Source organism: Propithecus coquereli, unplaced genomic scaffold (assembly GCF_000956105.1).
Source record: "Propithecus coquereli isolate 6110/MARCELLA unplaced genomic scaffold, Pcoq_1.0 Scaffold62, whole genome shotgun sequence".
NCBI lineage: Eukaryota > Metazoa > Chordata > Mammalia > Primates > Indriidae > Propithecus > Propithecus coquereli.
In genome coordinates this window covers 8,138,098-8,210,186 of record NW_012152174.1, presented here as the reverse complement: position 1 = coordinate 8,210,186, position 72,089 = coordinate 8,138,098, and the positions used below count along the sequence as shown (strand labels likewise).

Sequence of the window (72,089 nt, the reverse complement as noted above, 5' to 3'; positions counted from 1 at the left end):
CCCTTATGGCAGGCACCTTTTTTGGTTAATTCCAATTTCCTTTCTAACGCTCTCCTCCCTTGCCCCACTCCATGGCAGAGGCTGGGAAAGCTAAACACTCCCCTTCCATCTTCCATGGCATTAAGAGCAGGACATGTGACACAGTTCTGGCCAGAGAAGTATAAGCAGAAGTCTACTGGGGATTCTGGAAAAATCTCTGTTTTCATGATCCAAGGGACCGACATGAGTCATTGCTCTTGCCCTCCACATCCTCCCTAGATAGTGGATTCGGCGATGGGAGATGTAGCCCCTATCTCATGCCTATAGAGGAGAGAGGCCAGACAATCTGCAGAGATGCCGCCCACCCCTCGTACTGTGGAGCCCCGAGCCCAGTAAAGCAGTACCTATCTCCAGACTTCCTGTTAGGTACAGGTAAACTGCTTGTTTGGCTACGATTCATCAAGGCATGAATTCCGTTTCCCTACTAATTGTTATTTAAGTGTTAGTAATTGTCAATAGATTCAAATTCAACCAACGTGAATTGAATGCTTAATATTTCCAGGCACATTGACAGGCGTCATAATAATTTCACCCTCATAGTGTCCCTGTGGGGATTAATGTACCCATTTCACAAGCCCGTGGTTGAAAGAATCCCAGAAGTTGTTCAAAAGCTGCACAAATCTAGTCACAAAGCCAGGATTCAAACATATGTCTTCCGAATCTTGAGTTTAGGTTTCTCTCTCCTTTAACTATCTACAAACACTCATATGATATTGAGATTACGGTTTCCTTTCATTTTTAGAGTATGCATTCCAGTTTTCAGAGATGAGGAATCATTTTATAAGGAAGTTTTTACTTATCCCAAAACGTATATTACTTAAATTCACTGTGTACGTTAAAATGGCTTACGGGTTTTCATTTGTATGTAGAGCAGGCTGCATTCTCTACCATGGAGAAATGATTTGTTGCAAAATAAAGACTGAAATCAAAGGAACATTTTTAAAAAACAAACCAGAAGGTACAAAAAATGCTGTAAAATAAATGTCAACAAACATGGAATATGATGGTAATAGTCACGTCTCACATGGGCCAAGGGTGTAATAGGTGATGCTGGAGAATTCTCTAACAACTGTGTTTTAACACTACACTGGCTGGCAATCCCTCTTCATACAGAGGGTCTTTCAGCAGAGGTAAAGAAAAATAAGTTGTCATTTAAAACAAAAAGAAAGGACTGCAGAAAGGGAAAAGGCTTGGCAAAGGGCAGCATAATAACAAGTTGTAAAAAGACATTACAAAGTCAAAGAGAGCTGGGTAACTACTCATTTGCCCACATTCTAAATAGGATAAATTTCTTCAGGCTCTTAAGAGATAATGAGCATACCAATTATTTTCTCAGGGCACAGGAGCAAGACGAGGAATTACTGCTGTTTTCAGATGTAATAACGACAAGCTGAACAACTCAGAAATGTCATCCTCAAGCAGTCGCTCTTATTTGAGCAAAAAGATGTTAATCACAGGTAAGTCTTGCCAATGGCTCTCCAATCACAGAAGTCAGGGTTCGTTTGCAGTTCAAGCATGATGTTCTCAAATCAAATCTGATATTAACGAGATATCACAATAAGGAGATTTGCAGCAACCATAAATCTTCTGATTTCCAAGTCAGGTGTCTATTTGTCCTCGTAGGCAGAAGGCACATATTTACTGTGCTTTCAGGGCAAAGAAATTCAAATAGATACCAGAGGTAGAGGAAGATAATATTGATTCATGAACATAGGTTGCTATGCAGTAGGTCTTTTGACATAATAATAATTGCTACTTATTTTATACATAAAGAATAACTGGCCGGTACAAACACAAGTATTACATTCTGTTCGTATCCATTAAGCTTTCAGAGGAAGTAGCACAGACGTTTTGATGGTATCAACACACTCCTCTGCAGTTCATTTGCTGTTGCTTCCATTACTGCTCATCTTGAGCTTTTAACTTTAATTTTTTATTTAAACATTTTTAAATCACCAAAGAAGTTGAGGGAACAATAAACACCGTTCATCTAAATTCATCAAAATATTAACATTTTGCCACACTTTCTTTAATTTTCTTTTCCTTTTCTTTCTTTCTTTCTTTATTTCTATATCTGGGATAATCTTACATTGTTTTATGTAAGAATATATACATTGTTATATATATATTCTCATGTATACATGCACACATACACACACACTATTTTGCTAAACCATTTGAAAGTGGGTTACAGACACCATGACAACTTCACTCCTAAATACTTCCCCAAACATCTGCTAAGAATAAGGGTGTTCTCCCGTACAAACATATCATCACTTTCATATATCAAAATTCAAATTTCCCCAATTGCCTAAAATTGTGGGATTTTTGTTACTTTATTGTTTCATTCTAGAATCAAATCAAGGTTCACATATTGCATTTGGCTATATCTTTAATATCTTTAATCTCTTTTACAAGAGCATTCTGTCTCTTGTTGTTATTTTTGTTTTCATGACATTAAAAAAATGAAGACGGTTGTCTTGTATTATTCCCCAAGTTCTGTGTTTAATTGCTCTGCACTGTCAGGTTCAGGTTAAATATTTTGACATAAGCACTACATAGGTGATGCCGTGGACCTTCTACTGTATCACGTATCTCTTCTAAATGTTCATTTTCCTTGGCAACTGAAACTCATAATAGGTAGGATAATACTTGGAGACCATATGACTATCCCATTTCCCCAACAGTATTTTTCTCCAAAGTTTCAGTATCTATTGAACATATCACATTTGGTTACAAAACGGTAATTTTAAAATTTTTTCTCCTTTTTTTTTTTTTTTTTTTTTTGAGACAGTCTCACTCTGTTGCCCGGGCCAGAGTGCCGTGGCGTCATCCTAGCTCACAGCAACCTCAAACTCCTGGGCTCAAGCAATCCTACTGCCTCAGCCTCCCAAGTAGCTGGGACTATAGGCATGCACCGCCATGCCCAGCTAATTTTTCTATATATTTTTAGTTGTCCAACTAATTTCTTTCTATTTTTTTGGTAGAGACGGGGTATCGCTCTTGCTCAGGCTGGTCTCGAACTCCTGAGCTCAAAAGATCTGCCCGCCTCGGCCACCCAGAGTGCTAGGATTACAGGCGTGAGCCACCGCGCCCGGCCTCCTTTTTTTAATATTTATTAATGAACAATCCTCTATGAAGTTTTTCCCCTTTCTCTCTCTCTCTCTCTCTCTCTCTTTCACTTTCTCTCTCCTCTCTCTTCCCCCTCCCCCTCTTCTCTCTGTATTATTATTGATTTATGTGATATAGTCCATTACCAATCATTCTTTTCAGTGCTCAAATTGTCTCATTTTGGCATGTGGAAATGCCTTCATCCTGGCTTCTGATATTCTTTTGATATGGCTCCATTAGTCTTTCCAAACTTCCTTGCTTAAGGGCATAACAAAATATTCCAGACTTTACCTTGGACTTTCCTTGCCCCAGTCCTAGAGTCAACCACTTCTCCAACAAACTCTAGTTTCTTTTGGTACAAACTAATACCTGTGTGTTGTAGCCGCTCTGAATAAACAAGACAGACTCTCACCAAAAATTTGGTTGGAATGTCAAGATTAATGACACACACCAAGAGGGAATAAGGTTTATTACTTACAAATGACGCTTTCTGGGGAGAGCAGGACAGGCTTCCCAAACTAGTCTGAAAATGGCTTGAGAGAACAGGGAAAGGAGACTGGCATGGGGTTTTTATGGTAGTTAGAGGGTGAGGTTGGTGGGAGGGTTCTTGCGCTCAGGGGCTTATGGGATTTGAATTTCCCACAGGCACCAAAGGAGGAAGCACCCAAGCTTTCTTACCAGCTTGCACAGAAGTGGGGGAAAAGGGGCAGGGGGAGGGGTGAGGCTTAAGATCTCAGCAGTCAATTCTCAAAAAATAGAGTCACACTCTTCATTACATTGAGTTAGGAGACAGAGATCTCTTACAAGATACTGTGTGTGTCTAAATCTCCTTCACAAGGAACATGTAAAGTACATGGAGTAAGAACAAGGGCTCTTTGAGCTCTTTAAGGGGAAAACAACTTTTATAAATACACAGCATTATCATCAAAATCATTATTCCTTTCCAAGGTACTTGACATTTTCAAGTTGTTCCTAAATGAGTTATGGGCAGGGATATCATTTTTCCATTGGGAAAATCAACTTTAGGAGGGTATGTGCTTTCATGATATTGGAAGACTCAACAGAGGATCAAGAGATTATATGTATATCTCAGTCGGGACATTAAAAACCACTCTCAGAACCTTTATGTTTTATATGAAATGTTAGATTAGAGAAGCTCATCATTAAATTGAATTAATAGAAATAACCATACATTTAAACCCTCAGAAAAAAATAAAGGTGCAGATCTTTGTCAAACAAATAACAATGATAATAATAGCAGCTAACACTTACTGAGTGTCTTTAAGTTCTAGGAACTCTCCCAAACGCATTACAGTCATCCTCCAAATAGTTCATTGGATGAAACATTAAAATTATTTCATTTTTGCAATAAGGAATTTGAAGCCCAGAAAGGTTAAACAATGTGACCAACATCCCATGGTGAGTAAGCGAAGAAATAAGGATTAAAATGTGAAGCAGGAAGACAACACTGAAAATTAAACATTTCAAAGTTGTATTTTAGTTCTGAAAATAGAGCACAGATTGAGTTCCACCGAAGAATAAGAAGTGCCAAACTGGCTGATTTGAACCTAATCAGGATAAACTTCTATTCTGCTTGATTTTTACCTCAGAGATTAGAGGATATAAGAGATAGAGCATCCAAGGAGGCAAGGAGTCAAAGGAGTAGGCATTAGACAGATGAGTTGTTTGGACTGTTCTAATCAAACGGTCACACTGGTAGTCAATTTGGAATTTAGTCACGTATACTCTTTTAGGTTCTCAGGCAATTTTCTCCTGCTGAAATCCAGATACAGTTTTACAGTGAAATAATAGAGACATTGATTGCAAAAGTAATGATAGATTGATGGGTTAAAAAAATTGTTCAACCACTGTTTAGCCTTCAACTTTGGAGATCTTAGTATAACAAGTATAGTATTATATTCTACGTGTTTATATTTTTCCAGGCACTTTCACACACATCTCATTTAATCTCCTCAGTGACCCAGAGATAATGACAGAAAATTTACATACTCACACAGAGCAAATCAAACAATGTGTATACTGAAGTAGAGGAGTGTGTCAAATACCTTTGATAGCCCATCTTACATCCCCTTGGCCCACCCCTTTACTCGAGCCATTTCTGTGATAACCAGCTGTGCCTCAGATATAACTTGACAGAATGACACTTCAGCTGTGCAGCCTCTCATTTGCTTTGTGCCGTAGGCATCTCTGTCCACCGAGGTTTGGTCTTTGCTGGGTCATGTGCAAACCTGGAAGTTCAAGAGCATTAACACCCCTGGAATAACCCTTGATCAACAGGGGATGGGAACTGGTAGATAAACACACCCATCTTCCAAGTGGGGGGATGATTCTGAGGCCCATTCTATAGTGCTCCAGCAAGGCCCTGGCAGCACTGACCCCAGGGCCCCCAGCCATCTTCTTAACAATGTGTTCTTGGCTGGGTGTCCTTCTTATTCTTCACGCTTCCCAATTCGTCATGCTTATTCTGCTGTAATGGATCTGGTTGCAGTAGTAGATAGTTAATATACATCAAGAAAAGTCCTATTCCATGGGAACTACTCCTCAAGCTTTTGTCATAAGATCTGCTTCAGCCCAAATCAGAGAGTTTAATTAACTTATAAAAGAGACAATTAATGTTATCAGTAGAATTACAAACTAGATCTTCTATCTCCTTATAGTATATGAATTAAAAGCATGGACTTAAGAAAAATTCACTTGGATTTGATACTAGAATGTGCCTTGACTTTTGTGAGCCTAAACTCTTAAACTGGAATACTAATAAAAGTAATAATAATAACAATGGCTAACCTTTACTGAGTACTTCTACATTTAGATTCTGTTCTAAATGTTCTACGTATATTAACCTATTAATCCTCACCATAACCTTAAGAGATAAATACAATTAGTATTACTACCATTTTACAGATGAGGAAGCTAGAGTACCGAAAGATTACTATGCCCAAAATCTCAGAGCCAATAAGTAGCAATTCAGGGATTTCTATTCAGACAATTAAGTAGTAGGGCTAACATACTTAAACACTCTTAGCTTTGCTGCTACCTCATATGGTTGTAATAAGAAAATAAAAATAAATCATTTAGTATAGTGCCTGGTATATAGAAAAAGCTTACAAACATCAGCAAAAAGAAAAAGAAATTTGAATCCTGATGGAAAATTTTGCAACGAATATTCCTTTTCTGTCCCTTTATCTTTGTTTCTCTGATTTCTTCTTTTCTCAGACTCTCTTCCATTAAAATGTTACTGCCCTTCCACCACTGTGACTTGTTGATGTTTTATCCCTTTCCCTTGCTCCTGGTCCCCAGTCGCCTTCTCCAACTTCTCCCATTTCTTCCTTTCAACCTCATTTTTCTCAATTTCAAGGCCATTGACAGATCAGCATGAGAAACATCAGAGATAGTTTATTTTCATGACATTCTTTTCAGAATTTCACTAGAATAAACATTTTTGTGATATTTGTGACAAAGCATACCCAAATAATTGCACAGACACAATCAGTATCTGTCAGACCTTTCAATATGTATATAGAGGCTTCTAAGTGATCTAAAGGGACCTACAAAACTGGTCTCCAGCGTGTGTCTTTCTGGCAGTGTGGGTGCTGCCTACAGTCTGAGGCAGAGGCAAAAACAGCAAGTAAATTAGATAAACACTTTCTTTGATTCATTGACAAGATCTTCTCGGTATCTGTAATTGATAGTCTAAATGCTAACTCATTCACCCCAACCTTTCCTCCCAAATGGTAACCACTGAGCATAATTTGCATATGCAAAAGAGTCACAAAGAGAGCTTTAATTAAGGTGCCTGATGACTTCTCTGATTACTACATTTTTCACAACTGCCAAGAAATGTCTGACTACAGCCGCTGGATTACTTACCCAGTGTGGAAGAATACTGCTTATAGAAATCTAAATGAATCTGGTGATTACTAGAAAATGCAGACAGATGACACAGAGATGGTTCCACGTGGATGCACTTTGTCTTCTTAGGCACCATTGACTTATCCTAAGTTTTAGAAAAACGTTAGCAATGGTGCCTTAACTCTTTCTTGGAACTAGACAGGGTATGAATTAATTTAATTTAGTTTAATTTGAGTATTTCCCAATGAAGAAACATTCCCAGGCATTGTAAGTAAACTTGCGATTTAATATCTTCCACTGAACCATCTTTTCAAGATGGTTAGCACATTGACATTTCCAGGGTTTGCAGTAGTTCTATTCCTGTGACAAGCAGCTGTTTGCTCTGATTTGTGGACAGTGGTTAATTAATAAAAAATTAATCTACACATTAAGAGACTTTAATGCATACACATCTCACACCAAAATAGGCGCCCAGCTGAAGAGTTTACACATTCTTTGCTCTTTCAGTCATTACTTGTTTCAAAGGAGTAATTACAAGAAAAGCAAAACTTTCAGGGATGGTAAGGGTCCACATATTAAATGGAATATGGATTCATCTAATATCAAGGACAAACATTTCCTTGCGTCTTAGGAAGTACTGTTCTCATGCTGAATACCAATATGCCTCAGTAGTATTGTAATAATATAAATTATCCATAATTTTAATCTATGGGGGGTTTTTGGTTTTTTTAACTCAAATGTAGATCCCTATATTCAACATTCTGAAACAGTGTATTCTCTAGCTTTATCACTTGAAAAAGTTGTACCATGCTTTAAAATATAATGAAATAAGATTTTTTACAGAGGGGCATTTTTAGCACCACTTTTATAGAGCACTCTTGGTACAGAATTGAAATTATTAGCAGTGCCTTTTTTGCTTGTTTTAAGAGACTCTTCACTTTGGCTGATGGCTACGTCTCTAAATAGATTTCACACTGTCTGCTCAGAGATGGAAAAGCACACGCAGCTCCCTTTGCATTCAAATAACATTCTCTTCACTCATCACCACCAAAGTCCACTACCCATTCCAGAACCTATCAAATTAATTACAAAAGCTTTGCTGGTCTCACATTCTCACAAAGCACATCCGTAAGGCCATTTTACATATTTTATGCCACTATTCCACAGGATATTCTCCCATTCCCGAATGTACCTAAAAGGATTTAAAAGATCTTTTTTTGGTGTCCTGTGAATTAATCATAATGACTGCTCTTGGGGACAAATGAGGTCCTAGATGAGGAGAGATCTGAGTGCAAAGAACTGCTGCTTGGTAAAAAGCTCCAGCTGAGGGATACACCATCATTGAGCCCCCACAGAAGTTCAATTTATTAGAGTTCAAAAACAAGAAGGGGTTATTTTCAAAACCCAATTCAAGATGGTAACAATTCAAGAGGAAAATCAGACCAAAGGACACACTGGCACCGAATGTAAGAAGGAGCCTAAGAGAGTGCCAACATCTGAGGTCAGAAACCAGGTCACAAAGCAAGGGTATCAGGAAGGGGCACAGTAGGCAATCAGCTCAGAGGACACCTGCTCACCAGGTGTGACTCATCCCCACTGGTTCTTAAAGACCTAGCATGGCCTCAGTGCCTGGCAGAGAATATTCCGAAGAGATTAAAGCTTTGCTTTCTGAAGCTTTGATGGCTATCCATAGCCAAAAACTGTCCAGAATTATCTTGTATTTGTAGAAAGCATGCAGCTACAAGTATGAATGACAGTTTTATAAATGTATTTCTCAATTCTAGAATGCTATCATTTTAAAAGAACATTCTGAATAGACCTTGCAGTTATCTCAGAGCAGAGGACTACCAGGTACCAATATACCATTCTCACACGTATTCATTTAGTGCCAACTCTACTTCTCTCTACATTACCTTTCCCCTCAAAGGTAACATAATTCTCAGTTGTATCAGTAGGAACCATCTGAAATATAATCAAAAGTTACTAAAACTTTGATTTTAAGCTCAGAATGATTTCAGAGGGGCCAAAACTCAGAATGACTTCAGAGGGTATGGACGCTAAGTGATCTAAGTCAGTGCTTCTCAAACTTTATGTGAATACAAATTTCCTGAAGGATCTTATTAAAATTCTGGAGGCCTGGGGTGAGGCCTGAGGTTTTGCATTTCTAACAAGGTCTCAGGTAATGAATGTCAAAGCTACCGGTCTACGAGTCCCATGAGTCCCTTGGTGACTCAGAACTTCCATAATTAACCAATACTCCTGATGTTCCTTCAAATTAGAATTCAACCTAGAACCAAATCAAATTCTCCAAAGCAGGGATTCTCCAACTGGGGTCCCTGCATCCCCAGCTTTGGCATCAGATTGCCAGGGTTCTAATCCCAGCTCCTCTGCCTACTTCCTGTGTAACCTAGTTACTGAATCTGTGTATACTTCTATTTCCTCGTCTTACAGAGTTAGTATAACATAAAACCTATCTCAACAGCTTACATATTAGTTGAGATGATGCAGGTAACATGCCTCTCCTAGTGCTTAGCATGGTACTCAAACAACTAAGCTTAGCTGTCCTTATGGGACCCAGAGATGAACTTCAGGGGGAATTCACGAACACACTGAAATTATTTCTGAAATGTTCTAGGTGCTTAGATTTATTTCCCCTAGAGAGGGGCCACATCTTTTATCAGATTCTAAATGGGATACATAACCCCAAGAGGTTTAAGAACCATTGATCAACAGTGACTATGGCCCAGAGCTGCCAAAATATGGGTCTAAGTAAAAGGTACTTTTTAGCCTAGCAATGCCGTCAGCTAAACTTTACTGGGTTGGGGAATAGGCCTAGGAAGGCAGAACAGTAGACCAACTTTTTGCTACTTTGTATTACTTAGTGTCTCTGTCACCATAATCTTAACTGGTGTTTATCCATCTGGAAAGTTATCCCTGTAATTCAGCTGTTCTAAGGGCATAAGATGGCATAGTAGGAAAATTCTTTCAGACCACCAATGACTTACATAGGTGATACACTCAGTTTTTAAACAGCATCACCTGCATGGTCAGCATGCCCTACTGAACATCGGAAGACAAGATGAGGCATAACAAGACCCCTAGGGGGATAACCCCATCATGGCTGTGACAGTTCTGTATCACAGAGCTGGGTGCAAACAGAGGAAGGATTGTAGCACCATGCCAAACATGGGCTAGCTGCTTGTTAGGACAGAGACAGTTGTGAAAAAGGTAAGCAGAATAAATAATTTCATTGTTTCTGAAGAACTTAAGTATTTACATATATGGGTTAATAGCACATATCAGAGAGAATAACAAAAGAACACACCCATGAACAATATTCATGAACAATAATCAGAGTTGAGAGAACAGTGTGGGTCAAAGCTGAGGTGAAGGGAAAAAATACTTAAAACATGTGTTTTCTCAGCCTTCTTGCTTACTGTTCAGTAAGCAAAAAGCAGCCCAATTTCAGAAATGGTAGAAGAGAAAAAAACATATGTATTATAAGGAGCATGTGACGGTATTGAATGAAAACTCAAAATACTCTTTCTGTTGATTAAACTAATTTAAAGAAATTCATATGCATATATAGAATATTAAAACCTAACATATTGGAAGTCTTAATTTTTAAAATATTGTTAAATATGTATGTGAAGGCAAATATATATGCAAAATAGAAGCCTTTGAGCATTGAAAGAAAATATAATCATTGAACCTTATTATAAAACTTCAAGATAAAAAACTGTTTTCACGTATACATATCCAAAGGTACTTTCCGTTTAAACCTGGACTTGCTTATAAATTATACAAATAAACACTTTGCCACAAAGGTCACTAAAAAGTGCACAAAATAAGCCCTTTTTTTAGGATTTCCATAACCCACAGCATCACTACAGAATAAATGTGGATGTATACCATGAAACTAATTTCTATTTTCAGTTATTATACCCAACTTTTATTTTTACAACAATGATGAAGGAATTATTCTAAAAGTTGGTGGAATCTACTAAATTAGATAAATTTCTGAACTTAAAATAATTTTTAAGTCTCTGTGCATGCCATAATCTGAATAGTTAACACCCAAATCCTAAGGTGGTATTTATTTATCTGTAAGAAATAATTGCACTAAATAAATTATAAATTTTGGTAATGGTACTTCTTAATCATAAACTCTCTCTCATCTTTGAGTTAACTTTATATTTAATCTGGTTATAAAACATATCAAAGGACTTTAAAAGATATATTAATAGCTTTTTACAAAATGAGATGATTATAGAATGCATCAATAATGCAAAATAGAGGCTGAAACACGTTTTTAACAACATTAAAATAAAAAAGAAACTGTTTGACATGATTTTGTTAAAGTGCTAAAGATAGATATCTTCCACATAAATCTGTACTGGATAAGTCTTAAAGCATCCTACAGTTTGTCGATGATACCCCTCCCTTTTATCCATGTGGAAAAATAAGCCCTGCCAACTTGGCTATGGAAGAGTAGCTGGATTTTAAAGATGCTTTAGAACTTAAATATCTTTCTAGTTCATATAATGTATAGTCTTAAAATAAACCACACTTTTTTATGCTTGTCTGAGGGGATCTCTGGTCTTTTATTTCAGAAGGTCTTTGAGCTAGCCAGAAGAATTAAATATTGGCTTAATCAGATCCTTCCTATTGAACTGACATGGCACAATCTCAAAAAAACTTTAAAACCAGAAAATTAGTGACACTGGAGCATGGTGTAACACAGCAGGAATCCCATCACCCATTTGTTGTTCAAAAGAGATGGATAAGAGGTTGAAAACTTCCCAAATCAGGAAAGAAATGGACGTACAAATTCAAGCTCAAAGAGGAACTATGGTAAATTTAAAGAGACCTACACTAACACACATCATAATTAAACTGTCAAAGGTCACAGTTTACAATCTTGAAAGCAGCAACAGAAAAGTGACTTACCATGCACAAGGGAGCTCTTATTAGATTATCAGCAGACTTCGCAACAGAAACCTTGTGGACTGGAAAGGAGTGAGATAATATTAAAATATGCAAAGTGCTGAAGGAAAAAAAAAAAACTTGCAACCAAGAATACTATATCAAGAAAAACTATTCTTCAAAAATGAAGAATAAATTAAGATTTTCTCAGATAAAAAAAGCTGAGGGAGTTCATTACTACTGGACCTGCCCAACAAGAAATACTAAAGGGAGTACTTCAAATTGAAGCGAATGGACCAAAAAACAGCAACACAAAACCATATGAAAATATAAAACTACCAGGTAAAGGTAAATATATAGACAAACATACAATCCTGTAGCAGTATACTGTAGGTGTAAAAATCATTTTAAATTTGGCATCAAATTTCAAAAACAAAAACAAATAATAAGTATAAATCTATGTTAATGGATACACAATATAAAGAGAGGTAATTTGTGTCATCACTAACATAAAGTAGGGGAAGTGAGGGATGAAAAATTACTTAATAGGTATACAGTGTATACTATTTGAGTGATGGTTACACAAAAAGCCCAGACTTCACCACTATGCAATATATCCAGGTAAAAAAAAAATGGCACTTATACCCGCTAAATCTATAAACAAAAAAAGGATATGAAATTAATTAATCTAAATGTCCATCAACAAAGGAAAGAATAAAGAAAACATGGTATAGATACACAATGGAATATTATTCAACCATTAAAAAGAAGGAAATACTGTCATTTGCAGTAATATGGATAAGCCTGGAGGACCTCACCTTAAGTGAAATAAGCCAGGCACAGAAAGACAAGTAGCACAAGTCAAATCTAAAAAGGTTGATCTAATAGAAGTAGAGAGTAGATCGGTGATTTCCAGGGGCTGGGGCAGGGGCAATGGGGTGGTGCATGGGAAATGTTTGTCAAAAAATAAAAAATTTTAGTTAGCTATGAGAAATATGTTCAAGAGATCTCTTGTGTAACATGGTGACTATAGTTAATAATAATATGTGGTATTCTTGAAAAATGCTAAGAGTAGATTTTATGTGCTGTTACCATAAAAAATGATAACTTTGTGAGATAATACATATGTTAATTAGCAAAATTTAACAATTCCACAATGCAAATATATTTCAAAACATCATGTTGTACATGATAAATACATACAATTTTACCTATCAATTTAAGTAAATTAAATTTTTTAAAAAGCATTTGACAAAATTTAACACTCTTTCATGATAAGAACACTCAAACTAGAAATAGAAGGAAACTACCTCAACATAATAAAAACAAAATAGAAAACCTCATGCTAATATCATACGCCATGGTGAGAGACTAAAACTTTCACTCTATAATTAGGAAGAAAGCAAGGATGTCAATTCTTGCCACTTCTATTCAACATAGTACTGGAAGTCCTAGCCAGAGGGAAGGGAAGGGAAGGAGAGGGAAGGGAAGGGAAGGAAGGAAAGATGGAAGGAAAGGAAAGGAAAGATGGAAGGAAGGAAGGAAAAGGAAGAAAAGCAAATGCAGCCAAATTGCAAAGGAAGAAGTAAAGTTATGTCTGTTCACTGACATGTTCTTACATGTAGAAAACCCTAAAGAGTCTACCAAAAAAAGTTAAAACTAATAAATGATTTTAGCAAAAGTTACAGGATACAAAATCAACACATAAAAATCAGTTGCATTTCTATACACTACAATGAACAATCTAAAAAGGAAATTAAGAAAACAATCCCATTTACTATGAAATCAAAAAAGATAAAATACCCAGTAATAAATTTAACCAAGGAGGGAAAAGACTATGCCAAAAACTATAAAATATCACCAAAAGAAATTTTAAAAAATACAAATAAATGGAAAGACATCCCATACCCATGGATTAGAAGATCTGGTATTGTTAAAATGTCCAAACTACCAAAAGTGATCCACGGATTTAATGCAATCCCTACCAAAATCCCTGTGGCATATTTACAGACATAGAAAAAAACTTCCTAATATTCACACATGGATTCTCAAGGGACCTCAAATAGTTAAAACAATCTTGAAAAAGAACAAAGCTGGAGGCTTCACACTTCCTGATTTTAAAATATATTACAAATCTACAGTAATCTAAACAGTATAGTACTGGCATAAGACAGACATATAGACCAATGGAAAAGAATAAAGAGTTCAGAAATAAAGCCACACATGTATAGTCAACTGATCTTTGACAAGGGTGTTAAGAATACACAATGGGCGGGTACAATGTACATTATCAGGGTGATGGGCACGCTTATAACTTTGACTCAAGCAGTGTACTAAAGCAATACATGTAACCAAAACATTTGTACCTCCTGTAATATTCTGAAATTTAAAAAAAGAAGAAGAAAAAGAAAAAAAAAGAATACACAATGGGAAAAGGATAGTCTCTTCAACAAATGGTGCTAAGACAACTGGATGGACATCCACATGCAAACAAATGAAGTTGGACCCTTATCTTACACCACATACAAAAATTAATTCAAAATGGATTAAAGACATAAACAGAAGACTTAAAACTATAAAACTCCTAAAAGAGAGCATAGGGAAAATGCTACAGGACATTGAATATGACAATGATTTCTTGGATATGACATCAATGCTCAGGCAAAATAGACAAATGGGACTACACCAAACTCAAAAACTTCTGCACATCAAAGGAATAATCAACAGAGAGGAATGGAAGCTGTGGAATAGGAGAAAATATCCACAAATCACATGTCTGATAAGGAGTTAATATCCAGAATATATAAGGAATTTCTACAACTTACTAAAAGCAACAAAAACAAATAACCTGATTTAAAAATTAGCAAACAACTTGAATACAAAATTTTCCAAAGAAAATATACAAATGGCCAGGTAGAATATGAAATGATATTCAATATCACTAATCGTAAGAGAAACGCAAATTAAAACTACAATGAGATATCACCTCACACCCATTAGGACGGCTGCTATCAAAAGAACGGAAAATAGCAAATGTTGGTGAGTATGTGGAGAGTATATTCCACTTCTGGAATTTGAGTGGGAATGTAAAATGGTGCAGCCACTGTGGAAAATAGCATAGAGGTTTCTCAAAAAACTTAAAAATAGAATTACCATATGATATAGCAATCCCACTTTTAGATATATAAGCAAAAGAATTCAAAGCAGATTTTAAAGAGATATCTGTACCCGAGTTCATAGCAGCATTACTCACAACAGCTAAGAGGTGGAAGCAATCCAAATACCCATGAAAAGATGAATGAATAAAGAACATGTGATATATACTACATACAGTGGAATATTACGCCATTTTTTAAAAGAAGGAAATCTGGTCACATGCTACAACATAGATGCATCCAGAGAGCAATATGCTAAGCAAAATAAGCCAGCCACAAAAAGCATAAACACTGTATGATTCCACTCATATGAAGTATTTAAAGTAGTCAAAACTCATGGAAACAAAGTAGAAGGGTGATGATCAAGGGCTGAGGGGAAAGAGGAAGAACTAATGCTTGATGGGTACAGAGTTTCAGTCTTGCAAGATGCAAAAGTTCTAAAGATCTGTTGCACAACAATGTGAATATATATAACACTTCTAAACTGTACACTTAAAAATGATTACGATGATAAATTTAACATCATGTGTTTTTTACCACAATTTAAAAAATGATGTCTGGCTACTACACCCAGAGAATAGCATTTAATTTGTCTGGGATGCAGATTGGACATCAGGATTTTTTAAGCTCCCTAATGATGCATTACTGACATACAGAGCCATGGGCATAGTGTTGTCAGATCTTCTGATTTTTTTTTAAGAGAAGCTAGAAATCAGGATTTTTATATAAATATTTCTGATTTTTTTAATGCTACACAAACAAAACACACCATTTTGCAGCCTCTGGGCTAGGTAATCTCTGAGTTCCCTTCCAGTTTAAAATTTCTGTGGATCAAAATTAAGAGTTCTATGTCTCAAGAGAAATAAAAATCATTGGAAATCAAGATGGGGGAGGGAGGAGGAGGGGAGGGGTAAAAACCTACCTGTCAGGTACAATGAACACGATTCAGGTGATGGGCACACTAAAAACCCCAACTTAAACATTATAAAAGGTATCCATGTAACAAAACCATTTGTACCCCCTTAATATTTTGAAAAGAGTTCTGTGTCTCAGTAACTGGCCTCCTTGCCAGGTGACTCTCCTCTGGCTTTTGCATCTTCCCTGTGTGAACTACTCATCAAAAACTAGGTCAGTATGCACATTAAGGTGTCGCAACAGGTGTATCATGGTTACAAGTCCTCAGCTCTATGTGGGTTATCATTTTTTTCCTGTAAACTGGATTGGGGATCTTTGAACAGCTATTTCAGTGCAGAGAACCCTGTTGTTTAAATTGAATGTCACATGGACTTCTAAATACGTTTAACATGTGAAAGCCGACTCCTTTGACATAAGGGGGGTTGGGAAAGGAGGAGTGAACGACTGAGTTCTATTTCCCACCCCATCAGCAGGATTTTCTGTTCTGAGTAGGCTCCACAAAGCCTCAGGTTCAGAGGAAAAGCTTCAGGAACTGGAAGAAGAAAATCAGGAGGCTGAGCTTCTTCATCCTTTGCTCCAAACAGAGCAGCTGCCACTGTTACCAGCAGTACTAAGCTTCCACTTACACTTTTCTTTGAAAAGGGGGTTCAGATACTTTAAAAGAAGGATGCTATTTTAAAAAACTGACTGAGATGAGGGCATCTAGTATGCTCATTAATTTTTCAGATGACACCAATAGACATAAAACAAACTGTGCAAATAGAAATTATAAGCATGAGAGAATGGCAAACAAATGGATGAAAAAGAGGGTGGAGTCCTAAGGGTATCAAGAAACCATCAAATTGGTTCTAACTGATCAACACTTATGTGCACATACAGTAGTAACATTCACTGAGTGTCAGGCAGGTGAGAAGCGGGAGGAGGAGAAGGGTGTATGCACAGTGTGCACCATCTGGATGATGGACACGCTTGAAGCTCTGACTCAGGTGGGGCAAAGGCAATATATGTAACCTAAACATCTATACCCCTGTAAGATCCTGAAATAAAAATAATTTTAAAAAACTAAATAAAATGTTATTGTTTAGAATAGAACTACAATTTTGAAGAGAGCATAAATAGAAGTCAACATGGTGTGTAAGATCTCTTACCACGTAGCCTGCTTGCTGCTCCTCCATGGAGCAACACTACAGGCTGGAAGTCAAAGTCTATAGGATTAAGAAGCATGTTAGGTGGTGAGGTTAATTAAAGATCTATAACATGAAGCGTAAGAAAAAAGTAGAGTAACCAAGATTATTCCATCAGGATAAAAACACTATGAAGAGAGTCAATATAAAGAATGAAGGCTGCACAGGCAGCAAAAGAAAAAACAGATAAATTAGACTATATCAAAATCTAAAACTTCTGTGCTTCGAAGAACACTATCAACAGAGTGAGAAAACAACCCAGGGAAAGGAAGAAAATATTTGCAAGATATATATCTGATATATCCAGAAAATATAAAGAACTCCTACAACTCAGTAACAACAAACAAAAAATCAGCAAAGGACTTGCATAGACATTTCTCTAAAGAAGATGCACAAATGGCCAAAAAACACATGAAGAAATGCCCAACATCTCTAACCATTAAGGAAATGCAAATCAAAACCACAATGAGATACCACTTCACATCCAGTAGAATGTCTATTAAAACACAGAGAGAAAGAGAGAGAGACAATAAGTGTTAGCCAGGATACAGAGAAATCAGAACACTTGCACACTGTCAGTGGGAGTGTAAAATGGTGCAGCCACTGTGAAAAACAGCATAGCAACTGCATAGCAGCTCCTCAAAAAGTTAAAAAGAGAATTACCATATAATCCAGCAATTCTACTTCTGGATACCTACCCAAAAGAATTGAAAGCAAAGACTCAAGCAAGTATTTGTAAACCCATATTTATAGCAGCATTATTCACAATAGCCAAAAGGTGGAAGCAACCCAAGTGTCCATCAACAGATGAATGGATAAACAAAATGTGGTATATACATAAAATGGGATATTATTCAGCCTTAAAAAGGAAGTAAATTTGACACTTGGTACAACATATAGATGAACCTTAAAGACCTTAGGCCAAGTGAAATCAAGCTCTCACAAAAGGACAAATGCTATATGAGTCCACTTGCGTGAGGTACCTAGAGTAGTTAAATTCATAGAGACAGAAAGTAGAATGGTGGTTCCCAGGGGTTGGGGGGAGTAGGAATGGGAGTTATTGTTTAATGGGTACAGAGTTTTTGTTTTGCAAGATGAAAAAAGTTTTGGAGATGGATGGTGCTGATGATTGCACAAAAATATGAATGTACTTAATGTCACTAAACCGTAAACTTTTTTTAAAAATTATTAAAATGGTAACTTTTATGTTATGTATACTTTACCACAATTTTTTAAAAAATTTTAAAAAGACAAAGCTATGAGAATCATGAACGGATATTGGCCCATATACCAAGTGAGTGTTATGCCAGCCAAATGGACTTAATATATTCTCTTTTTACAATATCTTCCCACTGTGTTACAGGTAGATATGAGAATCTGTAACCCACTGAGGTGAATGAACTTCGAATGTACCTGCTATGGCAGGACTGATCACAGGGACTCTGATTTGGGGGGAAATCATTGGAAAGAAGTAAGGAAGCTTAGACAGGCTGGGTGAACACAATGAGGTAAGTAGAATCAATGAAGACATTCCAGGTCAAAAGGATTTTGGGGAATCTGATTATTCTAGAACATTATTTGCAAGGCTACTTACAACGGCACCAAACTACTTATTATAACAGGATAAACAAAAGTCACCTTGCACAATCTTCATGAATAAAGTCTTTAGACTACTAACAGGACAAATGTACAGGCACTGGGCATTGTTTTTCAGACAATGCATGTAATACAGAGAGAAACTAAAGGATTTCCTCCTGAAACACACCAAACTGCCTCATGGATGTGCAAACAACCTTGTAGTTTTAGATAGCCATGATTTTAAACATTTTAGGATACTGGAAGGTCTGGCCCCATTTCTCTGAAAAAGTGAAGTTCTTATTTTTTTCCATTTTCCCTGCTTTGGAGAGCTCTGAGAACCTCAAAATTGCTAGTCATGAAGAGTGCCATCGTGAACATACCTAAAGGAGTTTAAATATCAGTAGATAATGAGTAACATGAAACTAACAATGAATAAAGGTCATACCAAATTTGGTATTTGCATGAATTAAGAATTAATAGCAAATTCACAACAAATAAGAGAAAATGCCAACAAAATAAGTTGAGAAATGCTTCAAAAAAAATTTTAATTTCCAAATATAAAGAATAATTCTCAAGAAAGTGCTGTACTAATTTGGCTTTTGGCAAAGCTTAAGTGTACAAGTGTGCAATGCCTGACACTCAGCTTCAAGAGCATATGCCACGCTCCCCGGTTCACGGTGGTGCCACGGTGCGCAAGCACCTGCTGTGCCTGAGGTGAGTAGAGGAAGGAGATGAAAGCATGGTACCTCCTGGGAGGAAGAACAGCAGTAAGACACACAAGGAGCTGCCAATGGCCTCCGTCAGCAAGCAGCTCCCCTAATCCGCGCGCAGTCCAGTAGCAGCCAAGCGCCTGCCCACGATGCCTAGAGTACACACCAGAAGGACGCACCATGTCCACAGACATGCTTCAGAGGCAAAAGCCTGTCCAGGTGGGCAAAATGTAATTGACCTACGTGCTTTTCCTCTTTTTATGAAACTCCTTTTGACCTCAAGTTGCTGAATATTCACATGATAAAAGCCATTTCCATTTTGGAAAGAGAGCCATCTCAGTGTTTGGGCTTTTAGACAAATTCCTACCCGCATAATGAAGACCTGTTATATTTCACAACACCCATCCACAGCACCATCATTTCTCAGCATTTAACCTCTCTAAACCCTCCAAGACAACCACTGCATTTTGTCCAAAAGACGTCCACCCATCCACAGGAGCAGTGTCGCGTGGGTGAGCAATTGCTGGCACTGCTTGTGACGCCCCAGTCACGTTGCCCCTGAGTAGAGGTCACTCCAGCTTAGTGCCCTTTCTGTCTAGAACATGGCAAGGAATAAAATCACATTCTATGATTACATCTACCTTTGCTCTTATGACACAGCAATAGTGGAGAATCAAACATTCACTGGCTGCCCAGCCTCAAAAGATAACTTTAAATTCTCCAGCTTTAGGTCACGGCGGTCTCTTTTATTGAATCATAATCAACTCACATTTGATGACACAGCACTAGACTATGGAAATAGAAACTATTCCAATCCCTGAGAATGCCTGGGTGGCTTCTTCACAACGTTTTCCATTTCATTAATTTAAACGTGTTTTAAGATTCAGGTCTATGGAATTCTTTCTTAATTGAAGTCAAGGCCTCCGTCTCTCTTTCTCTAAACTTTTTTAAAGAAAACACGGGTTTAGAGTTGATGCAGATCAGTCATGTGGGGGTAGGGAAGCTTTGGTAGTGAGACCTGGATTTGAACCTCAGCTGTATCACTGATACAGGAACTTGCATGAGTTTTTTTAACCTCTCTGAGCCTCCGTTTCCTATTTGTAAAATAGTGCCAATAATGCTTACCTCCGTTGTTTGTTGGGAGTATTAAATGAGGTGATAAAGGCTACATGCTTACCATGTAACATGGCAAATGTTTTTACAGTTGTAAATAAAAGGAGTTTAGGAAATGTCTGCCTCCTTCTATGTGTTCTAGGGAGAAGGAGGAGCATGGAGAGAGAATGAAAAAATAGGCGAAGGAGTATCACAGAACAGTGCACTTACATACGACATGTCGCTATTATCTTAATGTCCTCTCTAATACAGAAACACAGACTAGATTACAAGACCCATCTTATGTAGCTATCTCATAAAGCAAGTGTAGGACTCCCACTATATCATCGAGGGTCTAATGGGTTTTATCGCATTTAATGTGGACTTGTGTTCAGACACATTCAGACTCAAGGATGAAATTATTTCTTAAATAATTTTTAAAGAATTTGAAAATGTCACTTCACAGGAAATCTCTAATATGAAAACTAACAGATTTCCATATTTGTCTCCCTTTTCTGCTCACTCTAGACATTCCATGCCCCAAACTACAATGTATTTATCCTATTTGTATCTTTTCCATCTGTGTTTGGGTGAAAAAAAATCAGTGTAGTCTTCTGTACCATTTTTGGTCAGTTTTCTTCATATAGCATCAGAGAATGAAAACTTAATATAAGCCTCAAAGACTAAGCTGGAGTCAACTATCAGATAACCAGTGACCACGGTCAGCATCCACCAGTGAGTCCAGTGTTTATTATTTGGATATTGGAAATGTTTGACATTAAATGAAAAGGTGGGCTAATGGTTAATGAATCTGGCACAGTATCATCTGGAGAGGCAGGGGAAGACAAAACATTGAATAAGTTCAGAAACCAAGGAGACATTATGAACAAACAGGGTCATTGCCCACATATTCCTACTTCTCTCCATAAGACTTAAACTTCTTATGAATCCTATCATTTAAGAATGCAACCCTTTCCAGTTCTGGGAGGCTTGAATGACTCTAGTAAAATGCCAACGTAAATGAAAATTTAATAGCTTTCCACCTGCAGCACCTGTGCAGATAAATTGTACCAGGCTTCAAACAAGTTGAAGAGCCTCGATATGTTATGCATGGAACAGGTGGTCCAGTCAGTGTTCGTTTGCTGAATGGCTTCTGTAATCCCAGCTTGAGCTGGAATGGAATCTCCAGAAAAGTAGTTAACTCAGAGCATCCATGCAAGAAGCATCTGTCATCTAAACAACTGTGTGGAAGAACCCTGCCCTCTCAGCTGTGGCAAATGATGAGAACGACTGCCACCAGGAAGAGCAACGATGTTAGTCAACACACGCTTTCCAGAGTGACGCAGCAAGTCTCTGTTGCCACTAGCTCAGGTTGTTAAACAACATCTGGCCTAGAACCAGATTCATTTACCCAACACGCTTTGGGAAATAAAATGAACATTTGGTTATTCATGATACATTTTGGTCCTGTCCCGTTGGGAACTACTTTAGCAATCTATTTATTTTATCTATTGACGATATATTCTAAGTCATTGTTTCTACTCTGCCAAGTCTATAAGTATTCTTGTCAAGAAGAAGAATAAAAAAACAGAAAGAAAGAAAAGAAGAAAAAGTCATGTTTAGAAGCAGAATGTTAGAAACCTTGTAACAACCCAACTAACTGCAGTGTACTTTCTTACTCACAGTTATCCCAGTGGGTACAAACTCATATTATAGAGAGAGCATATTTTTGTATACAGTGTTTCCTTTGTTTGTATTAAATGGCCTCAACATGCCCTATTTTCTCATGTGACTATTAGTTATTAATGTTCTTTAATTGAACCATTTTTTGAGATCTGTTCCTTTGTTGATTCATACCCACTAACCATCACTAACCCTAATCCCTGCACTGTGTCAGAGAATCTCGGTAAAAGGAAACAAAACGATTGTACCTACATAAAGCACATGCTCACATCTGCCATCCAAAACTAATAAATCACATGCTTAAAAATCAATAAAGATAAAAGAGACCCCTCCATGCTCCATGCCCTCCTGATTTCGCATTGTCTCACTTCTACTCGTAACTTTATCCTCCATTTCTGGATCCCTTCCCATCCCCTGGACTTATCTTTCTGACTGAGCAAACTAAATAGCTAAGTGAATACTCATCCCTAGGTCTTCCTCTACTACCCAAACCTTGCTATGCATCTCCAAGGCGAGCTCCTTGTCTGGGCTCCCCCTAAGTCCCCATGATGGGCTGGGGGTGGGAGCCAGAGCAAGAGTTCAAAATTTTCCATGGATGAGATTAAATGCGAGTAGCCACCCAAATCTTCAGTCTAGAGTGTATTGTTCTGAATTTTACTCTTTGAGGAAAAGGATTTATTTACATGATGGTCATTGTAAAATAATTATCTTTTGGGAATGTACTTTAGCATCTCTTCAGGAAAAAGCAAATGACATGGTTTCCTATGAATCCTTTATCATCTGTAAGCTGAGTTGATTAATGCTTGCTATTCAGGAAAACATCATGGCCAAAAAACTACTGGGAAAATTATTATGGATGACTTTATAGCCTAAGACAGTGGCTTACAATTCCTACCCAGTACTGGTTCTGTCCTCATGGTCTAGTGATTATTCCTGCACATGGCTTTACGCTTCAGTTGTTTATCATTTCCCAACCAACAGACACAGATTAAGCGCAAAGGCAAAGTAATGGGAAATTATATCCCAGCATTATTTTTAAACAACTAAGTTCCCACTTGAGTGAAATAAATTTTATTTTACACCAAAGTCAATAATGCAGCTCTGGTCTGGAACTTCAGGGTTATGCGCTACGTACTGGAAGTTTAGTTCGTAAGATCCCTGGACTTCAGCACTGAAAACCTGAGTTCCACTTGTCAGTTCTGCCACTGAAGTGCTATTATATATAATCATGCCCATATCAGCTGAAATCTCTTTGACTTCTTTTTTTTTTTTTTTTCTGGTTTGTTTGCTTTTTCTTTGTCATTTATAAAATGGCAATACCTATGACTTCCTATGAGCAACAGAATAGAGCAGATATGAAGCTTTATGACTCCTGAGGCCAGGACATAAGATACTTTGCAGCTTTTGACTTTCTTTCTTGAACTCTCTCTTCTTAAGACTGTTGCTGTGCTGAGAGAAGCCCACATCACGCAGAGCACCTGCAGGCCAAGACAGGCGCTCAAGCTCCCAGGCCTAGATAAGCTCTCAGCCCAAAGCCAGCCAGGCAGGTAACTTCAGACCCAAGCAACTCCACATGAAACCAACGAACTGCTTAGCTGAGCCCATTCAATGAGAATCATGAGAGAGAAAGAATATGATTGCTGGTTTAAGCTATATGAAGAAAATATTGATTATAACAATTAATATCATTTTGATTTTCATTTTGTCAGTTAAAAACAATGATTAGGCCTTTTTGTATCTTAAAAAATAAAATAATAAAATTGCAATAATCCAAATTCAATCTACAAATAGCCACTCAAATCGGGAACCTCATTTTAGGATTTATTTTCAAGCTATGTTTCTAGAAGCTCTAAAATTCTGTATAGTTGTTTCAGATGTTGCATACAAATAATTTTGTCTAAATTTTGAATTTTTAATATATATTTTTGTACTTTGGGAATATACTAGAAATCACTCATATGTATTGTATATATAAATAATTTTATATATACATATATAATTTTAACACATTTTAGGGAACATCCTTCCAAGATATTGCCTGGTTAACCCATTCTTGTGTGAAAACTTCAATATAAAGTTCTTTCTATGAAATCTGTGTGTATAAATGACCTTCCTTTAAATACATTGTTTATTAGCAAAAATGTAGATTAGCCCTGGTCTTTTTCTTTTTTTAAAAAGCCAGTGCCTGACTACTTCCATTCCAAAGATGTCTAAGCAAGTCCCTACATATGTGAAAGGTTTTATCAAGGCCTACATGCTAAGCCGGTCCATATTGGGCATGTCATTATTACATAACCTGTGGGCAATTTAGCAAGATGACGCTAGTGGTGAAGTAAAAAACTGTTAGGGCCAGGTTACAAGGGACGGTTAATGGCAGATCTTGCAATCATGTTAGGAAACCATGCTGGAATTTCAGAGTGACAAACCTGAATTTTAAAGGGTTAGAAGAGGCCCCATTCTGGGTTTCATGCAACTAAATAGGATCTTGGACTGGGAGAATAGAGAATCCATGATTCTTGAACGTCCCCAGCCTGACATCTCCTGGTATGATTGCTAAGCACATATCCTTTGAACTTATCACGGTAAACTGTGCCTTCTATAAGATTTACATAACAAGAGAACTCACTTTTCCCATACCAATAACCTCGTCCTGCAATAACATGATCCTCCCATTTTTATACTGAGTAAGATTCAGACTAATCTGCCTAGAACATAACCTCATCACATAATAGTCAAATGTTCAATAACAAATTAATTTCCAAAATATCATGCCTTAATATTATGCAATTATATATCTCTTTAGTACTTATTACAAGTTTTGTGTACCACTTGTCTGACTTTGATGTTTTTAATAAGAAATAGAAGCAGTAGTTAGATATTGTTGTTAATTCAATTTTGAAATGAAAATTTCTCACTATATCTCTTTCAGGTTTCTGGATAAATAATGATTTCAGAGTGGTGTGAAAGTATACAGCAGGCTATTACCATTTTCAACTACCTGTGTGTTCAATCAGTATTTTCATAATGCATGTTATATTTTAGAATTCTACAGAATATTTGAAAAAAAGATTCAATTGCTTAAAAAAATAAAAAGTTTGAAAACTGCTATTTTGAAGATGCATCCATTGATACCACTTGTAAACCATCCTGGTAGGCAAAGTCAAAACCGTAAATGCATGGTCCAAGCTGTTTTTATAAGGCAGAATCATCCCATGAGTAGGCATCACCAGTGAGAGAGATTCTTACCTCATGCCAACCTGACACACAGATGGAACAGCTTTTCAAAATCAAATGAGTGGTCAGTGCATGAAACTAGAAAAGTAAGACTGGGAACACATAAAATTTGCGTTTTGTCTGCCTCAGAAAAAAATGCAAAACAGGTCTCATGATGATATGTTATCAACATTTATTATAAATTTTGGGTGCTTCTGGCTGTGCTTTTATATTTATGATAAGAAAGTAGTTGTCAAATATTGAGCTGTGATTATACATGGTTTTCAGCTACACTCTTTAAACTTCCCATGCCATCCCCTTTAACTGCTTCCTTTTGGCCTCTATTCATTTGCCTCCAAAAGATCAGCTCCAAATTCAAAATCCAGCGACTCCTGTAACTTATGCAATTATGACTTCCCAATTGAAACTGTCTTTAAGAAAATAATGTACCTTTCAATAAGAAAGAGCTTATACTTTGTTTCCATTTTCACTCCTTTTATTTCTCAAATAAGTGAACAAAATAAAAAGGGTAGAGAGTGCCACTTTTTATTATGCATTTTTAGTAACTATATAGTAAAAGAATATGAACCAATGGCTAGTTTCCCTCCCATTTCCATTCTTCCATTTGAAAGATAAGGGAGCTAGGGCATTAGTGTACCACTGTAACCAATCGTTGGCTAAGGGGTATTCTTGGGCAGCTAAGGCTCCCCTCACTTCCTCCCTGTTGTCTGCACAGGCAGAACAGACTTCTACAGCTTAAAGAAGCTCTTGGGCTGGAAGATAGCAGATACCCACAGTTGGAGGTCTGCCACGGCAGGGTCTAAAAGATATGGGAGGGACACTAAAAGAATTTCGAATAGAAGACAAGTGCCAAAAGCAAATTCAGAGGGGTTCACAGGGATCTTAGCAATTGAACAAAGATAATAATAAGTCTCTTTCAACAAAAGCCTGAGATGCACTGTTCTCTACCATTTTAATAATGGTTTCTGGCTACCATTTATTAAGTAGCTCCTTTGTGCCAGGTATTATGCTAAGCGACCAATAGTCATGATCTCATTTAAAGTTCACAGCAACCCTATTGTGATCATCACCAATTTACAGATGAGGAAGTTGGGGTTAGAAGGGTTAAGTGATTTGCTGAAGTAACAGAGTAAGTTCTCTGTCTGCCTTCCATTGCTTTCAGCTGTCCCTAGATTGACAGGCATAGTTTCCTTGGAATGAGTATGTCATCAGCTCTGGAAATCCTACTAAAGAATCTCACAGTCCTTCAGAGAAAGGCCTGTGTCTTCATATCTTTGAAATTCCAGCCCGTGTACCAAAACTGGGGAGCTTTCCCACCTGGTGGCCCTGCCATTCCTCAGTATGGACTTTCGCGAGAAGCTCTTATTTAGCATTCTGCACCTGCCCCTTTCAGGTTAGCACTTTTAGAGAGCTGCATGCTCCATTAATTACAAAACCATCTCTGCTTCTGTTACCTTTCCCATCTGACTTCCATTCACACTGCCTGGTCATGGATGGGAAGTTTCTTCTCTCTAGCATCCTTCCAGTCTGACTTTTCTTCTACCTCTTCAGATTCTACATTCCACCAAGTGGCAATTTTATTCTAAGATCTCCAGTTAGAAGTTTAAAATGGAATTTTAAAAGACATCTGGGTTTAGAAATTCAAAGAGCTAGAACGTAACCATTTTCTATAATAAATCTAAATTCTAATCCACTTTAAGTAGCGTTTGGGGTGAAATAATATTTCATACTCACTTGCGTTACTTCCTTTTTGCTCCTGATTCTCCAAATCTTTCTTAAAGCCTTCAAACTTTAAGTCCTCTGATGCTATCATAGCCCATTTTCAATTATTTGTTTCAAAGGAAGGGAATATCATGAGAGAAAAACCTTCTATGTTACTTTACCAGTCTAATTTCTAGACAAAAGCTTTGAAGCAGTAACAGATAGAAGAAATGTTCAGTCCAATAAGCCATGGCTAGGAAGACAGCCCAAGAATTAGCAATGAAGGTCAAATCCCAGTACAACAATTCCATGGAGAAAACTGCTATTTTTTGTTGTAGTGACATTTCACAGAATTTGGTACCTTGTTAAAGATTACACTTCCAAGATCACAATGGATAGCGATGAAACACACTTAGAAAGTAAGAGGATTTGACTAACAGTAGTCTTTTGGAAGTTATAAATGGACCAAGTGACTGATAGGAAAGATAAGTAATATATTACTGTTCAAGAAATTTTGTTACTTTCAAACCACGGGGAGGACTTGAGGGGAGCAGCGTAGGCATCTGCCTTGATTAGTCGTCCTTCTTGCACTTTGGTTGTGACACACAAGTGTTAATCTGAATGTAGACATAGGCACGTGCATGCACGCGCACACACACACACACATGCACACACTTATTAAGAAAGGGAAACCTTTCATAGAGTCCATGCTTGAAAGAACCAAAGGTCTTTCATCAATGTGAGTAGAGGCTTCCTTCATAACCTGGAATTAGTTCCAGAGAAATATTTTTACCTTCCTCAAAAGTGAAACTGCAGAGGCTTCCAGGAGTGGCTCCTTCCCAGGAGCTAAGCTGAAGTTTTCTTCTTTTAAAATAAACAATGGGGTAAATATTTTAGGATACCAAGAGACTTAGGCCAGTCCATACATTAAAAAAAATTGAAATTAATTCATACAGACACACTGAACTCATTTTTCTTATTTTACAATTACTTCTTAAATGTTTGAACAGATCTGAAACACACCCACCACACACACACACTTTGATGGAGGAGAAAGGGTCTTGAATAATGTATTCAGCAACAAGTTTTAAGGGGAGAGAGATTTTTTGGCTTTTTAATAATTTCTGAAGCAAAAATGGTTACTTGTGGTGCAGTCCAATAATAACTCCATCGCCACCCTTGAAGCAGGCCCAAAAGGCATGTCCTCTCTGTTCCAGGGGAGCAGCACTGCACACTGAGCCGGCCCAGGTTGGCCCAGAGAGGTTTCTTTGAAGACATTTACAAGTGCTGCACGGTTCCCACTTCTCACAGCCTGTGGCGTACATCTCCTCAGGTGGTGCCTTTCATCACTATCGTCATTAATTTAATCTTTTTCTCAAGACAAGGAAAGAAGCCATTAAATATATAGGAAGTGTCCATGAAAAGGAATTTGATCAAAGGGCTCTAGAATTACCTTTTCATCCTCACAAGGCTGGGGGACAGGAAGAGGAGACGGTTAAGAGGACCAGGAGTCACAAAGCTGGAAATTCTGCAAGTGTGTTAGCCCTCGCTGTTACATACTTCTAAGACTCTGCCCCAGAATTCCTTAAATTCTATTTTCTCATCATTTGTTATTTCCATTCAGCTGTTACATGTGCCCTTTTCTATAGTGATGGCCCTTTCAGGTCCTGAGGTAATTTAGAATAATACTCAAAAAGATCCGCCTTGCAGGATCTGAGAAGAGTTCACTGATTTTATGTTACTCTTAGCAGAACTAATGCATGTCAGCTTCTAGAGAGAAAAAAAAAAAAACTTACCATCCCACTTAGGCCCAGTGAGCTGCCTAGTCCCATGTGGGACACTGGTCCACACACAGAATTCAAGCTAACTGTCCATGTATTAATAGATGCTTAGTTAAATCCAATAGCTTCACTGTATCCCATTGCCCACAGAGTAAAGTCCAAACTTGTTAATACAGTCTACAGAGCCCTGCCTCCTGTCCCAGACACATCTGTCACTCTCTCCCTTGGATTTCACGTCCCAGCCATACTGAAAAATATGTATATTCTCATCTTAGGGATTCTTCGCAGACTGTTCCCTCTGCCTGAAACTTTCTCCCTTCCCTCCATCTTTGCCTGGGAAGGCTCTAGAAAATTCCTACTCACCCTGCAGATCTCCAATATCTCTTCCTCTGAGAATCTTTCCTGGGTCCTCCATCCCCTAACCCCACCACTAGGCTTAGTTGGTTGGCCCTCTTGTTTGCATGCGCAGTTTGTACATACTTCAGCTATCCCCTGCATCATAGTTGCCTATTTATTTATCAGTCTATCTGACTGAACTATAAGCTCCTTAAAGACTGAGAATTTGTTCCTTTCACTGTTGTACCTCAAAACCCAGAACACAACCTAATACATGATAGCAACTCAATAAATACCTATTAAATTAATGAATGAATGAATGACAAACTGACCAACCCCTATCAATTCCTCACTCTGTGATCTGCCACCCAAATCACAGCCCAGTATTCCTGGTTGGCTTTCCTGGTCCTGTGGCATTTGTGAAATTCCAGCAACATCCTTCCAGTTCCAGACAACTCTAGCCCTGATAATTTGCTCTCCTTGGCTCTTGTTATACCTGTGTTACCTAAACACCAGTCTTCTTCCACCATTTCTGAAATCCTCTGAGCCAGTGTAGTAGCTTCCTTTGATGGTGCCATGAAAGAGAACAAGACAGGTGAAAATCCCTTTGCTTTCTTTGGGGAGCAGCACCATGTCTTCGAGGCCTAGACAATGCCATTGTCAGCTCAGAAAATTCATGTCTTTTCTGTAGCCTCTGCCCTGCTATTTTCCTGCAAGTGAGGGTCCAAAGAGTACAGCAGAGAATTTTCTGGACCTCCATAGCTGTAAATAAACTCTACCTTTGAAACATCATCTAGACAGGGCCAAATATAAGAGCCTACACGGTGGTCTCCTTTGTGATCTCCATTCTGGGAACTATGTGTAGCTCACTGTTGTTTCCACAAACCATAAAAAGTGGTCTTAAAACTCAGGCCTTTACCTGGTCCCCAGAAACAGCCAAGCTTGGGTTTGCCTGTGCTCTCTGAACAACTAGAGCCTGATCACAGATCCAGAAGTATAACAGGACTGTTTCTGTCTATCTGGGGACCTAGAATCTTTCACATCACTCCAGCTAAGTCTCCCAAGACTTTACCCATAAAAGGGAAGAGCTACATTAATCCCAGGTTTCACAGTCTTCATCATCTCTTGTCAGTCACATGCAGCTATTTCCAGGAAGATTCCATTTTGAATTGAAAACATGGTTATGAGGATGAGAGTGACTTTGGGGCTCCCCCTTAGATATGGGCTTCCAGACTTCTGGGAAGTTCACGGAAGGTCACCCCAGCTCAGGGAAGCCCAAAGAAGTAATTGCAGTCAAGAAATGACCATGGCTTCTGAGATTCATCCATAAAAGATTTCACATTATACCCAGAACTCCTCAAGCAACTTGTGACTTTCAGCAGTCAATATGTACCTTCCCTAAGCTGCCTCTACCGTGGTCTATCAGCAGGCTGCTGGAATTTGTCAATAAAAATATGACACCCAACTAAACTTGAATTTCAGATAAACAACAAATAATTGTTTTTGATATATCTTATGTAATATTGGGAGCATACTTGTACTAGAAATATACTCATTTTTCTGACATTCAAATCTAACTAAATATCCTGTATTTTATGAGTTGATTCTACTCTCATTAGAAATTGTGGAGGCTCTTCAGGATCAGATACAAGGACCCAGAAATGCCCCAGAGAATCCTTGACTTTTATTTATGCACTGAATGAGTAAGCATGAACTTTCCATTCCAATGAAAGCTATAATGAAGCATATCCTCAATTTTAGAGCTTTTTCTACTTGTCATTATCACTGCCTTTCTTATTTTAAGGAAATGTTTATTTTTTCCCAACCTAATAGCTCATCAAAAAGTATTTGAAAGTTCATTAGACAAAGGTAAAACAACATGAATCTGAAAAATGAAGGGAACCTCCTGCTGTTTAGTAAAAAAAGTACTAGGAAGGTTGAAAACTCCAAACTTAATAAGCAAAACTCTCCAAGGTTATTTCCATAACTTGATGTCCTCCCACACTCTGGAAATATTATTGCATCAACAACGTAGAACTGCTAACCAAATTTAAGGCCTTATGATTCCATTAAGTTGAGGATGCTGCTGTATCAAGAAGTGAGCCGAGTAGCTGTCCCAGGGACCACGGCAGTTTGTGGAGCTCTTCCAGAGGCCTGGAACGGAACCAGGGGAAGCTTTTGCAATGGGGCTCCACCTTGGCCCCGGTAATGCTACACTCCCAGTTCTTGCAACTTTAAGTACCTTTCCGTATATCTTCATTTTTCTGTGACTATTTGGACTATACCCTAGACTTGACATTACATAAATTGCATACAAGAAGCTATTAAAAAAAAAAGGAAGGAGGTTGGGAACCCTGAATCTGTACTTTATAGTCCCTGGCTTGCCCTCATCCAGGTGCTTAGGGCTTTTAAAAACAAAGAGTCAATCTAGTTAACCCGCTCCATATAAAAATCCCATGCTTGTCTTAAGAGATGTAAAAATCTAACGTGATCTTTGAAGGTTTTAGTGGCAAAATCAACAAGTCTGCCGGATGGAAGCAATAGAACAAAGTAATTAAAGGCATGAATTTTGGCTTGTTCTAACGGCACAGAGGAGTCACTTGGCCTCTGTGTATTTATCTGTACTTATCTGCACTTATCTGTCACTTGCAGTTGGTAATTACACTTATTCCAGGGGATATTGTGAAAATTACATATGATAATTATATTAAAAGCAGTTACAAAAGTGCCTGGTACACAGTAAACATTCAGCAGATATTAACTATTACCCACTGGAAATATTTCTCCATGAAAAGGACTTTTTTATCAGTGGATGACTCATTGGGAGAGAGTGAATCATAGAAGTACAGCATTTTGGAGGTGACCTATTTCATATTCTATGTGAAAAAAGAAAACTGTGTATTATAGAAAAATGTCTGAAAGCTTGCATAGCAAATGGTTAACATGTAACTTTGAGGACTGGAATAAATTAGGGAAGAAATGAGGAAAAAAATTGTTTCACTCCATTTCTAAATCATTTGAGTTTTTACATTGAGACTTTTAGTATATTATTTGTATAATTTTTTAAAACGTGGCAGGATAAACATTCTGAAGTTTTCCTGATATGTCTGTGTTGTTATTTTGGAATTAGCAGTATTTCTTTCTATCTCTGGATCTACCCCACTGAGTCAGCAGGCCATTCTGCAGAAAAGAGATGATATTAATAGAACAAAAATGAAGGGAGAGAAAAGGAGCCCGGACCACGGGAACAACTCACAAAGACACTATTTTTAAAAGAGGATGAGGCAAATGTCCTACCCTCATGATCAAAGGAATTCCCTTGGCTGAGGATAAAGGCAGGTCAGAGGGGCTGCACAAGGAAATGGACCAGAAGGAGACACACACACAAGTGCAGAGTGAGCATTCTGAGACCACTCTGCCTGCCTCCGTGCAAGTGTGCATCTCCAGAAGCCAGCACTGCACTCATGCCTCCCCAGCAAGAGTTGTACCCAGGGTGCCCCATCCAACCTATTCTGCATCCACTATGCCCGGACACTCATCAGCCCCTGAGTTGTGGATGGTCCCGACACCTCAAGGGGTGGTAGGATGTGGTGGGGGGGCCCTGCACCTGCACTTGGTGGGAGCAAACAGAAGCAGCTCAGAACTCCCCCAGGCCAGAGGTTTTCTCCACATAGAATAGTCTGGATTGATGCACCTTATCTGGGCCAGGGGCACCTCATTGATCTTGGAATTTCTTAGTATTTGCTATGAGTACAGTGTACAGTAACCTCAGGTATGAACACATTCTTTAACCAGTCCCTCACATGCTCCAGACTAGTATGGTCTGGTCCCAGCTGAATCAGGGCTGCAGAAAAAGAACAAAGTTCCCAGATGGTTCCAGGAGTTATGCCCACATTCCCTTAGAGGAATAGCCCTCCCAGAGAGGGCTCATCCTATGATATGATAATGGCATCTGCCCCCTAAAGTTATTCTGCAGACTGATTAAACGATCTCTACAAATGCTTAGAAGAGTGTCTGGCTCATGGTAAGTTCTCAGTAATAGTTACCTAATTTTACTGTTGTATTTTACTCCTTATGAGACCAGTTTAAAGATTAAATTCTCATGACCCCTAAAAAAAAAGTAAACTAGTTTTTCTATCAACAGTGATTCTGGCTCTAGCTTTAATCAAAACTAAACATCTGTACCCCCATAATATGCTGAAATTAAAAAAAAAAAATAAGGGGCTTTACAGTTTTGAAAAAGTAGAAGACCTTGAAGAAGGAAGGGCCTGGCCAAGAGACTAGGACAAATATTGCCCAGGATTAGAAGAGAGGGATCTGGGGACCCAGAGCAGCAGGGTGCCCAGGTCAGATTCTTGGCAGCACCATGATGAGGCCAGGGCATTTCAGAGTGGAATGTCAGCTGAGAAACATAAGAAGAGAACACCAGGCCTCTGCACGCCAGGTTTCTCCAAAAAGCATGCCAGAAACAGCAGGGATCTGTCAAGTCTGAGGCAGCTATTGCAGGCAGGGCATTGGGAGTCTCCACTGAACCTGTATGGAAAAGTAACCGGAGATCAAAGGGCCCTTTCAGCTTCATCCCCACCCCAGTATACCACAACCCACCCCTCCCCTCCCCCCACACACACAGAGAAAGAGAGAGAGGGAGACCCCTTGGCACAGATTAAAGACATAGAAACTTCACAATGTGTAGCAGATATTCTTCATAGTTTGTGAAATGGGACCATTCCCTAATTTTACTTTAAGTGCAATTCCCTTCCAATTCAGGGATTTTTGTCATTGCTCTATTTAAGTGGATTTTAGGACACTTTTATCCCATGATTTTTACCTAAATCATTTTAACTAGGTGTGACTTCAAAGCTCAGCTTAGGAAATTGTCCAAGGAGCCTAATTTGCTGGGAAGTGTTCTTGGTATGAGCTTTGTTCTTGGAAGGTTTGGAACTCAACTGTAGGTCTCCACGGGCCTGCTTTAGAAGGTTGCCCGACAGGGAAGCTTTCATAATTGCAGGAACACCAGCAAGGTTGCCCCTTTTTCACAATGTAACGTCCTATAACTTTCAAGGAATAAAAGGCTTGTGAGGAAATTAGAAAAGAAGATTCAAAATTGTTTACTGAAATAGCAAAAAGGAGTCAGAGTGGGAGGGAGACGAGCAAAGGACTTTGAAAGCTAGAAAGGGTTTGCCAAAGAAGAGAGAAAAAAGAAAGATTCCTAATGGGTTAACTTACAAAGTTAAGGAGAATTCCTCATGTGCAAATACTATGACATAAAGTAGATAGAATTTATCAGAAGTTTCTGAGAATATGGTAGGAATCATGATCATCAAATTATAAATTCCCTACAATGGCATTTCAGGGGCACACCGAGGAGGGGCAGTAAATGCTTATAAGACTAGAGTAACAAGTAGAAAGTGGTTTCAGGGGAAGATCAGTCTTGCAGAGCATGTATCGGATGTGGAGAAACCAAGGAGACATTATGAACAAACAGGGTCATTGCCTGCATGTTCCTACTTCTCTCCATAAGATTCAAACTTCTTATGAATCCTATCATTTAAGAATTCAACCCTTTCCAGTTCTGGGAGGCTTGAATGACTCTAGTAAAATGCCAACATAAATGAAAATTTAATAGCTTTCCACCTGAAGCACCTGTGCAGATAAACTGTACTGGGCTTCAGGCAAGTTGAAGAGCCTTGATATGTTATGTATGGAACAGCTGGTCAGGTCAGTTTTCATTTGCTGAATGGCTTCTGTAACTACATCTCTCAACACTCTGAATCCTACCTACAGGCTTTCATGTTTCTCCACTTCATGCTTTATAGCCACGGTCCCCAAATTCCAGGGCTGTTAGGAACCAGGCTTCACAGCAAGAGGTGAGCAGAGGGCGGGGGTGGGGAGTGGTGGCTAGTGAGCAGAAGCTTCCTCTGTATTTATGGCCTCTACCATTGCTCACATCCCTGCATAAGCTCCGCCTCCTGTCAGATCAGCACTGGCATTAGATTCTCATAGGAGATGCTAACCCTACAGTAAGCTGCGCATGCAAGAGATCTAGGTGTGCGCTCCTTATGCAAATCTAATGCCTTATGATCTGAGGTGAAGCTGAGGCGGTGATGCTAGTGCTGGGGAGCGGCTGCAAATATAGATTATCATTAGCAGAGAGGTTTAACAGCACAATAAATGTAATGAGCTTGAATCATCGCAAAACCATTCCCTCCCCCAAGTCCATGGAAAAAATTGTCTTCCGTGAAACAAGTCCCTGGTGCCAAGAAGGTTGGGGACCACTGCTTTACAGGGAAGCCTTCACCCCAGCAGGAATAGCAATGAGAACTCTTGTTTCTATAAACAATACTCTACCAATTTAGTGGAATAAATCCTAGGTGTTTGAAGCAGTCAGTGCAAGAGAAAAGTCAAAAAAACCTTCCAAGGAAAGGAAAGGAAATGGTGTAGACTTAGGAAAAGAGGAAAGAGCTATTATAATTCCATTGCTGGTGGGCTCAACACCAGGTGAAAAGGGACAAAGGTGAAGACTGCAGGGCGCAGCAGTTGTTGCAGAGTGAGTGGAATTCCCGAGGGTGGTGTGAGTACAGAAGGATCAGTGAGCCTCAAATTCTGAATTCTTTGGGATAACAGTTAAACGAGGCACTAGGGATCCTGAGGCAAGAGACGTGGATATGTGGATTATATCCCAGAGGGAGAGGCTAGGAAGCATGTGACCGGTGTGGACACTGGCTTATTATTATTGAAATAATAATGACAACACCAGATCACAGGGACCATTACTGATTCAATAAAGCCCCATGGAATATCCCTTCCAGGTTCTCAAAAAAATCCATGGGGCTTTGGAGTTAGATACATTCTGCTTAAATTGACAAAATCTCTGAACTTCAAGTTATTCCCTTCTTACCTCGTCAGTCATCTAAGGCCTGGCTTCGCCCCTATTCACATTAGGAAGACACATTACTCCCCCCTCACCTTTAAAAGGCCATGGAAAACCTCACACATCAAAATCAGTCTTCAGTGCTTTCTAGATGCCTTTAATTCCACAGAGTGGTAGCAGAGGTGTGAGGATGAATTTCAGAGACAAAAGGGCCAAAACCTTGAGAGGCCAGAATAAGAATTTATTTGAAAATTGAAATATTAATGTGAGAACTGGAAGTACCAGAGCTCATTGGCTCAAACTTCTAATATAGCAGTTTCTTCCCCAAACTCCTGATCGTGGTCATCTGGCCTCCTTTTGAGTGCTATAACGGAGTCTCACCATCTCAAGAGGAAACTGCTCCATGGACAGCTCCAAGACAGAGAAATGTTCCCTCTGTCTAGTGTTTCCTTGTGATGCCACAACTAGCAGTCCCTCCTCCAGGCCAGACCTGGGGAGACATGCAGGCCACCCGCGGGCCTCTGCAACTTCCTTTCTCCGGCCAAGGAAGCAAGCAGGCTCAGTGCTTACAGCCGTGACCCCATGGACATGGTTTCCACAGAGCTTGCCACTTCCTAATTGATTCATCGGAACTCAGAGGGGTTCGTCATGGTCTTGTGTGAAATATGGCATCCAGCCTTGGAAAAATCATCACGCAGAATCCTAATCAATCCCAGGAGCTTGGGTATTGCTGCCTCTGGAAAAGGCTGGTAGATATCTTTAGTGCTGACGTGAAACCTCATCCACAAACCACTAGAGAGACAGATGTCGATGAAGAGACAGACAGATTAATTTGATAATTAAATAATATATCCAGGCAAGGTTTGGAAAACAGCCTTTATTGCATATGATGTTTATATGTTAGCCTGAGTGCTGGTCCCTTCATCCTCCTTCATACCACTGGCATTCTGTGTCTCCATGGTCCTCTCTTCTCCCTGGAAGTGAGGAAACAAATGAGGCAGAACAGGAAGAGACAAGAAGCAATAGAAGCTCTGCTAGTCAGAGTTACCATTCCCCTTTATCTTAAAGCTCAGAGCCGTGCACAGTACAGTGAGCTTGTTTCCAGATCAACTGCAGCAAAATGAAGGTTCTAGAACATTTCCAGGTCTCTTGGAACCTCACTTCCATGTTGCTCCTTCTTCAAATTTCCCTTTCCCTCAGAAGGCTGTGTCCATGGACTGAGATCCCAGCTCAGTCCAAAAGCTCTCAGACCCCAAACCTCTGATCTTGCTGGAATCCCTTTCTTCAGGCCAGTCCTGGCCCTTGAGCTCATGTTGAGCTCTCTGTGCCTAAAAGGGCTGCAGTATTTCCTCTTTTTTTTTTTTTTTTATTTCAGCATATTATGGGGGTACAGATGTTTAGGTTACGTATGTTGCCCTTGCCCCCCCATCAGTATTTCCTCTTAGGGTCGAGAACAATCGTGGAGATGCTGAGAAAGTTCCCAGTAAAACTCTCCACCTTCTCATTTATTACATAGAGAACTCCCCTAGAAGCACTGGCTACTCACACGTGGATGCAGCTGCAGAGCCGCCAGCTCGCCCAGCACATCCCTGCAGCCCCTCCCTCGGGTTCCCCTGGGCCCTCGCACAGCGGGCTCAGAACACTGCAAGCCCAGGCCCTACCTCTCCCAAGAGAAGGCCACACCCTCTTCCAGGATCTTCTGGCCCATGAATCTCAGTTGCTGTGTGAAAACCAAGACAGAGAAAGACACTTCTTAGTTAGTAAGGAAAGGAGCTCTGTTAGCTCTTGGAAATTCTCAGACATTCCTGCAGGAGCTGGAAAGCTCAGGGCAAATCCCAAGTTACAACCATGACTTTATTAGATGCCTGAGTATGAAGCAGGGGCCCAGTTTTTCCCTCTTCCGTTGTTCCCTGAGCCAGTAAATCCTCCAGCTCTCCCTTATGGAGGCCTGAGCCTGGACTGGAGAGACAGAACTAGCTCGGAAAAGGCACAGCTCCCTTAGCAGACCCAGCCCTTGCTCACTTCCTGTCCTTTGGAGAATGAAACACACAGCCCGGACATTGGCTCCAGGGTCTCCGCAGGCCAAGGTCTTCCCTCGTGGGCTGCTCCCCCTCATCCTCCTTTTCTTCTTGCTTCTCTTCCTCCTCCTCTTCGCCCTCATCCTCTTCCTCCTCCCGGGTGCTCTCGGATTCCACATTGCCCGTCAGCTGCGCCATGGTGAGATGAAAGACGTGGCAGCTAAAGCCCTCCCTGATCCCGTGCTGCACGTGCTCCTGCAGGAGCTCCGTGGTGGCGAAGACCCGGCAGCAGGCCATGCACCTGAAGCCATTCTCCATGGTCACCAGCCAGTCAGGCGTCCTGGCCCGCGGTCTCTCCTCAACGGCCGGTGACCCTGGCAGGCTATCCGACTCTGCCCTCTCCTCGTGCTCTTTCTCCTCCCCGCTGGGCTCACTGTCAGACGGGAGGTTTCTTGTGGACACATCAGAGGGGGGAGTTCCTACCCGCACGTCCTCAGGAAGGGTCACTTCTTCCATCCTCGGCTGCTTCTCCAGTGACTCTGAGGTTTCCTCTGTCTCCCAGGAGACAGCCACCCCTTTTCTCATTTGTACCTGCATGTAGTATATTTTCATGCCCCTTCCCTCTTTGTGTACACACAGAGAGGACACACAGGTCTTATAGGAGAAACAGGATGACAAGGAGACGTGTGAGCGGGGCAGAGTCTCCCCTCGTTCCTGAACCTGAGCTAGGGGCGATCTAGGTTGGGGACTGTCTTGATGTAATCTCCGGATTCCTGGGAAAGAAAATTAGAAACATGAGAACATGCATGGGGCCTGCCAAAAGCTGAGGGAATATAAACTGAACACGTGTGGTGTGGCAGAGAAGGACTGTGGCGTGATGCAGTTGTGTGAGGAGCTTGGTGTTTGTTGTTCATATTGTGGGAGACGGGATCTGGTGTCTTTGTGTGGGGGGGGATGTTGGTGCGGTGTGTGTGCTATGAGGATATGAGCTTGTGACCTCGCTGGTGTGTTATTTGTGGAATGTGAGAGGTGGTGTGGGAGGATGGCATTGTAAGTCATGTGTTGGGGTTGTGTGTATGTGCTGAGAATGTATCTGCGTGGAGCGTGGCTGTATGTGTGAGGTGTGTGCCTGAGCTGGGTGGTCCCACTGCAGTATCGGAGGCCTGTGATGAGGAACTCTATCCTTCTCTGGAAGGTAAAGACAAAAGCAAAGCTCACATAGCTCCTCTTAAGGTGCTTAATCTAGCCCCTTGGCCCTACACCCCAAGTCCATACCTTTCTGGCCCCTACTCCCTGATTGCCCATCATAATCATGTCAGGGCTCATGCTCTCCCACACCGAGCTCGCACATGGTCTAAGAGCTCTGTCACCCTGCTAGGGCTTCTCTGCAGATCCTTGACCACTCCAGCTTCCCTGGGTTTCCTCTCAGCTTCCTGCTTGTATCTATCTGCCTCCTGCCGCTCACCCAAGGAGTCCCACTCCTAAGAGTCTCACATGCAAGGAGCCCCATGTCAAACAATCTCACACCCAAGGAGCCTCACACCCAAAGAGTCTCACAGCCAAGGAGCCCCAAACCAAATAGTCTCACTCTGAAGGAGCTCCACATCCAAGGAGCCCTGCAGCCTTACCACCATGGATGAGCTTGCTTGGAGAAGAAACGCAGGAGAAGTATTCAGAGGTAGAGGAGAACTCCCCTACTCCCAGGCTCTGGCCTCTGGCCACTCCAGTGCATCCAGGCTGAGGGGCATCCTCTTGCAACTTTGAGATTCCTGAGGAAAATATGAAAGGCACAGAGATACAGTGGTTGGGCATGTTTGTGCAACATCTATCCATCCAACGAATATTAATATTTACTGAGTTTCTGACGTATGTCAGGTGTGGTGAATACACATGTCTTAGACGCTGGCTTTTAGTGGATACTCCAGTATTTAATTACTGTCAATGGTTATTTTGTTAGTGTCCTGTATGAATGCACACCTGTGTGGTTATTGTGAATATGTCTGAAGTGTAAGAGTGATGTGTGTCAGTAGCATTTGATAAGTGTGTAGTCGGTATGATGTATATAGTGGAAATTTGAGTGTCTGTGTCTATGGAGAGTTTGTGTGCATGGTTTGCATTTACAACTTGGGAATTTTTCAATATGCAACTTGGCTTGATTATATGGTATGACTTGTATTTATGGTGTATATTCATTCATTTATTTGGCAATATTTCATGAATAGCTACCATGTATCAGGCACTATTACACTATCCCAGGCTCTGGAAATACTGAACAAAACAAAGTCCTTCTTCTAATTGGTCCTTCCATTCTAGTAGGGGAAGACAGACATTAAATATAAATAAGTAAGTATATAATATGTTAGTTCACGTGTATATAACGGTCAACAGATTTAGCAAACAAAAATACCTGACGCCCAGTTAAAGTTGAGTAAGTATGTCCCATGCAATATTTAAGTCATACCACATAGACCAATAGGACAAAATAGAGAACCCATAAAGAAAGCCATATAGCTACAACCAACTGATTTATGACAAAACAGACAAAAATATACACTGGGGAAAGGATGCTCCCCACACACACACACCGTGGAGTACTACTTAGCCATAAAAAGGAGTGAAATAATGTCTTTGGCAGCAACTTGGATGGAACTGGAGACCACTATCCTAAGTGAAGTATCTCAGCAATGGAAAAACAAATACCACATATTCTCACTTGTATGTGGGAGCTAAATGAGGCGTATATATGGTCATAAAGTGGTATCGTGGACATGGGAAACTAAGAAGCGGGGATGGGAGGGAGGTGAAGGAGAAACATCTACCTATCAGGTACGATGTACACTGTTTTGGTGACAGGTACACTGAAAGCCATGACTTCAGCTTATACAATTCATCCATGTAACAAAAAACACTTATAGCCCTAAATATATTTAAATAAAACATATATATTTGAGTCATACTTATTTTTAGTGTAAGTATGTTTCATACAGTATTTGGAATATACTCATACTAAAACCTCATTTGTGGTTTATTGGAAGTTCACGTTTAACTGGACATCCTGTATTTTATCTGGCAACTATAATAAGGGTTGTGGTGGTGAATCTGCGTTTTGCTGTGGTTTATGCAAAGCAGGCCTGACGTTACTACACAATGTGTTACAGATGCGGCACATATGACATGTGACCGGTTCTTACAGAGGTATTTAGACATAGTTCAAGATAGCTGTGTTTGTGTGAGAGTTAAGGAGAAACGCACACGAAATCTCCAGAGTTCGATGTGGGAAGGGAGGACTGTCACACACATGGGCTGGACGTGCACGTAGCAGAGGAGTGGTGTGTGTATAGGTAACTGCATGCACTGTGTGTGATTTAATAAAGCAGTTGCATGTGGAAGTGTGCGACTTTTTCTGTATTAGAGTATACATGGGTATGTGAGTGACTATCTCATGGAAGACCCTTGACAAGAATTCTGTATACACGGTTACGTATGTTGAGGGTTGCCCAGCTCTAGGCTTGGTGATAGGAACTTCACCCCACAGACTTCACATCTGGTGACCACCCCACCCCACTACACACACACACACACACACACACACACACACACACACACACAGAGACAAAACATTCTAAAGTGTAAGGGGTGATGCAGGAGAGGAAAACCGTTGCCCTCCCCTTCCTGTCCCAGCCCTCTGCCTGGAAACCTGCACGCTCTCCACTCCTCCATTCCCAAGGCTCGGCCTATAGTTTTCACAACCCTGGGCCTCATGGAAGCTGCTGGGCTCTAATTCAGGCAGCAGCCTCTAACAAGATCTCTGGGGTGGGCTCCATTCTGCTCCACCTCCTGCATGTGACCACCCCCTTTTCAGGGCAAGCTACTTGTTTACATTGGATGTAAACAAGAAATAAAAGTCAAGATGATCAGCCTGTGCAGTTCTTACACAGCCTGGGAAGGAAATTGACAGCCGTTCTCTGTTCCCCCAGGGTCCTAACAACAGTTCTCGCCCCATCCTTCACAGTCTCAGTCTTGCAAGACGCTTCCCCTCCCTTCATTTCCTCTGGAAAGCCCCAAACCTCTGGATTCACAAACTCCAGTTGAGCAAATGGTAAATTCTTCCTGTAGAAGGAATAAAATCTCCATGGTTTCAGTATGACACCATCCCCAGACAAATTCTTAATCTACTTTCTAACAAACATTTCACTTCTCAAGATATTTTTCAACAAGGTCTTTAACTCATTGGGTTACTCTCCTCTTTGTCAAAAGGGACAATCCACTCAGATTTCTATCAGCACCCTCATGACCCCCACTCGGTGACCCCAGGGAAGAGCAAACAGCGGGAGTAAGAGAGAAGGGGGAGACTGAGCAAAGCTACATGGCTGGGTCTGTGTAGGTGGGCCCCCAGCCTGCCGGGAGCCCGGCACAGCTCTGGGTGTCAGCAGCCCCAGGACAGGAGTTCTCAGACCAGCAGGGGCCTCTGGACTTCAAGTGCCCTCTCACATCCCCGCTACCCTCGTGATGCATATGGCAGCGCCAGCCAATGCCAGGCCTCTCCCTCCCTACATCATAGATGGCACGTCCTCCTCAGCCGGTCCTTCCTAAAGAAGGCTTGGGCTGGCCAGCAACCCCTGTGCCCAGACCAGTTGCCCAGCACATACCTCCTCCCTTCTCAGTTTCCTGGGACTCTTCATTTTCCAGATGTTTCCTCTTTTGTCGCCGTTTCATAGTATCAACTAGAAGAGTCCCTAGAAGATGCTTAAGGTCCAGCTTCCCCTTTTCCCTGCAGGTGGGCCCTTCCTGGCTCTCAGGAAATCCGTTAAAATGATTCAATGCAAATAAAAGTAGTCGAGTCTCCGAAATGGCTAAAGAACTCAGACCACTTAGCGAACCAGCAGCACTGCCCAGTGCTCCCCACACTGCAGGGCTGTTAAGGTTCAAAGGTCACCAAGCCCACGGCAGGATTCTCTGACCTCAATGATGACATCAGAGCATTCCGTGGACTTAGGTCCAACACAGTCTCTGCAATGACAGAGACCTTGTTTTCAAGAACAATTCCTTTTTCCCAATGGAACCTCTCTAACGAATTCAATTCTCTTTCAAATGTGGCAGAATATTTTGAGATGTTAACGTGTTTCTGTTTAATTTTTTTCTTTTCTTCCTTTATTTCACTCTTTCCCTTCTGCACTCAGGCAGGTAACAGGCTCTGTGTTCATTGCTCACAGGAGGGGTACGACAGGGCTGAAAGCAAAAATAGCAGGCTGATCATCTTAACTTTTCTTTCTAAAATCCCAAACACCATAGGAAAAAGAAAACTTGAGCAGAAACATAATGGAAGCAGGATTTTTAAGATAAACCATGCCCTTCTTACCCTACTACAGTATCGGGAGGTGCCGATTAGGTCAGAGACAGAGAGATCTGTAAACCAAGGAAGCGAGGAGCCCTGTAAAGTGTGGCTAGAGAGGTAGATGTGGCAAAAACTCCAAGAGGAGATGGCTATATAGTGCATACAAGCAGAATCACGGCAACCTGTCCCATGCCTGGCACAGGAGCCACCAAACATCAAGCAGCCATGGTGACCAAGCTGATGGACATCTAACTACAGCTATGTGCTCCAAAGCCAGTGACCATGCTCTCACCCCACCCTCAAAACCTTGGTCCTGTATGATTTCTAAATAGGGGTGAGTGGAAGTCCAAATAAGACATCAGCAGGACCAAGGCTTAAATTACAAATTAAGTGGAGCTATACAAAAAAAAAAAAAAAAATTCCATACTATTTCTTGCACATCTCTGCTCATGGGCTGAAATTTATACCAGTTATAAGTGGCAACCCATCTGGATCTCCCTGATTCCAATCTAAAATTGGAGACACCTCATTCCGAGGCAGTGGCCCCGATCCAGGGGGAACATGGTGTACAGGAATGAGGTGGACTCCCAGAAGTCGCTGCTGACATTAGCAATGCCCCATGGACTAAGGTGGGCCCAACTTCAAAAGAGCATTGCAGAATGTCTTAAAGTCCTCGGGCAGAAGGAGAATGGATATAGGGCAAATGTAACCTTGTGAAAATTTGCGATGAGATTAAATATTCCTATTTCCTAGAGAATTTCTAAAAAAGAAAGAACAAAGAGCATTTTTTTTAATGTCGTGCTAGAAATTTTCAACATACGCAAAGTAGAAAGAACTGCATAACAGGAGCATCTCCATGTACCCATCACCCAGTTTCGACAATTACCAATATTCTGCCATTCCTGTTCCATCCACGGCCCCCCCCCCACACACACACTTTTAGTCTTTTGTTCGTTTCTTTTAGTTTAGGTGTTTTAGGGAGGGGGGAGTGCAGTGCCGAATTTTCTCAGACATTATGTGATTTCTTCTTGAAGGCAGCAGTATGCATCTCCAAAGATAAGAACCTTTCTGACATAACAGAAATATCATTATCTCACCAAACAAACTTAACCATAATTTCTTTATATCATTTAGTAACCAACTCATACTCAATTTCCTTCAAATATGTTAAAATATCTTTTTATAACTGCATCATTGAAATCAAGATCTAAACAAGGTCCACACATGACAATTGGTCGATGTATCATTTAGTCTACAGCATTTTTCTCTTCCTTTTTATGGCACTTATTAGTTGAAAAAACTAAGTAATTTTTCCCATAGAATTTTCCACAGTTTGGAAATGGTTGATTGTATTTTTGTGATGTCATTTAAAATGTTCTCCTATTAGTTGTATTGCCCTGTAAACAGGTGATTTAGATCTGAAGAACTGATTAGATTTAGGTTCAACTTCTTGTTATTGCAAAATTGTTTTGTAAGTAGTGCACCTCCTATTGGATCACAACAGAAAGAACATAAAGTTGTCTCATTTTTAATGGTGTTAAAACTGATCAGTGGGTTCAGGTGCTGTCAGCTTGATCATTCCATTATAATGTTCCCATCAGCCTTTTAAAAAATAACGTTAGCAACCATTAATGATTATTACTCCATTAGAAATTAAAATTTCATTAGCAGCCTTAATTCTATCATTCTAAGGAGGATGATTCTTAAGACATTTTTCTTAGACCCTGAATTTCTGAAAGAACTGAACCTCTCTCCAGAAAAGAAAGATAATTCCAACGGCACAAGATCAGGTTCCCTAAACTAAGAACAATGGAGTTTGTCGCAGAAAGTCAAAGCTAGCTTAGGACACACTTCAGCCATTCCTTCATTTCTTCATTCAGTCTTCACCCTGTAAATATTTATGGAACGCCTACTACATGCCAGACACTCTAGATTCTGTAGGTGAACATCTAAGGATGTTCTAGAAGGAAAAGACAGACAGTTTTTTAAAATAAGTAAAATATGTAGCAGGTTAGATATTGATATGTACCATGCAGAAAAATAAAACAAGAACCTGGGTTTGGGACTGTAGGAAGTGGGGGCATTTCTGTGTTAAATAGGAGGTCACGGAAGTCTTCACTAAAAAGGCCGTGTTTCAGCAAAGACCTGGGTGCGGTAAGAAGCTTTATAGTCAAGGTAATATCTTCCAGGCAAAAGAAAGAAGCTGGAGTCCTGGCTCATGGGTTGCTTGGCATGTCTGAATATCAGGAAGGCAGCCGGTGTGGCCGGAGCCAAAGGAGGGAGAGAGTGGTAAAAGATGAGGTCAGAGAGCTCATGAGAGGCAAGATCATAGAGAGCCTCATAGGCTATTGTCAAGACTCTGCTTTTACTCTGTAACAAAAAAGGCTTGGAGAGTTTTGAGTAATAAATTATATTTTAAAATATCACTCTGGTTACTCTGTTGAGAATAGACTGTTAGGAGACAAAGGCAGAGTCAGGGAGAACAGTGGGCCTATTGCAATAATCCAGGAGAGAAATAAGAGTGGTTTGGATCACAATGTTAGTTGTGGAAATAATGGCTAATTGTCATCCTCTGGGCATATTTTGGAAGGAAGAAACAACAGGATTGGCTGACAGATTAGATATTCTCCAGGAGCTAGGCTTCTAGACTCTTTTATCTGGGACCCCACCGGATGAGCCTGTGCTAAGTCTGGCCCGAAGTGGTGGCCTGGGAAACATGTGGAGACACTGTAGATTGGAGAAGGGGCCTAGGCTCCCATAGCAGGCAAAGATGCCTGCTTGTTCCTCCCTCTGCCTTCCCTCCGCTCCTGCCTTTGACTCCCCACACCACCAATTTTACCATCAAAACTCCTTATGGTCTTTGAAGGGTCTGGAGAAAGTGTCCACCAGGCAGCCAAGTACTCCTCAGGGGTAGGAGTCACAGTCCTAGAAGACACCCCAAACTGTTAACACTCATTACCTCTGGGTCAAGGAGAAGGATGAGAGGGACAGGTGGAGAGGACAGTGAGAGAGGATTTTACTCTTTATACTTTGTGCTCTGAATTGTTATAATTTTATAACAAGAATGTAACAATAACTTGTGTAATTAAAAATGCACACATTTTAAAAACAAACCAGGGAGTCTTCCACTCCCAGTATATTGACAATAGCAATAATGAAACAGAAGATATCACTATAGATCCTGCAGACATCAGAAAGATAACAAAGGAATCCTACAAGCAACTTTACACACACGAATTTGACAACTTAGAGGAAATGAACCAATTCCTCAAAAAACGCAAACTATCACAACTCACCCAATATGAAACAGACAAATTTCCTAGCCCTATAACTCTAAAGGAAATTGAATTCATAATTGTTAAACTCCCAGAAAAGAAACTTCCTTGACCACATGGTTTTGCTGGAGAATTCTGCAAAATGTTTAAAGAAGTATTAACACCAATTCTACACAATCTCTTCCAGAAAATAAGAGAGAAGACTTCTCAATTCATTTTATGATGTCAATAATACCCTGATACCAAAGCCAGACAAGGATAGTACAAAAAAGAAAACTACATACCAATTTTCCTTGTGAATATAGATACAAAAATTCTTAACAGAATATTAGAAAATAAAATTCAGCAATCTGTAAGAGAAAAAATTATATGCCATGACCAAGTAGGATCTATTCCAAGGATGCAAGACTAATTCAATATTTGAAAATCAATCAATGTAATACATTGAATTCATAAGCTAAAAAAGAAAAATCACATGATCACATCAATTGATACCAAAAAAAAAAAAGCATTTTAAGGTGATGCATACTTGTAGTCCTAGCTAAATGGAGGCCGAGGCAATAGGATCACTTGAGCCCAGAAGTTTGAGACCAGCAGCCTGGGCAACATAGTGAGACCCCATATTCAAAAAACAAAAGATTCATTCTGATAAAGCTCTCATAAAAATAGGTATAGAGAGGAACTTTCAGAACTCAATAAAGAGAATCTATGTAACATCTACAGCTAGCATTATACTCAAGGCTAAAAGATTGAATATTTTCCGCCTAAGAATAGGAACACAGTAAAGCTGTCTGCTTTCACAGCTCTTAATAATAATGCTCTTAGAATGAGGTTGGAAGTTCTAGCTAGTGCAGTAGGGCACAAAAAGAAAAGAAAAGTCATACAAATCAGCAAGAAATAAGGAAAAACTTCCTATTTCCAGATGACATAACTACGTAGAAAATCCCAGAGAATCAAGAAAAAGAAGAAGAGGAGGAGGAGGAAGAGGAGGAGGAAAGAGAGAAAGGGAGGGAAGGAAAGAGAGAGAGAAAGAAAGAAGAGAGGAAGGGAAGAAGGAAGGAAGGAAGGAAGAAAGGAAGTGGGGAGGGAAGGAAGGAAAGCTCCTACAACTAATAAGTGAATTCAGCAAGGTCATGGTGTAGTAGATAGAATTGCAATTATATTTCTATATATCACCAATGGACACCTGAATGCCAAAATTAAAACAATACCACTTACAATTGCTCAAAAAAATGAAATACCTAGGTATAAATCTAACAAACCATGTATAAGATTTGAATGCTGAAAAGTACAAAACACTAAAGAAATAAATCAGAGATGATCCAAGAGACATTCCCTGTTCATGGATTGGAGAATTCAACATAGTAAAGATGCAATTCTCCACAAATTGATACACAGGTTTAGTGCAATTACTACCAAAATCCCAGAAAGATTTTGTAGATATAAGATTATTCTAAAATTTATGTGGAAAGGCAAAGGAACTAAAATAGAGAAACTAATTTTGAAAAGAAGAATAAAGTGGGAGGAATTACTCTACCCTGTTTCAAGGCATCATTTACTACAATAATCAAGACTGTGTGGTATTGGCCAAGATACAGACACATAGATCAGTTGAACAAAATAGAAAAGACACAAATAGACTCATACAAATATGCCCAAATTATTTTTGACAAAGGTGCAAAAGCAATTTAATGAAGGAAAGATAGCCTTTTAAACAAATAGTGCTAGAACAGCTGGATATTCATAGGCAAAAACTGAACCTCAGCCTAAACCTTATACCTTATGCAAAAATTAATTCAAAATAGATCATGGGCTTAAATGTAAGACTGTAAAATTTTATGGAAAAAATAGGAGAAAATTTTTCAGGATTTAAGGCAAAGAATCCTTAGACTTGACACTAAAAGCATAATCCATAAAAGAAAAAGTAGATAAACTGTACTTTATCAAAATTAAAATTCTTTGCTATGGAAAAGATTTTCCCAAGTGTATAAAAAGATAAGCTACAGTCAATGGTAAAATATTTGCAAATCACATATCCAACAAAGGACTAATACCTATAATATATAAAGAACTTTCAAAAGTCAAGAAAATAAATAAATAATCCAATTAGAAAATGGACAAAAGATGTGAAGAGATGTTTTACTGGAGAGGAGATACAGACGGCAAAGAAGCACATGAAATGATATTAAATATCACTACCCGTAAGGAAAGTACAAATTAAAACCACATGAGATATCACTACACGCCTATCAGAATGGCTAAAATAAAAAATAGTGACAACACCAAATGCCGACGAGGATGGAGGGAAAAACTGGATCATTCATATTTTGCTGGTGGGAATGCAAAATGACATAGCCAAAAAAGTGTGGTGGCTTAAACATGCGACTACCAACCCTATCACCCAACAGTTGCATTCTTGGGCATTTATCCAAAAGAAATGAAAACGCTGTACACAAAAAACCCACACGTGAATGTTTATAACAGTTTGTTCATAATGGCTAGAAACAACCCACATGTCCTTCCATGAGTAAATAGTTAAACAACCTGTGTTACTTTCATACCATGGAATACTACTCAGCAATAAAATACACTGAACTTACACGAATCTCCGGAGAGTTATGCTAACAGAAAAAAGGCAATCCCAAAAAGTTGTATACTGTATGATTCCACTTATAAAACATTCCTGAAATGACAAAAGTAGAGAAATGGAAAGTCAGTTAATGGTCGCCAGTGGCTATAAAAAGGCAACGTGCAGGAATGCGGGATCCTTGCGGTGATGGAATTGGTCTGTATCTTGACTATATCCATGTTCATATCTTGGGGTGTTTTTGTGTTTGTTTTTTTTGTTTTATTTTGGTTTGGTTTGGGTTTTCGGAGGCAAGGCCTCACTCTGTTGCCCAGGCTGGAGTGCAGTGGCACCATCAGAGTTCGCTGTTGCGTCAAACTCCTAGATTCAAGTGATCCTTCTGCTTCGGCCTCCCAAGTAGCTAGGACTACAGGCATTGGCCACCATGCCTGGCTAATTTTTTAAATTTTTTTGTAGAGACAGGGTCTCATTTTGTTTCCCAGGCTGGTCTCTAACTCCCGGCCTCAAGCAATCCTCCCACCTCAGCCTCCCGAAGTGCTGGGATTATAGGCATGAGCCACCACACTTGGCCAAAATCTTGGTTTTGATGGTGTACTATAATTTTGTAATATGTTGCCATTAGGCAAAAATGGATAAAGGTTACACAGGATCACTCTGTATTATTTCTCACAACTTTGTGTGAGAAATACAATGATCTAAAAATTAAAAGTTTAGTTTAAAACAACATCAACAATCAGAAACATTTGTTTAAAGATAGAGGCTGTTGACTATGGTATTCAGGTAAAGAATTATCTTGCTTCTTTTCCAAAACAAATTTTTCTTAGCACCTATGCAAGTCCCTATAGAAGGCACAGTACATAAAACCTCTTGCTATTCACAGGAAAGCAAATCAGTCAACAATAGAAAACACTCATAAACCACACCTGTTGCAAAAATGTAAGTTGCAACAGTTACCCTCAGGAATTGCAAATCTGACTACTTTTAAACTAGAAGTTCTCTAATCCAACCACCTCCTATTTTTTAATTTCTACAGCACCTCCAACAAGAGATTGCCCAGTCCATATTTCAGTATTTCCAATGATAGCAAAGTTACTTTCCCTCAAAGCAGCTTTGACATCTATCTATAGAAAGGTCTATGACATTTTAATTTAAAAAAAAAAGCAAGATCTTCTATATCCATGGGACTTTCCCCCATTCAACATCATTAAACTCTTTGGAGATTATATCCATCAAGAATAAGTTTGTTTATCCCATTGTAACAAATAACCCTCCAAAATCTCAGTGGCTTAAAACAGCAAAGATTTCCTGCTTCTAGTACATGCCCACTGTGGGTTGTCTGGGAGTTTTGCTCCTCTTTTTCTCACTCCTGGATCCAGGCTGACAAAGACACTATAATCTGGAAAATTGTCAGGCATCAATACAGAGGAAAAGAGAATTCTGAAAAGTCTTAAACTGGCATTAAATGTACTGGCCTAGAAGTCAACACACATCACTTCCACTCACAAATCATTAATCAGGAAATACAATCTTATCATGTGCCACCTCGTTTTCTAGAGTCCTGAGCCAAAAATACTTGTGAACAGTACTACTGAATAGCACAGAGACCATACAGAAAAATCCTAATTCCTCACCATTAAAACAAGACTTGCCAAAACCATCAGGCTACGCATTCACAAAACTAGGGCTGAAACTCAGATCTCTTAGATCATAATTCAGAATGTTTTCCACCATGCTGTGTTAGAATTTTTACACAAGGACAATGTAGTTGAAATTATACGGCATTTACTTAGTTTTTTCTGTTGTTTTTCTTATTTATAAATGACTTCAGTACGGAAGGTTTGGAAGTTCCTAAAACACTAGCCTTAAACTGAAAATAATTTTACTTCCTTTTGAAATGTTTGACCTTGTAAAGATTAGATGTCTGGGAGGCTTTTATATTCTGAACATAGGGAATACAAAGGAAATAATCCTTCTAAGACTTCAAGAAAGCATGGAAAAACTCTTGACTCTCACTTTGCTATTTCGATTATCTTGTTGACACTCCAGGTCTTTGAGTAATAGTGGTGGCAGCCAGCACAGTTTTAGCTGAGATAAAAGTATACACAACAGCATAGCAGCCTGTGCAGAGCCACATACTACAGTAAATGCCTTGGCTCAATACTATTTGCTCATAGGTCTGTGCAAAGCAACAAATGGTTCTGAAACATTTATTCCAAATAGCTTTTGCTCTTATTGCTTTAAAGACCACTTGGCTGCTAAATATTTGCTCCATAATGAAAAAGAACACAGATATGGGAGGAGGATTTATGCCTTAAGATATGCTGCTTACTCTGCTTCTGCAGCTGCAATGCACATTTTATAGATTAGAGGCCAGCTTCCACCCTTCCCCAAATTGTGGACAAATGAGTATGTCATTCCCTCCACTTAATTTATCCTGGTCAGAGTTTCTTCTTTAAAGAATATTATTCCACTGCTCAAATCTTAAATGGCTTCCTAATATGAGGAGAATAAAGTCTAAAATATTCAATGAAACCTTCAAAGCCCTGCAGGGTTGGGGTCCTTATTGAGTTTTCCAGCTGACCACACAACGCTCACCTTTTGGTTTCCACTCAGCAAGGCCGAACTTCCCTCCTCAAATAGAGCACAGGCCCTTGCTCAAGTCATTTCTTTCAAGGGTACAAATTTTCAAAGTACAATTTGTTTGGAAGTTCAACTAATATCCCACATTCTGTAAGAAGGCTTTCCAGATATCCCATTGAGAATGGACCACACATTTCCACAGCATGTTAGTTGTTCCTTTATGAGAGCTCTTTTCATACTCTCCTACAAGCCAGTCTATTAATGAACGTATCTGATTTCTCCCACAACACAAGGTATAATTCCTTGGACAGTAATGGCTATGATTCCTCCTCTTTGCATTCTCGACAGCTCCCTGCTCTTAGTTTAAGCTCCCCTACCCACCTCTCAAAAACAACAAAGCCTTAAATAAATTGCCAAAGCCCTGGATCTTGTTTCTCCCCAGCCCAAACAATGTTGCAACCACTTCCTCTTTTATTTTTCCCCACATCACACAGAAATGCCATCTCTGCATTTATCTGGAAAAGGAGAGATTTTCCAGGCCTGTCGCCACACTCATGTATCTGAAGCAAAGTAAGAGCGCTGCTCATCCTGTGTAATCAACGCAGCTCCTTTCATCTCCGTTGAGACTGTTTTTTCCACCGCCTAAAATTTAACTATAGAGATTCAGTACTTTGAATATTTAAACTTCAAATAATTTTACTAAAGTACAAGTACCTTTGTGAGCAATGATGTTAATACTTTAACTTAAACCATTACCAACCAATTTTTAGCAAGGACTACGGGAAAACAGGTTAGGAATTGGGCCATTCTTTTTTAATGGAATAGGAGACGTGGAGTCAGGGCAAAGAGGGAATGGCATCTATCTGGTCAGGAGGTAGATGTTGAGGGCAGTGATGAGAAAGTACCAGAAATAAATATTCAGCCTCCTCATAAATGTACAACAGACTAGATCTTCCTAGATGGTGCCCCTGTGTGAAGAAATATATTAAGAACATAGATGTATATATATCCATAGCCAAATTAATAATGTTAACAAACTGAGTTGAGGCTCACAAGAGTTCAAATAACGACATCGTAATCAAAGCTTAATTATGAAAGAGCCCAGAGATTTGGGTAAAACCCACAACTGTAAAGGAAACCTCCTCAGGGACTTAGTTGCTGTGTATAGATTGTAAGCAAGAGAAGCAAGCCTCACACAGCAGGCTAAGATGATTACTGGTGCCTAGGAAATCTCCTGGCCTGAAGGGTTAATCTGAACTGAGCCACATCTTCCTCTAAACCCATACGTATGGTTTTGAAAATCTCCTCCATGAACCTGATACCCTTGACATCAATTAATGAAAATAAACGGGATTAACAGGCTCTGGCCAAGGTCTCAGTGTCCCTTCCAAGAGATGGGCAGGGTATCCACACTGAGGCAGGGGTAGGGGGAGTATGAACTGCTGGAAAATCTTGTGCTTAAAATGCCTCTTGGTCTATAAATTATGCCTTCCTGCTATTTATGGTTCTATAAAGGATTAGAGAGAAACTTGCTCGTAGGTGAGACACCTGAGGTCACTGAAGATTACATGTTGCCATGAGCCCAGAGTGTCTGCCCTGAGGAAAGCAATAGAATGATCAACCTCCTACTCCTTTCGCTGGAGTATTTACTGGTTGTCGCTAGAGGTGTTCCATTGTAGGCTATGAGCAAAATCACATTCCGTCCCTTAGTGGGTAACAAGGGGTCAGAGGCTGAAGACTAACTGAATAGCTGAAGATCCTGACCTGACATAGAGTTTGGAGCAGTGCAGCTGCGGCCTTCTGATTTCAAGATTGTTCTTTTTTAAGCACCAAAGGAGGAAAGAAAAGCTTCATCTTTCTCTGCTGCACCCCTTTTGATAAAAGGATTTGTTCTGTAAAATTTGGATTCAGTCATAAGGACCTAGAAGGCCACAGGTTCCCCACCCCTGGAGATACTTTTTAAGATGACTTTTAAGTGCGTGTGGAACCTTTGACCGGTTCCCTTGGTCTTGGTCTTTTGGGTGTCCCAAAATTTCTATCTCATTGAAATTTGGAAAATAACTCAAGTTCTGACTTCCCCCAGAGAAAAGAGGCAGCCACCAGTTTTAAAAATCTAAAATTAGGCCAGGTACAGTGGCCTAAATCCCAACACTTTGGGAGGCCAGGGTGGGAGGCCAGGAGTTGGGGACCAGCCCGAGCAACATAGTAAGACCCTACCTCTACAAAAAATAGAAAAATTAGCCAGGCATGGTGGCGCACACCTATCGTCTGGGGAGGGACTGAGACAGGAGGATCGCTCGAGCCCAAGAGTTCAAGGTTGCAGTGAACTATGATGATACCACTGCTTTCAGCCCAGAGACAATAGGTCAAGACTCTGTCTTAAAAAAAAAAAAAAAAAAAAAACTAAAATTATAGTTTATACTTGTAGCCAGGTTAGACTTTCTTACTACTAGAGACTGACAATATTTGATACCTGATAAAATCATTGTCAACATTTATAAGAACTCAATTGCACGAGCTACGGTCCTAAGCCAGAGTTGCAGTCACAGGCCTCCCACAGTCCCAGGCAGACATGTGCAGCACATAGAAAATGCAAAATAAAAATGGCAAACAAAATCAGAATGAACAAAGCAGCTGCTCTTTCACTGTAAATTCTTTCCATACCCTGTCATCCATCATCTTGCCTGCAAAAGCATATCCCAACCCTGGTGACCAGGTGGAAACAAAGCCTGGAAGGAGAGTCCAGCAGCTACGAGATGCTCAGGGCTGGGAAGGCCGATAGTGCTTATTTCATCCAGGCCCCACTACCATTGAATTCTGTCTGAAGTGGCTCCACCAAGTAGTAACCTGGCCCATGTTCAGACACTCTCAGGGACTAGAAATCTACCACTTTCTAAAGAAAACTCTACATCTCTGGGCAGGTATAACAGAAAACTTTTCCTTATAAGGACAGATCTATTTCCCAGCGCCTGTTGTTTCTAGTTGTGTCCCTTGGGGCCACAAAGAACAAATCTACATTCCTTTTCCATAAAATAGCCCTTCTAATATTTTAAGACTGTTATCTCAACCCTTCAAGTCTTTTCATCAGCTACACAGCCATATCCTCCAAGCATCAGATTTCATGTCCCTGTCGCCATCCAACTTTCTCCTAGATGTGTCCTAGTTGCTTTATATTTGTCTTGATACACATTCCCCAAAACTGAACACAGCATTTCGACTAGGGCCTAACCAAGGCAAAATAGAATAGTGTTTTTCCTTCTTCTGTCCCAGATACTTCACCTCAGACTGGTTGTTTGATAGTCACAGCACAACATTAACTCCTGCTGAGCTGGCACAGCCAGTTTGAAGCAGCCAAGTCAAAATTCAAAACCATTATTTATTACCAAGTAATGTAGCCAAATGACACCCAGACTTCTTCTATCCCCAACCCAAAGTCCATCCATAAACCTCGCCCCACAAACATAAAGCCATAAAAAAAATGGGTGGAGTTTTCTGTTTTGCACATTGCTTCTAAAAAGCTGAAATTTATTTGATGTGGTCAAGATTCTTCAAAATATCCTCAGGTCAAAAACGGTCATCTCAAAATGTCATGCAACTTGGTGAGCTAACTACATAATAAACCTTTAACTGAAGGCATGTCTAATAAGTTAAACCATTAATTGTCAAATGGTATCCTGCTTGGTTGGTAAAATGCAAGGAAAAGAGCACAAATCTGTCATTAGAACCACCTGGGTTTGAATTGCAGCAGCACTAATAAACGGCTGTTGGTCCAGAACAGCGTACTCTGAGCCTCAGTTTCCTTCCTTAGAAATGGGGATAATACCCTCCACCTTGCCATGTCCTTGTATAAAAGTGATTGACACAATGCCTGTAAATAGGCAGTAAATGCTGTTTCCCTCACAGCACAGATGACATTACACCTTACGTTTCGTTTCCCTTAATAGATTACTAGCTTTTAGAGAATGGGATTGAGACCCGCTTGTCTTCACACCCCTCATATTCCTGACACCTAGCATGAGTAGACACCCACATTATTCTTCAATATAAATGTGAGCATCTGCCTTCCAATTCAGTTGTACATCATCTAGGAATAATCACATTTCTGTTCTAGTCTGTCATTTTCACAAGGGTTGTTTGAAAATTGGGGGCGTTATCTAAGATTACCTAGTATAAAAGAGAAAAAAAAAATTGCCCTCCTCGGGTCTCAGGCAGTCATGCTGAATTGATGCTCCAGGTCTAATCTATTCAGGAAACAGGTTGGCACTGACATTTCTTATGTTTTTAATGTTGACCCGATTTTAAGCTCTAGTTCTCTCCTGAAGTAATGGTGTTCCAAGACACAGCTAAAACGGGAGGAGCAAGAGAAGGCTGATGGGGAAAGCCAACATCTGATATAGCCAATTTCTGACCTGTGCTTCAGCAAGCTAAAGGAAAATTTTGTTGGTCTCCAGTGTCTACCCTGAGCAATAAAATTAAGAGGTTCCCTCCCACACGGCCGCCACCAGGCTGAGGTAATTGTTACTGTTATGGCTTTAGCAATCTGAGTAGGAGAAGATGAGAATTCTGAAAGAGATTTATTTACTGCAAAGCATCCCAAATATCTCACTAATCTGCTTTTCATTTGGCAAACTTTTCTTTCATTAGAAATGCCATGTTCTGTGGTTTGTGACAAAGTAAAAAACGCCTCTGGGGAGGCAAAGCAAAAAAGTGGGAAGAAAGGGGCAGTGAGGGGGCCCCTCCCGGGCGATTCAGGTCGGAGTTTGACTTTCAGGTGCGCTGTATACTGGCTCTGTGACGATGGGCAGTTTTCCTTCGTCTGTCAATTTCCTCATCTGTAAAGGGAGGACAATTGTTCTGCTGTGGTTTATGAATATTGAGGTCAGCTCTAGGACCTTGGGCACTCTTTGTTTGTTTCTTCAAGGCTCAGACAGTCATCTGCAAAATGAAGATCATAGCAGTACCAACTTTACAGAGTTTGTGATGAGGATTTAAATGAGTAAATATGTGTAAACGATTAGAACAGTGGCACAGAATATGTGCTGTATAGGCGTTTGTTATCATCATCATCATCACCATCATTAAGGATTAAACGGCACATGCGAAGAGCGCTTTACACAGCACCTGCTACATCAGAGGTGCGCAGTAAATGTGGGAGAAAACATCTCCCCTCACAGCTAGAAATTTTCTGCTGGGGTCTGAAGAAACTCATCGGGTAGGAGGGTCTATTCCAAAATTATAAACTCAGAATTTTAGAGGAGGGATCCCGGTAGCTCAAGGCTGTTTACAAAGAAACAGAACAAAGGAGGTAGAGAAGGGAGTTACCCTGAAAAGGTGGCATGCTTAATAAAAAAAGAAAAACTCCAGATCTCCTGACACCCAGATTACTGCATTTTTCCCCACATCATTCTGCCTGTTAAAAGTGTCACCCGGTTGAGAATTCCTTCCTACAAATAGGTGGCAAACTGTCAGATAGCATCTGATCTTCTTTGTGGTGTAGGTGGGCTCAGGGCGGTTTGAGGAGAGGCTGGGAATGTAAAGGGAGAGGATGGCTCCCCAACAATCTTCCTAGGAGTCCCAGTTTGGGGGTGAGGGATATTCATCTCACTCCAGACAGAAAAACAGCAGCAGGGCTCCTAGACACTTGCCACCCACCACTGCGAATCCAGCAAGCTCTCCCTCCCTTGGTTCATTTTAAACATTGCTTTTATATCCTAGTCTAGGTTTGTTTTGTTGTATGTGTACAACATCACTGAGTTTCAGATGCCTTATTTCTTAGCCCCAGGAAATGAGAGAGACTTTTTCAGCTGATTTGATGTCACTCACCACCAGAGGGAAGTAGAATATCCTTCTTCTGATGGGAAATACTTAACCGCTTCAATGGCTTCTCCTTCGTTTCCCTCCCTCCCGTGTCGGTGAGATAGATCTGACCTCAGGAGTTTTGCCTTTCAAAGCAGTTTTCACTTCATGAGCTAGGGATAAAAGAAATTCAATTAACCAAAGAATCAGAAATGAAGAATACAAGAAAGAGGGGACAGAAAATAGAAGGCGAAAAAAATCAGCTCTGGGTTGAGCACAAAACACTGGTATTTTTGGTTCCCCAAGCTTGAGTCTCGGTCCTATTTAGTGCTGGGATTCTGAGCCCCTCTGGCAAACCAAGAGAACAGGTAGGACTAACACCTACCTATCTGCCCAAGGGGAGGACAGGTGATGGCCTAAATAAGCATTTAATATTTTTCCCAGCTTTGTCCCTGCTGTACCTACCCTCATGGACTCAGATTTGAGCACTAAAAAGAGAAAAGGCTATACATCTAAAAATAAAGAGAAAATATACCAAAAACCTTGCTCTGCTTTGAGATTCATGCATGCCCCCAAAGGGAGAAGAAGGCATTGTGGTCCTTCTGCCAGTCTCACATCAAGAACTCCAAGAAAGAAGTCAGAGGCAGAGGTAAGCGTGGTTCCAGGGGCGGCTACTGATGAGAGCAAAGGCTCTGTCCCCTCCAAGGGCAGCCAGCCTGCCAACATGGAGCTGAAGCAGGGGAGGAAAAATAGAACATCATAAATCCACGGGTGATAGGTAGAACCAGCAAGGAACCCCTCAGACTCCACTGTGGGTGAGTAGGGAGGACATGAAGGTTTGCAATAGCCAGAGGGATCAAAAGCTAAAAATATGGGCTATTACCATTTATGGTACCCCTTTTAAAAACTCCAGACTCATGTGGCCTGAAAAAAATGGGCTTACATTAATAATATCATCTCCTTCTATTCTTCCCCTGCAATTTAAACTACATGCAGTGTTATAATGAGGATCCCTAGTGGGCTGTGTTCATCCAAACTATCTCTCTTCTGATGCAAGGGCTCCCAGTAAAAGAAATATGATTTTTGATGCTTAGAATTTAATTATGTGCTGCTTTTCATATATTAAAGTAATTTGAACTTTTGTACCACTGGGGTATGTGATTTCTGTTACTTCTCTTGTCAGTGTGATGGGCTAGTACTGAATCATGCATTTTTTCATTCATGTCCCCTTGCAACTAACCACACACATTGGAGATATGGTACGTCAGGGTTAGGGGCACATTCTGTGTCCATGAGAGAATTTCTCCATAAAGAATCAATATAGTGTAGGGAACTAAGCAGCATTAATCAGAGGATAATAAAAGTACTCATTATTATTACCTAGAGCCTCAGTCTGGGCCTCAGTTTCTTCATGAGTTAAAAAAAAAGTCTTGCTGCTAATATCTCCTGTGTTTCTAGTAGGGATTCTGATGAGGGTCAAAAGAGATGATATGAAAGCTTTTTTAACCTATAAGGAATCATAAAAAATAAAGGACTGCCTCATCCATTGGAATAATGGAAACTTGTTTTCAGGTGAGTTGATACCAGCTTCCCTAACTGTTGGTATTAAAATTTATTAATAATAATTTATAAAATGCACCACTCTAGCTGATAATCCTCATGTGGTTACATGAAATACAGAGGGAAAGAAAATAAAGAGCAAATCCCCTCCCATCACAGTTTCTGGATAGCTTAGTTCATATCAAAAGTCTTTGAGTGCTGCTGCATTCTAACATCCAATATTAGGCTTTCTTTCAGAGAAGAGAGAAAATGCATACCAATACTAAGTTGCTTTCATCACTGTTATCTTACATGCACATGGGTGTCTTCTTAAGGCACTTTGCAAATCAATACGCCACTGACCTACTGAAATGTGGCACCACGCACTAAAAGTATGACAAAAGGAAAGCATCTTTCTATGAAAACAATAAACAAGAAAGAAATTAAATTGGAGTCTGGAGGCGGTGACAGCAGAAGTGGGTCATCTTTTCAAACCCCATTCCCTTCAAAGGTTCATGTTCATAGAAGCCCAGCCTCCAAAATGCGAGTTTCCATATTGCCTAGGGGGAAACAATGTCAAAGTAATTTGAATATTTTTCAAATAACTTTCCTTAAACTCTATGCAACTGAGAAATCCCACAGGCCTGTAAATCTTAGCAAAGCCATTGTTTCCACCTCAAAACCCTGCCTTTGGGTTTGGCTTTCTCTCTTCTTTCATGGATGAATAACGTTTTCAATCAAGTCGGGTTTGGTTTTTTGGGGGGAAGTGGTTTTGGGGTTTTTTATTGTTGTTACTGTGGGAACCAGGCTCATTCAGAATAAACGTAATCCCCCATTTCAGGCTCTCTGGTCTTACCTTCTCTTTCCTATCTCAGCGAGAACATGAGGATTCACATCCTGAAAACAGTGGGGTGGAGGAGAGATGCGTGGAGTGGGACAATTTGTTTTTGAAATCTTAAAAGCAGGGTCACTTCAGAAAAGATGCTTCACCCCTCTGAGGCAGGTTCCTCAACTGTCAACCATGGATAACAGTAACACCGGTAAGAATCAAGTAAGACTTCACTCAATGATCCCTCCTCGGTTTTCCTGTGCACTTTCCCCTTCCCTAGTGAGAACGGCCCCCACTGTGGTGTGTACAGACTTCAATCACAACATTTCAGTCCGCCTACTTACTTATAGCTCTGTCTCCCCTCACTAGCCTTAAACCCTTTGCAGAGCAGGACCTTTTTATTATTTATTTTAGGAATTCCCAAATCAAGCTTGCCAATGTTTGATAGGTAATGGTTTTAAAGAAATTTCAGTTAGAGCATTAATTTGTTAATTGACCAGTTGATTGGTTGAATGAATGCTGCAAATGAAAGTACAATGTAAATTTCCAAGCACAAGACAACTATAAGGCATTATTACATGGAATTCCATGAATTAGCTGTGAACTTAAGGTATTTAGGCGATTGCTCAAAGTCGAAAGATAATGGACTTTATAAGTGGTCTTGTTTCATAGCATTCTTAGTTTTTATTGTTTGTTTAATCAAGACAGCTGCCAAGAATTTACATACTCCAAAATAACTGTTGCCTCTTAGAGACATAATGGTGAAACAACATACTTTAACTCCTTCCTTAGGTACAAAATGATGTCCTGGTGAGACCATTAATGCTAATACCAACACAAAACACTCAATAGACTGTCCTTAGACGCCCATTTCATTTTTTACCAATTGCTCACTGTGTGAGAGTACTTAAAGGAACTAGCTGTGTTTGGGATTTTTCCCCCTACTATTCAATTCAATATCATAAATATTAGACACTAACTGCATATTGGCTAAGTACAACAGGGCAAATAGGGATTTCAGAGTGGGGTGTGGGTTGCAAGAGAGTGTCTTGACAATAACACAAATACCATGATCAAGGCAGATTTTAAATGCCGTAAGACAAATATGTAACTCCCCAGCTCTCGGTCAAGAGACAGAGGAATAACAAGCAGTTGGGGAAGATCAGAAAGACTTCATAAAAGGAGGTGGTATCTGTGATAAAAGATAAGCGTTGGGCAATATTTCAATTCACACGTATAGAGAGGACACACAGTAAGGCTGGAGGAATGGGAATTCAGAGAGGCACAATACTGTACACGAAGTCCAGAAGGGAAGACCAGCACCCATGACTCTCTTTAGTCTTCATTTCCAGAAGTTTCCATTCCAGCTACTCCTAGTATACTAGCTTGTCTCTAGTAATAACAAGTTTGATATTACCTGCATTTAATGTAAAATGACACTGATACCATTACTGTAAATATCTCTCCCTTTTAAGAGCAGCAACAAATATTATTTTGAAATAATGGATTAAATACTACATTTAGACTTTGGATAGTATCAAGATGGTCAACTAGATGCAGATAGTATGTTCCTTATCCACAAAGTTGAACCAGAATAATAACTAGATACCCATATTTCAAATAGATTGTCTAGGAGAGGATGCTAAGATGCACCAGAGAAGTGATGTAAAGTGCCAAAAGTCAGTCAGAAGAGGGTTCAAGGCAGTTTGCCTGCCTGGGGACTGGCTGAGAGCTAAGAGCAGCTCCTGAGCATGGGAAAACAGCAAGAGAGAAATCCCCAGGACGTCACACTTCGAAATGGTCTTTTACAATCTTGGCTATGGGAGAACCCCTCATGCACACGGGCCTCAGGCCTAACATAGGGAGCTGCCTAGAGATTGCACAGAGATGTTGCTCCAGAAAGGGAACCCACATAGAATCCCGTAAGTCTCTAAGCCTAGAGCACCTCCAGCTGGGTGTCATTCTGAGAGTCTAGATAGTAGGGATAGACAGACATGGCTGCTCTTCTATGCTGTCCGAAGGAGGAAGAGAGGAGACTGGGGACTCCCACACAACCCTGGGAAGGTCCCCACCACCCTGCTGAAGGCTGCTGTTGAGACTGAGATGTGAGTGGATCACACTTTCCACAGCATCTTTCCCATGCTACCTGCCCGGAAGAAGCCCCATGCTCTCTGGTTGCAGGCCCAAGGTGCCATTTTAAGGATATAATGCTGGGCTGCACCCCACCTTCAGGCTTAGTTTGGGTCAACACAGCTGCAGCCACAACATGGCCAAAGAGGCACAGGGAAACCAGGTTTACCTAGGCATACCTGGGGGCAATACCCACCACACTGCAACAGACTGTGAGACGGAGACACAAGTGGACTCCACTCCCTACAGCTTCTTGCCTTTGCTGCTCACCTGAGCAAGGCCCCACCCTCTCTTGTCACAGGCCTACAGCTGGTGCCATTTTGAGAATTTAAGGCTGGGCTCTGCCCTGCTCTTGTGCCAAGTTTAGGCTGACACAGTTGCAGCTTCCACCTGGCCAGGGAGAGAAAGGAAAATCAGGCTCTCCTAAGCATACTAGGACCATACCCACTGCCCTGCTACAGGTGACCATGAGACTGCAGACTTGCCCACCCAAGCAACTGCAGCTACCAGCAATGCCAACACAGACTCTTTGGGTCACAGTGTGTTGCTCTATCACCATTACTGCCATCGCCCACATCACACCAGCTTCCCCAGGGCCTGAGAATCTACCCAAACACCCAGCCCACTCCTCTCACTATTAGCTTCTAAGCAAGCCACCTGGAGGCCCAGGAATTGGCTCTCCAGGACCTACTAATACTAGTGCCAGAATAAGCTGCTCTGGGGCCTATAAACAGGCACACTCAGCGCACAGCTACAACCATAGGGGCCTGAAGACTGGCTAAGTTCGCGTCCAAGTCCCCAGCAAAACTTCACCACAGCCTCAACTAGTAACCATACCCTCCGCCATCAAAGAAATCACAGATACCACTGACCTGGTGTACTGCCGAAGAAGTCACATAAAGGTTACACTATGGCAGGCACTCAAAACCAAATACAAAGTGTCCTACTCAAACAACAACATAGGTACATCTTCAGGAAAAATCTAAAGCTGTATCATGTTTCATTAAGTGTTTTTGTTGAACACATATGTTAACATCCACCTTTCAGAGGGTGGCTTCTACCCATCTGGAACCCTGGGAGGTCTGATTGACTAAAAAGTTCAAGATTTTTCCCAATTTATGGATTTATGCATTAATTTTAAATTCCATACAACTGATACCCCACTGCCACCAAGAGTGAGCTCCCAGGAACTCCATGTAATCTTTTCTCAGTGAAAGCTAATTTATCTTCATCTATTTCAAAGCTGGTGCTAATTTCAATTATTGACTGTTTTGGCCTCTGATCATAGAAGCTATTTCGGGAACTTCCAGGAGAAGCTACTTGAAAATGAAAGGCAGGAGTGAGCCAGGCCAAATAGCAAGATCCAAACCAGTGAGGAGGCAGAACAGAACAAGCAGATTCTGTGCAGACCCAAATAGGCCCTTGGGAGTTGGAAAAGAAGGCCACCTAGTTGTGTTTGAGGAGGGGGTCAGTGAAACTTGTTTGTCCATAAATCTTCATAGCTCCTCAAGAAGGTCCAGTGGAAATTTACTTTTTGGGGCCCATTTATAACATGCTATGAGGGCATATAACCACGTTTAGTGAAAAAGGGCCCTACATTAAACAACCAATTACTTGTACCCACATGGCAATTTCCAGGTCTTGAATGCACGATGTTTGGGAGCACAATATTCATTCTGCAGGCATCACTTGGAAAGGTTTTCTAGATTTGGTAATGATTAGGTTATTAATTTGAAAATGAGAGTGTTGTTTCTAGCAAGTGCAAGAAAGAAAATAGCAATGACGTTTAAAACATCAAGGATGTTCCACTCTTCCTTTGGAATCTCAGGATAATTCTCATGGACACACAAAGAGACATTGGCATCAGCGGAATTGTTTTCTGATTTTTTGGTAGCAGCCTATAAACTCAATAATTGTTCTTGTTTTGTGCTAGAACATAAGCTTGCGTTAAGCCATCCACTGATTATGGTCCCATGGATTTTCCTGTAGGAAAAAGAAAAGGATTAGGATAGCAGGAAATGAGGGAAAAAGAAAAAAGCATAAAGCTTTCATCATAGCAGAAAAGTCTTGATCTGTGATCTTAGGAAAGCTGTCCACATCTTGGATGCCATCTGCTCCTGGGGAGAAACTCCCCTGATGAGCTTTACCTTAAAATCCCTAATAGGTATACAGTTCCAATAGTCTAAAGGACTATTGAGTTGTGAGATGTGGACCTAAGGTTTGAGGCCCTGAAGCTCCGGCAGGCTGTGAGACTGCAGACTAGCCCACCCAACCAACTGCAGCTACCAGCAATGCCAACACAGACCCTTTTGGTCCCACTGTGGTTTCTCCACCACCATTACTGCCATCACCCACATCATACCAGCTCCCCTTTCAGTTGTGAGATGTGGACCTAGGTTTGAGGCCCTGAAGCTGCATGGCAGCATGGGTGGTGAGAAGAACTTGATATGGTCTTTTCCAATGGGGTTCAAGGGCAGTCTTCCTCTAACATTTCCAGAAGACTCAGTCTCCAGGTTCTAGACCATGAAGTGTTTGTCCTCAGCTGATGAGTCATGAAAAGCTTACTCTACCTCATGAAAATATACTTAGGCATAATGCTTTAAGCTGTGCAACATTTAGTCATATCAGAGTTTAGGAGAACAGGAGATACATGAGGTTTTATTATTAGTTGTATAGGTCTCCCAATGACTATTTAATAAGCGGTCAACTTATGACGTCCAATGGGAGTGGATCTGTTTGCCATTAAAGCCAACAGTAGTACCTTGGGCCAACACAATCCAATTGCCAATTTCAATTTTAGGATGTTACTTGTTCTTTCAACCTTTCCAGAAGACTGAGGGTGATAAGGACAACGGTAATGCCATCGTGTTCATCATAGCTTATTTATCTGCTTTATAACTTGCCCTGTAAAATGAGTTTCCCTGTCGTTGGAAATTTCTCCAGGGATGCCCCATAAAGGAAATACATTCTGTAATAATTTCTTAGCTACTGTTACAGCATCAGCTTTCCTACATGCAAAGCCTCTACCCAACCAGAAAACACACAAACTATTACAAGAATAGAGCCCAGTGAGGATGGCAAGTGAATAAAGCCTATCTGTAAATGTTCAAATTGTCCATCAGGTGGTAGAAATACACCACCTAAAGTTTCGGTTGTTTTCCAGGATTATGAGTTTGACAACCCAAACACTAGTTATAAACCATTTTAGGAATTTTAGAACTGTCATCCCACTAATATTTTTTCATAATTTGGATCATTTTTTCTGTCCCATGGTGAATTGTGAAGTGCACAGCTTTTAACAATGGAAGCTTCAAAGACTCAGGAAGGTCCAACTGGCCATCTGGGTCCTCTGTGAGTCCATGCTTAACACTGAATTTACATCCTTCTAGATGTCAGTTTTGTTTTTCCAAAACAAGTGCATTGCACTGTTTTTTAAATAGGTCATCACAAGGGAGTTGACTTGGATCAATCTTAAGGAATTCATTCAGATTGCATACCCTAACAGTTTCAGCACTAGCTGATTTAGCATAACAATCTGCTATAGAACTCTTTCGATATTCAGGTTCAGTTTTACAGGTATGAGCTTTAATCTTAATAATGGCAATCTCTGATGGTAACAGGATAGCAGTTCATTTACTTGGAGTCCATTTTTGATGGGGGTCCCATGAAAAGTGAGAAACTCTCATTTCCATAGAATGCCAAAATTGTGTACAATTCCAAAAGCATTTCTAATATCTGTGTAAATATTTACTGACTTGTCCCTAGCTATATGACAAGCTCAGGTGAGAGCAAAAAGCTCCATGGGCTAAGGGGACAAATTAAGGAAGAGCTCCCTTCTCTATTAATTCATTTTGACTGGTAACAGCATACCTTGCCTGATATTTTCCTTCTGAGATTTTGGCATTTGACCCATCAACAAAAAGTATTAACTCAGGATTATCCCATAGAATATCTTACAAATCAACACAAAAGGCCACTATTTTTGATACTACACTTACACACTTGTGATATTCACCATCGTCAGGCAGAGGTAATAGAAAAACAGGGTTAAGTAGGTTGCCACATTTTAGATGGAGATTAGAAGGAGATAGGAGAATAATTTTAACAAAATGTTAGTCTATTTGCTGAAAAATGCTGATTTGGGTTGGATTTTAATAGACTTTCCACAGCATGCGGGACTTGCAAATTGAGTTTATTTCCTAAAATCAACGGCAATGAAGCTTCTACCAACTTGGCTGATACTGCTTTTAAACAATTAGGATATGCCTTAGCTACTGGGTCTAATTGCAGGCTATAATATGTAATAGGCCTATATTCTACCTTATGTTCTTGAATGAGAACTCTTAATACCTGATTGTTACCTTCATGAACAAACCAAGGCAAAAGGTTTAGTGTAATTTAGAAGTCCTAAATCTGGGGGCTGATGTAAGGACAATTTTATTTGGTTAAAAGCCTCTTCACAACTGTCTTCCCAAGGCAATGGCTCTGTGACTGTGTTTCTAGCCAGTTCCTACAATGATAAGGCCATTTAGGAAAAATTCAGATTCAGGATCTGCAACATCCTGCAAGTTCAAGAAAACCTCTTAATTGTCTTTTGGTTGCAGGCCGAAAAACACTGAATAGTTTTTATTTCTTCAGGTGAGAAGGAAATTCCTTTAGCAGTCAGTTGTTTTTCAAATAGTAGACTTTTTCTTTTAAAAACTGGAGTTTTTCCATCAAAGCCTTGTAACCTTTATGAGTGAGTTGTTGTACAAGATAAAATGAGTCAATTTCAGAGCACTCTTTAATGAGAGAGTATAACAACATATCATCTACCTACTAAATAAGAGTTGAATTTTGAGGAAACTGTAGGGTAATTAAAGTCCTGAAGCAATACCTACGAAAATATGAAGGGGCTTCACTGAACACTTGTGGCAACACAGCCCAGATGTACTGCTGATTTTTCCAAGTACAAGCAAAGAAGTATTGACTTTCTTTATGAACTGGAATGCTAAAGAAGGCTGAGCAGAGGTCTCTGACCTTTCTGTACCTGGATATTTATATCTTTCTCTAGGTTTGGAAGGGTTTCTGTTATTATTTCTTGGAATACACTTTCTACTTCTTGCTCTTTCTCAACTCTCTGTTGAATGCCAATGACACCTAGATTTGCACTTTTTTTTTTTTTGAGGTTATTCTCTATTATCTTGTAGGCATTCTAATTCTTTTTTATTCTTTTTTCTCCTCTGTGTATTTTCAAATAGCCTGTGTTTGAGTTCACTGATTCTTTCTTTTGCTTGATCGATCTGCTTTGGGGAGCCTCTAATGTATTTTTCAGTTCAGCAAATGTATTTCTCAGGTCCAGGATTTTTGTTTGATTTTTTAAATTATTATTTCAATCTCTTTGTTAACATCTTTGATATTTCTGAATTTCTTTTCAATGTTATCTTGAAGTTTGCTGAGTTTCTGTACAACTGCTATTTTGAATTCTTGATCTGAGAGCTCACACATCACTGTCTTGTTAGGATCTTTGTCCATTTGGGGAGGTCATTGTTTCCTGTTCTCTTTTGTTTCTTGTGGTTGTACATGGAACAATGGCTTCACATTGGAGGATTAGTTATTTATTCAAGTCTTCACTGTCCAGCTTGTTTTGGATTTTCTAAGGTATGTTTGCTTAGAGGCTCTTTGCAGTTGTCTGTTGAGTCTCCTTAACCCTAGATTGCTGCCTCCTTTTTGGCACTAGATGGTGCCTTAAGCCTAGGTTTCCCTCTGCTCTTGCTAACGTTTGAAGAACTGCCTATCCCAGATGGAAAAAGGGGTCTTGAAGAGGATATCCCGGCTGTGTGGGAAGGCTAGCTGGGGGCTTTTGCCCAGAAGACCTGTGGAACATGCCTCCAATGGCATGACGTTGCTGAACAGCCACTCTGATTTGGCATCTCCTTTGGCTGAGAGAAAGAGCAGAGTTTGCAGGCTGGTGTTAGTAGTCCTGCCTTCCCTCTTTGGTCTCTAGCTGCCCTCCCGGGTTTTTTCTCTCTACAGGCACTCCTGACGCTTCCCACAGGTTGAGGCAAGAACGATTTTCCTGTAAGGGAACACAGGATGGCAGGAAAGCTGGTTGTCTGCCTCGATCTCACTTTTTCCAGAGTAGAAACCAAACCGTGAGTCCAAGGAGAATTCTCCAGGTGCTGTGCCTAACAGACTGGGGGAGGGGCCTTGTGGATAGACAAGCCTGATTCTCTGACCCTCTGCTGGTAGTTTTTCTCTTCCCTGTGGTGCCAGGGACCACATCAGCCCCAGATTTGAGTTTTGGGATATTGCTGGTGATAATCTTGGCACTGGATATTTGTTTCTGGTTTTCTGTTATTGAGAGTGAAGGCAGATTGCTTCTACTCCACCATTTTTCATGACATCACTCCTCCTGGGCAGAGGTCGATTACCCTGAACCGCTTTGAATAAGCAGGTATTTAGATAAAGTATTATGATTTAGGATTAAAGGAAACTTTGGTATTACAATTTATTAATTGCCTATAAATCTTCAACAAATCTCCAACTTCATCCATTTGAGTTTTTAATTGGTAGAATTGGAGTGTTACAAGTACTCATACACGGAATTATATGTCTTTGTTTAATTAAATCTTCTATTAATACAATTGGTGAAAGCCCTTAAATTGCTTCAAGTTTTAGTGAATGTTGGGCAAAGATTTAAATAGGCAAAGATTTATAATGACCTATTTGGACTTTCAGAGGTTCCACACTTTTAATCCTTCCTGTATCAGTTGAGGAAAAGGCCCATAATCATTCAGGTACTTTAGAAAGGTCAGGTGTATCACAGGCCTGAGTTTCAATCTTACCAATTTCTGCCCGTGAAGAGCACAACAGTTCTGATTCAGGAGAGTTAGGAAACTCTAAGATTATTTCTCCCTCTGAGGAAAATTATATAAGCTCCTTTAGCTTTGAAAGTAAGTCTTGCCCCAGCAAGTTTACAAGACAAGTAGCACATAGTAATAAGGTATATTTTTCTGAAAATGGTTCCAAAGTCAACTGGACGGGTTCAGATATAGGAACCTCTTGAACTTGATTTGAAACCCCCCACCACAGAAGTGACCTCTTTACTTTGAGGGATTATTTGCTTATGAAAGCAGGGTTTATGGTAGATAAAGTGGCTCTGGCATCCACCAGGATTGTACAAGATTCTCCATTTATTTTAATTTGTTTCTTTACGTTTACTGAAGGATATTACAGAGAGCAGAATCCCTCAAGTCTTGTCAATGTTGATGATCATCATGAACATTAAAAATTTCTTGGGCTCCCTCTACTGGTGAAATAGTGAAGAGGCTTATTGGTGGACTGATAGGCTGACAACCTCTTTTCCGGTGTCCTGTTTGCAAGAAAGCAAAAATCTTGGGGTAAAGAATTTCTCGTTCTAGGATCCCTTGGTTGTGATCTGAAATAAAAATGAGAAGATCTCTTTGTTCTTGGCTCCTATAACTGTTGTAATTGGAGAGACATGTGCTTCTTAGCCTTTTGGGCTTTTTCTTGCTCTAGAGTCCCCTCAAAATGTACGACAGAGGCTACCAGTTCATATCTGCAGCTTCCCATCCCAGTTTATGTTTTTTAATTAAACTGCTAAGTTCAGGACGGAGTCCATTTATAGAGCAGTTAATGCCATTTCTGTCCCTGCAGGAAATACCCTCTGCTGTATCTTGAGCCCAGAATGTGTCACAATGTTTCTAAGTGAGTTCTGTAATCTGAAACTGGTTTATCCTTTTTTTGTCTGCAAGACTGTATGATGGACCAATCAAATTTTTGTGAAAAAATCTTAGGAGTTAAATATAAAAGGTTTTCAGCAATTTTTGTAGCTGCTTCTGTCCCTTCTTGTGAGGAGGTTTTGGAGGGGTCTTTAATATCCTCCTCGGGTTTGTCCCATTCCGCTGCTGCCATCCAGCTTTGAGCTTCACCAGGTCCTAACAGCACCTGAATATGTTGGAGAATGTCAGGGAGCTGTGGACTGTAAACTCCTTGGAGGGTTCTACAGTCCTCGGTAAATTTGGGGGGATTTCCCCTTGGGTTAAGGATGTCCCTAAAATGTAAAAATAGCTCTAAGCTCAGTTTTAGACCATGAAGTAAAGGTGGTTACAACAGAAAGTTCAGGCTGATCAGAAGGTTTTACATCATAAGATATCTGCCTAACTCCTCTTTTTTCATCATTAGGGTGAAAAGGAAATTTAGCAAAAATGTTAGTGGACTCTACTTAGGTAGAGATGGATAAAGAGAAAAAAAGTTGAGGTTAGTTCAGTCAGAGTACAGTCCTCTTTTGTCAGGTCTTTGATCTGTTGCTTAAGTTTTCCTTTGCTTTTTGTAAAGAATCTTTTAAGGAAGGAATTTCTTATTTGTTTAGTCTTTATGATGCCTCCCAAGTAAAGAATGCATCCCATTGGTTTTGTGGGGGTTTTTGTCCCTTTTTTCTAATATGCCTCGCAAATAGTTTTATCCAAATTAAAACTTCCCCATCATCTTAATTCTAATTGTCTCTAGTAAGGTTAACCCATTTTTCTAAAAATGCTCACATTCTAGGCCCATGAGTTTTAAATATAAAATTAGCTGCAGTTCCAGAAGGCAGAGTCTTAGACATCTTGGATGGAGATGAGCCCATTATCAAAAAGGTACCTACCTGAGGCCCAAGGCCTCTAACTGAATCCAATTTAGGTGATTATTGAATCCAATCCAGTCCTAGACCCAGTTCAGTCTAAATATCACCCTAAATTCAGAGAGCTCGGAACACAAACGTGTGCAGCTCAGAATTCAAGAGAAAATTCACTCATGACCTCCAATTGCAAATAAAAGAGCAATGAACACAGCTGGCTTCCTGAGTGCCTCTCCTGGTTGCCTGGTGTTCCTGGGGTCACTGAAATTTTACCTCAGAACCTCACTTTTGACATCAAATCTGTTAAAAGGAAAATTTTAAACAAATCTAACAGAGTTTTATTGAGCAACAAAAAAAGACAAAAGCAATTGACAAATCGGGCAATCCCCAGAATCAGAACAAATTCAGATGGACTCCAGAGCTGCCACATGGTCGGATAAGATTTATGAACAGAAAAGTAAAGTGGCCTACAGAAAACAGAAGTGCGATACAGAAACAGCTGGATTGGTTATAAGGCGTGGCGCCTGCCTTATTTGAACACAGTTTGAACAGTTGGCTACCTGTGAGCGGCTGAATGAAGTGCGGCTTCCGTGGTTGGCTGAGTCTCAGCTATTGTTACAGGAACATTCCCCTAAGTTAGGTTTTCAGTTTGCCTTCCTGCTAGGCTGTGTTGTGGCTCATACATGAGAGTATGAAAGTAGGTGAGTATGGAGGCCTTCTCAGGCCAATTTTAGTTTGATTTAACACTAGTTAATCTGTCTTTTTGTTACAAGGGTCCCAGTTGAGAATTTAGAAGGACAGAGAAAAACTAATTTTTCCTCTCCTATAGTGGAAAAACTCTTTTAATTTTTATAGCATTACATCTTGCCAACTTCTACATCATTTCATTCTTGCCCAATTCTGATGTCTAGTGTTAGAATTAGCTTCTTTGGAATATTTTTAAGAGCTTGGAAATTGAGATGTATAATTTATAATATTTCTTAACTCCATCAAATTCTAGAGCAATCTCTTCAATCTGTGATAGAAATAAATAATTGGTTTAATGGAATGTCTCTCAAACTGGCATTCTGCAAGATATTAATAGCCGTCTCATGAAAAAAATGGGAAATGTTAATAAAGTTTAAAAAACACAAGTTTTCGTTATATCTGTAAGACTTCTCAGAGTCTTTAATACGGTCTTGTAAATTGTGA

At 40.0% G+C, this 72,089-nt stretch overlaps 1 protein-coding gene across 1 annotated transcript; it reads right to left on the bottom strand.

The window, feature by feature from the left end:
- Positions 1-37,856: 37,856 nt before the first annotated feature.
- FAM170A (family with sequence similarity 170, member A) lies at positions 37,857-43,088 on the bottom strand. Its single transcript, XM_012659527.1, has 4 exons — positions 42,857-43,088; positions 39,836-39,976; positions 38,212-38,980; positions 37,857-37,909 (listed from the first exon to the last, which is right to left on the bottom strand). Exons 1-4 carry the CDS (start codon positions 42,921-42,923, stop codon positions 37,903-37,905), a joined length of 984 nt encoding a protein of 327 aa, XP_012514981.1. The 5' UTR covers positions 42,924-43,088; the 3' UTR covers positions 37,857-37,902.
- Positions 43,089-72,089: the final 29,001 nt, after the last annotated feature.

Coding starts and splice junctions, on each gene's coding strand:
- FAM170A (XM_012659527.1), bottom strand. CDS start 42,923: ATGAAACGGCGACAAAAGAGGAAACATCTGGAAAATGAAGAGTCCCAG. Junction 39,977..42,856: donor GGAAACTGAGAAGGGAGGAG/GTATGTGCTGGG, acceptor TATTTTCCTCAG/GAATCTCAAAGTTGCAAGAG. Junction 38,981..39,835: donor AAGCAAGCTCATCCATGGTG/GTAAGGCTGCAG, acceptor TTTCTTTCCCAG/GAATCCGGAGATTACATCAA.